Source organism: Hordeum vulgare, chromosome 6H (genome assembly GCF_904849725.1).
Source record: "Hordeum vulgare subsp. vulgare chromosome 6H, MorexV3_pseudomolecules_assembly, whole genome shotgun sequence".
In the NCBI taxonomy this organism is placed as follows: domain Eukaryota; kingdom Viridiplantae; phylum Streptophyta; class Magnoliopsida; order Poales; family Poaceae; genus Hordeum; species Hordeum vulgare.
The window spans coordinates 10302529-10374617 of NC_058523.1; the positions used below are offsets into that span (position 1 = coordinate 10302529).

Consider the following 72089-nt stretch of genomic DNA (forward strand, 5'->3'; position numbering starts at 1 on the left):
CATCCCATGCTCGTGTCGGGTTGCCAACAATTACGCCGGGATGCCAGTCAATTGAGCTTGATATTCCTGGAGGTGAAGGCGAGAAGACACTGGGAGAAATGGAGCTAGGTATCATCTTGTGGAAGAAGAAACACATCGTGTTTCCTAACGCGGCGCCAAGGCCACCGACTCCTCCAGGTACAATTATGCACCACCTCCAACAATTACTGAATGTTGCACCACATGTAAGCCTATTTTTAATAGTTTTTTCACTTTCGTACAGAGAATGCACGACCTCCAAGTCCACCCCCAACGCACTTCCAAGTCCACCCCCCAACGCACCTCCAAGTCCACCCCCCAACGCACCTCCAAGTCCACCCCACAACGAACATAGGGAGCCCGAGGCCGAGTGTCCATCGCCCGTGCACTCCAGTGAGCCGACTGATGCACGCACTACGGGTACGGCAAAGCGGAAGCTGTAGTTCAAAAGAAACGGGAGTCCTCCCAAGAAGAGAGAAAGGAAACCCAATAAAGTCAAGACTCCCCCGAAGTTACCAGGCCTGATGACTCCGGAGGAACTAGACGAGGCCGTGAAAGCCAAAAACAAAGCATGGTTCGCACGGTTTCCCCTGAAGCCCCCTCCAGACATCTGGAAGGAAACTCTGAAGAACGTACCAAAGTGGAAAATTGAGCGCACCATCGACAACTTATATTATCCTGAACCGCCGCCACCGCCGCCCCTTTCAGACTATGAACGGTTCATTGAAAAGATGCACACCGCACAGATGAAGCAGGCGGAGCAGACGAAATGCGGGAAACAAGTTCCCCAGTTCGGACAACAAGAAGCACAGTCAATTGCCCCGCTCAAGGTGTTATCTGACCAGGCTTCAGTGTCCGGTCCACGCATGGGCGACGTAGGTTACGCTATTGCTGATGTGGTATATAAATATAAGCCCGAGCAGCCTCTGGTCGAAAATCCTAGTGCTCTAACAACCCAACTATGGAATTTACATGGTTGGTACTTGGAGGCCGCAAGGCAAAAGAGAGACTGTATCATGGCGGCGGTTCAGGATCAACACTACTTCGGAGAGTACGGTGTGGAGGTTGGGTTCAATGATTTTTTCCAGATGTACAATCAACGTGCCCCCGACAAAGCTATCGTCAGCTGCTACTGTTTGTAAGTGATTTACTTGTGTAATTTAATTATTTAGTTAAGCTCGCGTTCATTGCCCGTATAATTATCACTCACGAGACATTCTTTTTGTACGCTACTATGCAGAATGAAGATTCGTGAATGCAGGCTGGCAGGAATCTGGGACTTTGGGTTCATTGACCCGTATTCGTTTCATCAAGAGACAATAGAAAAGTTAAACAAGGATACACCGGATGATTTGCTAAGGTTTTTGAAGCGACAAAGTACCAAAAAAGAAATACTTTGGCCCTACGCATTCAAGTGAGTGTTACTGTCTTGTACACATTCCATTTTGCTTACCTGATGTTAAGTGTAATTGATGAGTATGCATGACTGCGTGTGTACACGTGCGCAGGTCCCACTTCATATTGTTCATCATTAGAATCGATCAAGGAGTGGTTGAAGTCTGGGACCCGTTAACCTGGGACGCTGACAAATGGAAGAGCGCGCGTCAGATGCTTCAAAGGTATATATATATCGGCCTCTTTCGTTCATCGGCCTCTTTTTCGTTCATTTCCTGATATCAAGTAAGTAATAATTAACTCTTGTATTCATTTTTCTTTGTCGGCCAGGGTTTGGCAAATGTTCATCAAGGAAGAACCCGGTACATGGGCAGACAAGCTCCACTTTCAGATTAACAAAGTAAGTAGTACTACGTACCCTGGTTTCAATACCATTACCATTCTCTTGATTATTATTAATTTGACTGAATTATGTTCTCGTATATAGGGCGTCCCGCAACAACCACAGGGCACTGATTATTGTGGATACTACGTTTGCGAGTACATTCACAGGATTATCAATGAGAAATCCTGTACTTCCAGAAATCTAGAGGTACGTAACCGGATCTTCATAACTTTATTTATGTTGCCATCAATTATGTTAGTTTTGTTCATAACTTAATTGTTTTCATCTACTTCTTTTAAAGCTGCAACGAAAGCGGGCGATGCTAAGACCAATCCAACGTTGCAAGGCAGTTGTAGAGGAATTGGCAGGATTTCTCCTCACGCAAGTCATAGATGAAGGCGGAGAATTTTTCCATCCTATGAACCAATAGCCAGCTCCCTTCTCTATGCAAGTATAGAGCTATATATAGGAAACGAACTTCAAATTATGTAATGATAATCGGTCCAGTACTTCGTGTTACATGTATATATGTACTTTTATTTGGTGCATCAACATTTAACCGCAAACACGGAGTCGGAGAAACACTTAACCGCAAACACGGAATCGGTGTTTCCGGATACGTGTTTCCGATTACGTGTTCGTAAAAAACGGAACACGGACACACGGAATCGGAAACACGGAATCGGAAAGACGTAAACGGAAATACGGAACCGGAAACACGTAAACGAAAACCCTGAAAATACGGAACACGAAAACACCGAAATACGGAATCGGAAACCCTGAAAAGAAAAGGAAAAAAAAAGAAAAAAAAAGCATTAGGACCGGTTGGTGTTACCAACCGGTCCTAAAGGTCCTCCGCCTGTGCGCACTTTTCGGCGCCCACGTGGAGGCCTTTAGCACCGGTTTGTAAGAGACCGGTGCTAAAGTGGGGGGCCTTTAGTCCCGGATACGTAGCACCGGATGTGTATCCGGGTCCAAAGGCCCTTACCAACCGGTTCTAATACCCCTTTCTCCACTAGTGAATGGCGTCCCCACTACGATGGTTCCGTTCAACAGCCGCGCTTCGCGCCGCGCGCAAAAAACCTGTTTGTCGCGCGCGCTTCGGTTGGTTTAGCGCGGCCGCCAGCGCTGGCTCCAACGGCCACGCTATAATGCAGCACGCGCGCCGCTCCAACAGCGCGCAAAAATACAGCGCGCGCAACACGCACAAACTAAATATACATTTTAGAAAAGAGGAGCAAAAATGATCAAACAAACAAAATAAATCAACAATAAATAGTCATTACAACTCAAACAAATAGTTTATCGTTCAGTATAACAAATAATGCAATAAACACAACCAATACTTCATGAACAATACAATGTCGAATGCAGAAATCATGTTCTTTGTCGTCCGTGCCATGCCCACCACTCTTCAATCAGATCCTTTTGATGTTCATTGTGCGTTGCGGGACGCTGAATGACATGATAGGAGGCAACAAAACGGGCTACCCTTTCAGCCCTCCGTCGCACTAGCACGGGATGTTCCAAGAGCTCATACTGTGAGTAGTCTAAATCTTGGCCACGCTCATTCTCGATGATCATGTTGTGCATGATCACACAAGCGTGCATGATGTATCAAAGCATTTTTTGATCCCAAAATCTAGCCGGTCCTCTCACAATAGCAAATTGGGCTTGCAAAATCCCAAATGCTCTCTTCACATCTTTTCTAGCCGCCGCCTGAGCATTGTGGAAATCAAGATTTTTCTTACCTTCCGGCTTTTTCAACGGCTTCACGAAGGTTTGCCACTTTGGATAGATGCCATTCGATAGATAAGAGCCATAGTTATACGTACGACCATTTGCTACAAACTGCACCGGTGGTAACTCACCATTTGCAATCTTATTCATCAGTAGTGACCGGTTGACAACATTGATGTCATTCAAAGATCCAGGCATTCCAAAGAATGCAGGCCAAATCCAAGTCTCCTGATCGGCCACCGCTTCAAGGATTATAGTAGAACCCTTTTTTTGGCCGTGGAATTGCCCATGCCATGCCTTTGGACAATTCTTCCAACTCCAATGCATGCAATCTACTGAGCCAAGCATGCCAGGAAAGCCGCGAGATTTGTTCATCGCCAATAGCCTTGGGACGTCTTCAGCAGTGGGAGATCTCAAATACTCCTCGCCAAACACTTGCACAATTCCCACTGCAAAGCGCTTGACACACATGATGGTTTAGTTCTCACCCATAGCCAAGTGATCATCAACTAGATCAGCCGGGATATCGTATGCCAACATACGTAAATCGGCTGTCACCTTCAGAAAGGTGCTATGTCCGAGCTCTCCGGAAACATTCCTCCTTTGCTGGAAAAACCGGTCATGGCTCGCTAGTTTCTCTGCAATGCGCCTGAACAAGTCGGTGCTCATCCTAAACCGGCGATGAAAATACGACTCCGGGTATGTGGGATTCTCCACGAAATAGTTCTTCATCAATCTGTTATGGGCATCAATCCTATCTCTCCAAATTTTCTCCCGACCCATAACCGATCCACCATGCTTCGGTTTTTTATTGATATGCATAGCTATGATCATTGCAAGATCCTCCTTCTCTTCCATATCAAATTCTTCTTCGGAAGAATCATACGACGAACTCATCTACAATGTTCAATACTATATTATAAAAACTACAATTCAAAACATGCACCAAATTCATGAAGTTTGAGCAATACATACCTTGTAGGCGTTTTGTCGAACACCTTGCGGGCGCGGCGCGGTAGCGAGCGCTCGGGCGCTGTTCCTCGGACGATGGAGGCGCGCGAGGGCCGGCGGGACTAGGAGGGGGTGGGGCGGAAGCGCGGTGGCGCGGGGATAGGCCGAGGAAGCGCCTGAACGGTCGCCGGGGGGCGCGGGTGGCGGCGGCGGCGCGGCCGGATGGGGGGGGGTGGAAGTGGGAGAGCGAGCGCGCGAGAGTCCAGCGCGCGGGAGGGGGCGCAACAAATAAGCGGTGCGCGATTGCGTTTCGGCCAGCGCGCTGAACTGCATATGCCGCGCGCGCCATTTTTGCGCGCCCGCTGGAGCCACGCGCCGCGTTGCGCGCACGCTAAAACGGCCTAATTTGCGGCGCGGCACTAGTTTAGCGCGGCTGTTGGAGATGCTCTGACGTCGAGGCGGGGCGCGACCGTGGGGCGGTGGGGGCCCAACCATCAAACCAAGAAGGCAGTGTCCGGGCTGACGTCACTGCTGTCCTAACATTTTACCCAATCCGGATGCGATTTTGGTCACTCATTTATTTGCCACTAAGACAAACTCCAGCGCGTGACCCTATCCTGTTCGCCTGCGTCCTTTTGGGGCAAAACGGACACACCAGGCAGCCCAGCGGGCCGCAAACGGACGTTTGTTCGTTTTCTGTCCGCTTTCGACCCATTCTCGGCTCAAACTTCACCCGGGTTTGAGGTGAAACGGACAACGCGCGGATGCCGCACAGACGGGCGGAACGTGCACGCTTGTCCTACCCCTGGTCCGCCCGTCGGTGGCACAAGGCAGCACGACCTTCCTGCCCCCACGCCCCATTTCATTTCATTTCCCCCGAAAACCCTCTCGCGACGTGCCCTCCCTTCCGTCTGCCACCCTCCCGCCATGGTCGATGCCCCGTCGAATTCCCGCGACCCGGCCGCTGGCTATGTTGCCGGACACCGGTGTTGGGGAACGTATTAATAATTAAAAAAAAAAATCTACGTGTCATCAAGTTAAATCTAGGAGATGCTAGCAACGAGAGAGAGGGAGTGCATCTTCCTACCCTTGAAGATCGCTAAGTGGAAGCATTGCAAAGAACGCGGTTGATGGAGTCGTATTTGCGACGATTCAAATCGCGGAAGATCTTATCCAAGCACCGAACAAACGACGCTTTCGCGTTCGTCTCCTCCTTCTTGATCCAACAAGGCGGGGGGGGGGGGGGGGGAGGGAGGAGAAGTTGAGGGAGAGCTTCAGCAACACGACTGCATGGTGGCGGTGGAGCTCGTGGTTCTCCGACAGAGCTTCGCTAAGCACTACGGAGGAGGAGGTGTAGCAGGGGTAGGGCTGCGCCAGGGGCAAGGGGATCAGGGGTTCCCCAACCCTCCCACCCCATCTATTTATAGGGGGGAAGTAGAGAGGGGGCCGGCCACCCTAGCTGCCTCTAGGGGGGCGGCTGCGGCCAAAGGAGGGAGGCTTGCCTCCCAAGTTGGTGGGAGGAGCCCCAACTCCCTAGGGTTCCCAACCCTAGGCGCCATGGGCCCTTGGGGGAGGGGGGGGGAGCACCCGTCCACTAGGGATCTGGTTCCCACCCATATTCAGCTCACGTGGTCCTCCGGGGCAGGCGGCCCCTCCCGGTGGACCCCCGGAATCATTTCGGTGGTCTCGGTACAATATCGATAAACCCCGAAACCTTTCCGGTGACTGAAACTGGACTTCCATAAATCTTCACCTCCGGACTATTCCGGAACTCCTCGTGACGTCCGGGATTTCGAACAACTTTCAGTAACCACATACAATTCCGATTACAAATCTAGTGTTACCGAACCTTATGTTCGTAGACCCTACGGGTTCGGGAACCATGCAGACATGACTGAGACACCTCTCCATCCAATAACCAATAGCGGGATGTGGATAGCCATATTGGCTCCCACATATTCCACGATGATCTCATCGGATGAACCACAACGTCGGGGATTCAATTAATCCCGTATACAATTCTCTTTATCCATGGGTATGTTACTTGCCCGAGATTAGATCGTCGGTATCCCTATACCTTGTTCAATCTTGTTACCGGCAAGTCTCTTTACTCATTCCGTAACACATGATCCCGTGACTAACTCCTTAGTCACATTGAGCTCATTATGATGATGTACTATCGAGTGGGCCCAAAAATACCTCTCCGCTACACGAAGTGACAAATCCTAGTCTTGATTCGTACCAACCCAACAGACACTTTCAGAGATACCTGTAGTGCACCTTTATAATCATCCAGTTATGTTGTGACGTTTGATACACCCAAAGTATTCCTACGGTATCAGGGAGTTGCACAATCTCGTGGTCTAAGGAAATGATACTTGACATTAGAAAAGTTGTAGCAGATGAACTACACGATCTTGTACTATGCTTAGGATTGGGTCTTGTCCGTCACATCATTATCCTAATGATGTGATCCCGTTCTCAACGGCATCCAATGTCTATGGCCAGAAACCATGACCACCTATTGATCAACGAGCTAGTCAACTAGAGGCTCACTAGGAACATGTTGTGGTCTATGTATTCACAGATGTATTATGGTTTTCGGTTAATACAATTATAGCATGAACAATAGACAATTATCATGAACAAGGAAATATTATAATAACCATTTTATTGTTGCCTCTAGGGCATAACAGTGGCGCCTGGCTCACTGGTGCGTTGGACAGGTGAATCAGGGGCTAGAGCGGACCCCGCAGGAGATCGCCCTAGCGCGCATGCAACGCCCTACGAGCGTGATCCCGAGGAGGGGGCACTAGGATCTACACCGGGGTGGGGAGCCCGGATCATCTTTGGCTGTTGTGGCATCTGTAGACATAAAATCATGGACATTTTCACCTGTTTCTTCGCCATTTTCCTGCAAACTTGCATCAAAACTGTCATCAAAGGTATTACCATGAGAAAAGGACATGTGATCATCAGTAGTATCAACACCCCACGATAGAAAAGTGGGAGATGGCAGAAGATGAGATGGCAAGAGAATGAGTTCCTTGCGAAGTTGTGCGCCGACATTTGGGTGGAGTTTGGAGAAGGGAAAGACATGCTCATCAAATACCACATCCCGTGAGACATAGCCCCATCCATATGCAATATCTAGACACTTGTAACCTTTATGGATGGAACTGTACTCCAATAAAACACACTGTTTTGAGCGAAATTCGAGCTTATGCTTATTGTCTGGATGTAAGTTGGGCCACACAACACATCCAAAAATACAAAGAAAAGAGTAATACGCTCTAGAGGGGTTTGGTTGTGGATGACCCTACTAGGAACACGATTTATAAGATAAACAACAGTGACGAATGCCTCGTCTCAAAATTTTAGTGGCATAAAAGCATGATCAAGGAGGGATAGACCAACTTCGACAATATGTCTATGTTTATGTTCGGCAGAACCATTTTGATGATGTGTATGTGGACATGAAACATGATGAATGATGCCAATTCGCTCAAAAAAGGAATTGAGTTTTTCGTACTCACCACCCGAGTCAGTTTGCAAAGTAAGAATTTTGCGATCAAAGAGGCGTTCAACATGTTGCTGAAAATTATGAAACTTCTCAGAGACATCAGACTTATTTTTGGGCAAGTAGATCCAACTGAATTTGCTAAAACCATCAATGAAACTCACATAATACTTCTGTCTGCCAACAAAGACGGGTCCAGGACCCCACACATCCGAAAAAAGAAGCTCTAAACGAGCTTTTGACTCACTACTAGATCGAGAGAAAGGAAGCTGATGGATCTTGGCCATTTGACAAGAATCACATACTAGCAAATGATCCATTTTATTGGAAACTAGAAGGGAAAAATCTCACAACATTTCCTGGACCACCGGTAAGGCAGGATGCCCTAGACATTTATGCCACCGTGAGGTGGATGGCTTTATCACGCCAAGGACTTGACGATGCGGCACCTCTTGGCGTCCATGGACGGGAAAGAGCCCACCCCTACTCTTGCTTTGTAGAAAGGTTCTCCAAGTGTCCTGATCCTTAAGAAAAGCAATTTCAGGGTGAATTCAAGAAAGGCATGATTATCAATCAAAAGTTGGTAAGCAGACAGAAGACTCTTATTAGCTTGGGGAGCATGAAGGATGTTACTAAGATCTAAGGAGCCATGGGGAGTAGATAAAACCGAATGACCAACATGTGCAATGTTCATACTATGACCACTCGCAGTGTGGATTGGTCCCGTGCCCATGTACCGATCACGGATGACAAGCTTCTCCAGTTCTTTGGTCACATGATCTGTTGGACCGGTGTCGAGATACCAATTGGTATCAACTCCATAGGAGCGATGGCCGCCACCACTGCTCGCGGGATTGCGCACATTGTTGTTGTAGCCACGATCATAACACATCTTATAGCGCCACGCACCGTGTCCAAGCTCCTTGCAGATCTGGCACTTCTCACAGTTTTGGTCACCACGACCACCATGGTCACCACCACGCGCGGTCACCACCAAAGCCACCGGAGGAGTTGTCGGAGAAGCGGGCTCCCGTGTTTGTGTTGTTGTTGTAGCAACGGGAACCTCCGTTGCCATCGGAGTTGTCATTTCCATGGTCAAAGCCGCCGCGGCCACCGCCCTTAGCAGAGAGATTGGCAGAGTAGGCGGTCGTCTGGGTGGTGATGCGTGCCTCGGCAGCAAGTAGAAGCGAGAAGAGCTCACCGAAGCTGATGGGTTGGTCCGTGATGGTCCGCGTGGAGATTGCGGTCATGAGCCCGTTGTACTCCGGTTCGTGCATGAGTTCCTCGAGGATATGAGAGACTACGTCTTCTTCCTCCAGAGGCTTTCCGGCAGCAGCTAGCTCATCTGCAAGGGCCTTCATCTTGGTGAATCATCTTGGTGAAGTAAACAGCGGCAGATAGGTCCCCCTTTTGGATACTACCAATCTGGCATAGATTGTGAGGAAAAACTTTCCAGCAGAGCAGTCCAACCGGTGGCGACGGTGGTGCAGTTGCTCACGTGAAGCAAAACTTCACGGGAGAGCGACACTTGTAGAAAGGTCAATACCTCCTGATCTTGCGTGACCGAGATAACATGTTCGGGGTTGGGAACGAGGCTAGTTTCCTTCTTTCCAGAGATTTCCTTCTCCAGATGGAGCTCGACGGCTGGTTCCTTGATCGAGCCATCAAGAAACCCCATGATGCCAGCGGCCCTTGGATGGTGGTCGATCGGTGGTGTTTAGGCATATGTTGAGCTGCCAACTTTTTAGAACAAGTAGAGCTGTAAATTAGCAATTTGATGCACTGAATGATAGCTGAGAGAGACTAGTGCTCAATTTTGCAGGTTCAGAGTTCAGGTTCAGAGTCTAGGATCAGGTTCAGAGTCAGTAAGGGATGGAGGCAACTGCTCGATCTCCTCCTCCCGGTGTCGCACGAGGCGCGCGTGATGGGCGCAGCGCTACGGGCCACGGCGGCGGTCAAGGACATCGAGCATCGGGGAGGAGGACGGCGGGCAGGCGGCGGGGGAGATGAACTAAGCAGGTTACCTCAGGCTGCCCTTCGTGGCGCTCGACGATGAACCAGAGAACCAGCTTGGATGAGATGTTGCCGTCGCCGTCGCGCGTCGGTGAGGGGAGTGGCCGCTGGCACCGTCGCGAGGGAGAGGACTAATCGAGCGAGGAGCAGAGGTGGAGGAATCGAGCGAGGGAATACTGCGTGGAGTTAGCAAGCAGATCGACCTTGTTGGGCTTCGGTCCGCTCGTTCGGCCAGGTTAAAGACCGGACCAGACCAAACTATTTTCGGTCTAGATTCCTAAACCCGGACCGGCCTGTTTTGTTGTCGGGCCTGGACCGTACGGTCCGGTCCTGAACGGGCCACGAGCGGGCCGAAAAGCTTGCTCGTGCCGTCCAGGGTGACTCACCACGAACCAGGCACGGCCCGATCTGGAGCCATAATAGCAGATCCGAGCAGCAGCACCCTGCCAGTGCTCAATGCAGCCATTACCGGGGACCAATGGAGATCACCTTCCTTGGCGTGCAGACGCCGAGAGGCAGAGGAACGCGCACCCCGCAGACCAACCCGGATCTAGGTGTGGGTGTCATATCCGCTGCCGAGGGAAGGCACCCATGCATGGGGAGTAGTCATTGCGAACGGGACATGCGAGACCGCATCTCATCCCATGGGAATGTATCTGCTGCACCTGTACTTGTGCTACCGGTGCATCGAATGTTTAAAAATTCTGAAACAAATCTAGCATGTTAGCGCAACATCGTTGTATGATGTCACAAAAACTCGTATAAAAATTTAAAATATATTTTGAGATATGAAAATAAAAAATTTGGCATCAGTGTGAAAATGGGCCAAATCTGAAGTCCAAGTTATGTTGTGTACTATTCAATATTAAATTTATCATTTTTGTTTGTCAAGTTATGTTTCGAATTTTGACTTGAGATTTTGTGACAACCTACATTAATGTTTTGTGAGTGTGCTATTTTTTTTCAAATTGTTTGGAACATTTTAAAAGCACAATGTAAGTTCGGTGCACCGGTAGCACCTCAAGCTCCGGTGCACCAGATATCCCCCCCCCCCCATCCCAGTAGTTGGAGCACGAGCATCCACCATGACCATTTGCTCTCCCCAAGCCTCCTTTGGAAACTGGGGGTTGTCGCCACCTCAGCTAGGCCGACGACGATGGCGGATGAGATGGGGCGCTGGAGGGGGTGACCTGCTAGCGACGGCTATGGTTTTCCCCCTGAACCGCTTGGGAGGAGTCGGATGGGGGCGTGGGCGGAGGGATAGAGAGGTATCCTTTTCCGTATCCACAATAGTGAACTGGCATTACATTCATACATTGATATATTTTTTTGGATTTATTTTTGTTACTCCAAATAAAATACATTACTTCATTTAAACAACCGTGGTGTCATTTTCTTTTAATTGTTTTAACCCACGAAAATCAGGATGTTACAATTCACAATGCCCAGCCGTTAGGTCCAGACATAATAATATGGTAGATCCGTAGCATAACTACACTTTTTTAGGGCAATAACAAGAATGAAACTTTTTCAATCTGAATACTATAAACCGGACATTATTTACTGCATTATACAGACTATACTTTACCCTCTCTATCAAACGACAAAAAATAATATAGCTCTTCAATGAAAAAAAGCAGACAACCACACATTAATGTTGAGAACATGATCAGCTAGCGCGGGAGAGTCGCCGATGCCATGAACTCTTGCTCTAAGCTGTAGCAATTTTGGTTCCTTTGAGAAGCTGAATTAACCTTGTCTGCTCTACCACTGGCAGTAGTCAACATTGGAAGAGTGTCCTGGCCTTGTCCACTTAACAAGAGTTGCATGTCTTCGTTTTTTACAACAAACTGAGAAGATCTCAATCTCTTAGATCGCACAGACTGCAATTTCATCTCCACTTGTTTCATTGTAGGTCTCTCTTCACCTCGTAGTTGCAAGCAAGTCTCCGCAAGATTGGCGACATCATTTATCTCTTCATTTGTTGCTTCCTCGAGAACTTGAGTAGCTACTATTTCTGCAAGTGGTTTCTCCCTCATCTCCCAAAGAAAGTAGTTGGACAAGTTTTGCGTTAGCCCAGAGTCACTTGTAAAAATAGGCTTCTTTCTGAGCAGCAACTCTACAAGTACTACACCAAAACTGTAGACATCACTCTTCTCATTCAACATACACGTGTGGTAATATTCTGGATCCAAGTATCCAAATGTGCCTTGTATATTTGTAACAACGTGAGTTTGGTCAATAGGAACTAACCTTGAAGCACCAAAATCTGATACTTTTGCAGTGTAATTTCCATCTAATAGTATGTTAGTGGACTTCACATCACGATGAAATATCGATACCGAAGCAGCTGAGTGGAGGTAATACAGTGCTCCAGCAGCTTCCGCAGCAATTTTCAAACAATCATCCCAGGAGAAGATAGAGCTGCTAGTGGTACTGGCATGAAGGATTCCAAATAACGAACCATTAGGGATGAAGTCATACACTAGCAGTGGGACTTCGGTCTCAAGACAACAACCCAAGAGCTTCACAATATTCCGGTGATTTACTTGGGAAAGGACTGCAACCTCATTGATAAACTGGCTTATCTCAACTTGCTCAATGACTTTAGACTTCTTTATGGCCACTACCCGTTGATCGGATAAGATGCCTTTATAAACCATGCCATGCCCTCCACGACCAACGATACGCGTGGGATCAAAATCATTTGTTGCCTTTTCTAACTCTGATAGTGAAAAAATCTTAGTGTTGTCACTTGCATTTTCATCTGACAATATCAATTGTTCGAGGAGTAGACCTTGGTTCTGCTGAAAATGCTTTCTTCGCAGTTTCTTCTTGATGTTTGTTTTCCATCTACGGATGAGTAACACTACAATTGACATGAGAAGTATAATTCCAAAACCAACGCTAATCCCAATGGCGATACCTGTAATGATTATGCCCGTCATCACTGTTCAGGATTTTATGTAACTCATTAAGTGGAATTGGTTGTACCATGGACTCACCTAGTACCAGATTTTGTTTTTTGGTCGATGTGCACATCCTTGTTGCAGTGTGAAACACTGTATCACTAGGACATTCAGTGCAACGGTAACTTCCTTCCGTGTTATCACAAGTCCCATTACATGTGCCTGGGTTCGTGCACTCGTTAACATCTGCAACAATAAGTATGTATAACGCAAGATTAAAATACATAAGTATTGTAATTAAGTTTCCCATTAGTGTCTGCACGTAATACTACCGTAGGTTATTTGAGCTTAATGTAATTTGAATATTAGGGGCACAACAGAAATTATAGAATGAACCCATACAGATCTTTGTTCATAGACAACTTATTTACATGTTACCATGTGCACAGAGTATATATAGAGGTCGAGCTTGAGCACGTTTTTGCATATCTATATTTTGTTTACTTTGAGATTGTTTGGAGATATAAAGGTATCACTTCTCGAGAAGGTGTGTGATTACCCATTCATTATGGCATTTCCCTAATAGAGGAGGAGGCGGAGAGATGCAGTGTGTACCTTTGCACCCATCGGAGATATATGGATTCCCGGCAGAACCGGCCATACATGTGCAACGGTAACCATAATATTCTCCTTCGGAGTTGACAGCCAAGCATTCGCTATTCGTGCTGACACATGCATATCCGGTCTTATTCGCCTGTGCCTCGGGGCATGTTAAATTGGCTACAGCCCACTGTTGTGGTACTACACCTGGGGAGGCAACATAGTGGCCTGGATCTTGATCTACATTCACTAGCCCCTCCAAGATATTTATATACTTTACATAAGTGATGTCTTCTGTATTGCCGTTCATAACAAGAAACTGGAGGGTAGACAAAGATGAATTTGTACAATTGAGCTGAAATGACATCCTTGCAGAACAACCGTCCTCTAGGCCAAATGGGAAAGGGACACTGATTTCCCCACACCATCTAGAGCAGTTGGTCTTCCGCTGTATCGGATCATACCCTGATTGAATAAAAAAATTCAGTGCATATATTTTAAGATTACCTTACCGCTCAAACAAGAAGAAAATCCTACCTAATGCAAGAGGTCACGTGATCAACTCCTAAAGATCCTAAAAAATTAATGACATGACCAAAACACACAGTTTCATATTTGGAATATTTTCATATTTTCATACCATGACCAGAATTTATGAAGTCCATCATTGAGATATTTGGAGAAGAATATTTTCAAGCTCCAAATGAAGCGGACACCATAAGAATTCTTGAGACGGGTTCATTAAAAGGTTTTCCATGAATGCTTGAAAGTATGGATTGCACGCATTGGAAGTGAAAATTTTGCCCTACTACATAGCATGGACAGTTCAAGGAAAAGATAAGGATGTAACTATAATTCTAGAATTTGTGTCATCAAATGGCATTCATATTCTGGATTGCTAGGATCTAACAATGATTTGAATGCTCTATAAATATCTCATCTGTTTTTGAAGGCTTTCTGTTGGCGAGGAACCTCCTGTGAATTTTGAAATCAGTTGCCGGCAATAGAACATGGGATATTATCTTGTTGATGGAATATATCCGGCGTGGGCAAATTTTGCAAAGATAATTTCAAAGCCTCAAGGTAACAAGAATACTCACTGTGCTAGGAGACAAGAAGCATGTAGAAAGGATGTGCATGCATTCGGGGTTCTCCAAGCTCGTTTTGCAATCATTCGTGGTATTGAACCGCGCGCTATTGGTGCACCAAAAGTCTGAGCTAGTTCAAATGGACGATGCAACAAGAAGGACAAAATTCATGCAAAGCGGATCACATTTGTTAGTTTTCGATATTTTGACATCCAAAAAGACAAAATTTAACAAAGTTCAACTAGACCGAAAGGATTCCACCCCAGGCCACCTGCCCCAGCCCTTGCCCTTGCGTGTGAGGGCAAGGGCGGCGCACTCGAACTTGGCTAGCAAGATTTTGATGAGATAGTTGCTGATCCGGCATCGATAGCGAGCGGATGTCTGGCGTGGTGGTCCTGGGCTGATCCTTAGCCTAGGCCAATGGGAGGTTAGAGTCGCCGAGGATCCAGTCGGCCTCACGTCCAAATTGGCTAATGCATTCGATTGCTCCGGTCTTGGAGTGCCTTCTTGGTTGCCTCCTTGTTAGATGCTGTCAGGGAGCGTGAGGACGTGGTGCTACCACCACGTCGAAGGTTGTGTAGGAGGCGGCCACGCGCCTTCGTGATCTCTAGGCTGGGTGGTGATGCGATGCCATTTCCTTGCCGTGTTGAAAATTGCACGGCTAAGACACGTCCGTACTAACCACCCATCCAAGCTAAGCGACAACGATGGCACCTCTTCCTTCACGGGGCGGCGACTATGGCGCTAGACCACAAACGAAGGGCGGATGCATGAGAACGAGGTCGTGATTTGGTGCATACTCCTCTTCCATCAACACAACCTCCGTGACGAGGGGCGCCTGATGCTACTCATCGTCGCCGTTGGAGATCAACGCTCCTCCTTAACCATGTGCACTGATAAAGTGGTAGCCACTGACGAGCATGCATGGAGACAGTGGCCGGAGGCGCTGCAATCCGGATGACCCCATGATCCACCTGCAAGCGCACAAAACCAACCAAAGCCGTTGCCGTTGTTGCCCATCTCCGCAGTATGTGGACGATAGGAGAGGAGAGACGGTGGTGCATAGAGTGGATATGGGGTTTGTCGGTGAGGTCGGCCCGCTTAGGACCGGTGTCGCTTCAATGCGGGTGCATCAGCGGGAGTAGGTTTCTCCATCGCCATGTGCACACTGAGGCGGCGCATGTCAGTCGTATGACACACCTGTTTGATCAGCATCAATGCGGTAGGAGGCGAGCAACCTTAATGTGTGGCGAGGCATCTAGAACGTAACGCGTGGCGAAGGTTCTGGGTGGAACTGCTCAGTCTGACAACTACGTGGTGGGCCCCTCGATGCCCACAAATAGCCCCCAGGTTTGAGACCAGTTTGCGGGAATTTGAAAAAGCGGACCAGTTTGCGAACGTTTGATGCATGGCATTGGATGTCAAGAAGTATACAGACCACGGTCTTGGAGTTCCCTAGGAGACACCTTAGAAAAGGCCGAATAATCCTACAACTCATCATGAAATAAAAGAGCCTAAAGATGCCGGAAATTCAAAACGAAGCTTGTAAATGGTTTGAAGAAGTTTTTTTTTTTTTTTTTTGCAATGGCCATTTTTGTTTCCTCTATACATGTCAAAATTTTCGTGACAACAGACACTAGAGATGAAAGTGCCCTTCTACACCCGAGCTCAAATGAACCTGACCCAACAGTAAATTCAAAAAATATTGAAAAGATAATAAAAAACCAAATCTGATTTTTTTGCAGCAAACTTTCACAATTGTTCTGAGATCTTGCGAAAATTCAGTACAAAATCACATTTGTGGAAGTCGTTGTAAAAAAACAAAAAGTTTTTCTTTGCCACGACTTCCACAAATGTGATTTCACGATGAAACTTTGCGAGCTCTTAGAACATTTTTGATAGTTTTTTACAAAGAATCAGATTTTTTCATAGCATGTATATGCGAGCATGTGGGGACAAAATTGGTTACTGTTGCAGATTATTTTTTGTTGGTGAATGCTGTTGAAGAAATTTGCTGTATAAGAGATGCTAGCCTTTTTATCTGAGAGCAATTACCTTTGTCACGCGAGCAGCCATCCGTTATGTATGGATTGCCTCCGTAACCACCGTGGCAGTAACAAGAATACCGAGTAGCACCAGCATAACTGCTGCTATGGTTGCTGAGACATGCATAATCTGTGGGGCCACCAGCTTCATCAACGGCGATACCCCAGAAGATAGAGGCGTGATCAGTGCTTACATCAATTGTATCCCATATGGAGCTTCGGTTACTGTGCGCTTTGAACATCAGCTTTCCAATCTTGTGGCGGACGAACTTGATGTCGAAGCCGGTAGTAGACTCGGATCTAAGATGGGTGGAGCAACATCCTGTACCGTTGCAGTCCTGCCTGAGGCTGACCACCTTATCCGTGATGTCTTCGTCAGGGCATGTACTATTGCACTGACTCACCGTCTTGTTCGTATCGTGATCGAGCACATACATGTCGAAGTCGCAACCAGTGAAGTTTAATTGTAAAGAATAGCCACCGGGAGATCTCCCAGGATTCCATGAGATGCTGTATGCATCCTCGTCAGGTCTCACGTGGACGGATTCGGAAAACGATACCTCAATAATTTGTCCGGCATAGTCATCGCCGGGTTTGATGTCATCGACGACCTCGGTGATGCCGTCGTGCAGGAAGAGTCTGGGGGGCTGCGACACATCGTGGGTTCTGTTGCAGAAGAGCTCAAAGTCTCGCCGCGGCGGCCGGAAGCAACCCGGCCCTATGCCGAACGGGTAGTCGAAGCTGAGGTTGCCACACCTCTTCTGACAGCCGGCCAGGGAGGGAAGATCACTCCTGTTCCCGGCCTGGCTTCCTTGCACGCCAGCGGATGCTCGCACCGTTGCCATCCATAGCAACAGCGGCGCGACCAAGCAGAGGCTCCTCATCGTCTTCATCACAGTATTTGTGGGAAAATGGTGTATTAAGCTTTAGGTGTCTCGCTGCTTTAGCTTCCAGCATTGGTACTCTTGCATATTTATGTACCTGTCCAGTATCACCATTTTCAAACGGAATTACACGTTCCGTCGCTGTTGTGGTGGAAAAAGGACAGACATTTTCCGAACTTGATTTTGTAAGGTAGGGAACGTCTTTGAAGAGTTCAGCATGCATGCAAACTAGTATATCAGCAAAGGTTATTTTAATGTTGAATTTTTAAAAAGTTTTATCTTTTAAACTATAAATCCAATTGACGATCCGTTTTCACCGTTAGCTTTCTCGCAAGAGATCTTTAAAACTAGATCCCATGTCGACATGTTTCGACAATATTTTTTTTCGTCGATAGTTGTCAGATTACTATTATTTAGTTGTTACATTATGAGACACTTAGTAGCCACATTTAATTAACTTAGTTGTCAACTTGGCAACCGTGTGTATAGATTTTTGGCAACTACGCTTGCTTAAACCCGACGACCATGTTTGACAAATGATTGTTGCCTTGTAGCAATTTGCATTATACATGATATAAACGCATGTCATAGTTTTGATTTGTCAATTTAAATATGTCAACTTGTCATATTTACATACAACTTTGCTAGAATTTTTTGTGCATGTTTTCTAGTTTAACTGTGCCGACTTGTCATATTTACTAACAATTATCAAAAACAAAAAAGATTTCTTGTGGTCGTCGGTTTTAAATATGGTGAGTTGTCATATTTTTGCACGTTATCGTTTCAAAAAAGTTGTTTGTGCTTGTCCATTCGATTATGTCGAGATGTCATATTTATACGCAATTTTTAAAAAATATGGCGATTAAGTTACTTTATCAGACAAATAAGTACTTACTAATATGACAAGTAAGTGCAACAAATGTGGTAAGTACGAGAAAAAAAATGTTGTCAAAACATATCGACATGGGATCTAGTTTTGAAGATTTCGTCGAAACAAAGTTAACGACGAAAACGGATCATCGACCGAATTAACGGTTTAAGAGATAAATTTTTTTAAATTCTGACCATAGAAACGAAATCTAAGGTGAGCCCGCTGCATGGGAGCACCCGCGTACGCACGCTTCTCTTTAGATTTTTCCAACAATAAAATACAAAGCATATAAAAAGTGAGTAAAAATTATAGCTAAAATGTATTTTCTAACCAAATATGGAGGATGAACTCTAATGCAAAAAACTACTTATGACTAATATACATGAATTGATGATGTGAAACCATTGCATGCATAGAAAAATGCAAAAAATTTATATCTTGCATCGCATACTTACTTACGTGTCATGATTGCATGGCTAGAAAACTTAGGTACTGGGTTGTAGTTATTTAGGAATAGAGAATTCGCAGACGATTGTCTTATTTTTCAATGGAACACATACATTATTTCAATTATCCTGGCAGCACGGCAAACATCTCTGGCAACCACAATTCTTACATCAACGGGTAACATCTTCCAGCTGCCAAATGGCTCTCTCTAGAACAAACAAAAACCTCCGACAAGGAGGAGCTGATCGTCCATAGCCAACCCAACGCCATGGATACAACCAGCACTGCCATAGCATGCAGCATGCATGCCGCCAGGATCTTTTCATATCCTCTTGGGGCGATCGAGCAACAGGTCTGTTTTTGCTGGTATATATTGATCCGGATTCGGATGCTCAAGTGGTATTTAGAATATTTCAAAAAATGGGACATCCAACTACAAGGAAACAGGGGTCTTTGGCATTAGTGTCAAGACAGATAGATTGATGCGGCATGGTTCCAGCGGTGTTGCGAAATTAGACTAGACAGGCAGAGCTGCTTGCATCGTAGAAATAAATCGGTGTCTTATGTTATTATTGTTGCAGGAGAGAAAATTAGGAGCTAGCATAGAGATAACACTAGAAGAAAATAATGCTTTGGTTCTGGCCAGATAAAAGCAACAGTCTCAGTTGTACTATCAACGGAGATTAATGGAAGCATCAGTCCTGATTCGAGCGGTTACGCCGGCCGGGCCTCTGTTTACCTCTTGTGAAGTCCTAGCTAAGCTAGCAGACGAGATTAGACTAGTCGTCGTCGATCGATGACCGATTAGCTAGCCAGTCCATGCATTGCTATAGATATAGAAAGCAGTACACATCTTGGGCGCCGGCCGGCTTGACTTCTCGGTGATTATGTTGATAGATACAGCTGATTCCACAACTAGTTAACATCACCACTAACTCTGATAGATCCGTGACAAGTTAGCTCGAACTGGGGAGTAGCTTATAGTCTAGAAAAGGAGACGAGAAAACAACTCAACCAAGGGAAAGGTGCACGCAATGCGACACGCATGCAATCAAAAGGAGAGAAGACATGCCAGCCACTGCCATATCAGGGTCCAACACGGTGCGGGTTTTTTTCCACTGTTTTGACCCACCACTAGTGGGGACAGGGTCTATAGCCCCGGCCCGTAAGGGCTTTAGTCCCGGTTCACCAACCGAGACTAAAGGGGCAGGACTAAATGCCTAACCTTTAGTCCCGGCCCTGTTCCAAGCCGGGACCAAAGGTGTTCCACATGGACGTCTCAGAGCACCCTCAGGGGCAGGCCCTTTAGTCCCGGGTCTTTACACGGACCGGGACTAAAGAGTTTCAGATTTTGTTTATTTTTGGGTTTAGGGTTTTAGGATTTAGGTGTTCGGGAGAATAACGTGATGCCTCGTTTGGTGTTCGGGAATTAGTTTTCATATAATTATAAATAGAAATAGTTATGCATATATATATATATATATATATATATATATATATATATATATATATATATATATATATATATATATAAGATTAACTTATATTACAAGCGAGCATATATATACAATTATATGGAGATCTGAATTATCGGGACTAGAGCCCGTCTATTCGATTACATGGACCAACATCAGTAATGGCCCCTAGCTACACTAAATCGTCCTTTGTCATCTATAGCTTCCGTCCTCAGAAAGGTCGCAAGCTCTTCTGCAACAGCAATCGCGCGTTGCTCTGGTAGGGACTTCTCCCTCATGGCCGTGTACTATATAAGAAGAGGAGATGAATATGAATATCAATCATGATAACAAAGAATGACGGGTAAAAATAGAGGTGTGAATGTTCATTGCTTACGTCGTATGTGTGATCCTTGTGCTCAGAGGTAAACGTGCGAATGGTCTCGCAAACATAGTATCCGCATAGATGCGTCCCCCGTGGCTGCTGGTCGCACTTTACGAGAATAGAATATATATATATAATCAAAAAAATAATCTAGCATCATAAATGTATTGAAAATAAATGTATATCATACTACTACTTACATGAGCCGCTCTAAAGGTCAGCTTCTCAGGCTCGATACCGGGAGTCACGCACTTGAACCGCTTCCAAACCCTGCCTGACAAGGATAATGATTTGCTAAGTTTTTCATTAATTGATATATCAGAAAATCATCGAAAGAGACCGATAGAGCGCAAGAATGATTGAAATTACCCCTGGAGCATGTCATGCAGGCTTTGAAACTGTTCCAAGGGTCTCGATAATGGGTCGAAGGCATCAACTCTTCCCTTATCAATTTGAATGTCCAACAGAATCCAATGGAAGCTGCACATGTATATATATATATATGTGTGTGTGTGTGTGTGTTAGTAACTTATCAATTACACTTATAAGTGAATGGACACAATAGAGTAAAGACCCTCACCTGAAGTTGTATAGAAACAGTATGTGGTCACAGAAATTTTGATCTGTTAGAAACCTTAGAAGGTTTTCCTCCGTCTCCTTGGGTTTATCAGTTAGCGTCGCTATATGTATTTTATCTGGGTCAATAAACTCAATATTTAGGATGTTCCTATTTTTACAATCCAGAATCTTCATTCTGCATAATAGAGTACAAGTTATAGATAGACAATGAATTGAAATAACTAAACAAGTTATATGTAGACAACGAATTGAAAAACTTAGAGACAATAACAACTCATAAGCGATTTGTCGAGGGCGTCGGCATTGTACATCTGGAAGAGTTCATCAAAGTCGATATGGATTTCTTCGGGGCGGCCGTAGTACTCCCGTGGGACACTCACCACGATCATCGTTCTCCCATTCTTTGATTCACTTAAGTACCATGTATGCAAGTAACGCATATTTGTTGGGAGATCATCTTTGCTGACCAAAGGCGCTCCCATGACAAACTGTGGCTTAGGGGCTACCACAGCCTTGGGTAACCCCTCGTCTTGGGAAGCCAGAATGTCTTCAACCGGGATACCCCATTCATTCGCCCACTTCTTTGCTAATTCCAAATCTTGCCCCTGCACCAGAGGGGGGACATTCTCGGGTAACACCCTGAGGGGTGGGATCGACTGTTTGGCCTGTTGTCCAAGCTGAGGAACGTTTGATCTTTTTTTGCTTGTAATTGAACTTGATTTGCTCCCACTTGCTCTTGCACGTGATCTGCTCTTTTTCACTTCCTTCTGCAATGTGCGTGTATAGTCATCAGGCTTATGGTGTAAGTCATACTATGATGGAAGGTTCGTGAAGTATTTTGCAAATGCTATTTGCTTCTCGGTGTATTCCGGGCGGGGCTCGGGTTCCTTCTTTTTCATCTGCGCATCATGATGTTCCTTTGCTATACTAACGTTTTCCTCAGGGGTACGATGATAAGGTCTGATAGGAAGATTAGCATGAGGTACCTTTGTGAGGGGCGACAGTTTGCGCTTTGGGGGGCTCCGTCGCTTAGAAATCATCGGCGGAGCGTTCTTGCTGGCACGCTTCCGCTTAGTATCCGGAGCGGGCGGCGGCGGAGACGGACGACCCAAGTCCGGCGGCAGTGATCGAGATGGACTCGTGTTGTGCTGGCCGACGTCATGTGGAGGGCTTGGAGGTGATGGAGGTGTAGGTGACCTGCGACGACTCGTAGGCGGTGTTGTCCTTGGGCCGAGCCTGGAAGCTTGATGTAGTTCTTGTCCCATAGGATGACTCCACCCAGTACTTCTCCGAGTGTCCTCTCATCTTCGGGTCCATCTATGTCGAGCTCCATTTCATGAAACCCCGCCATGATTTCATCCACCCCGACTTTAGCAAAGCCAGCTGGAATCTCACGGCCATGGCAGCGTGCATCAGGGCCAGAAGGTAAAGCTTGTCCGACGGCCACCTTCATGGATATGTTCTTGAATTTCTGATGGAGTTCACATGATGTTGACTACTTGATTCCATCCATGGGGTAGCCGGGACCGCCCTCTATCATTCTTCGTGCATCGTCGGGCGGGGCCTCAGATTCAGCCACGCTGCTTTTCCGCTTAGATGGGGCGCCGGAAATATCGAGTGCAGGATCTTCCTGGCGCGCTACTCCTCTAAGCTCGTCAATCTGCTTCCGTTGCTCGTTAATCCTGGCAAGCAACTGGTTGAACTTGTCATTCTCCTCATCCTGCTGCCGCTTCTTTGCTCTCGCTCGACTTCTGTAAGTGTCTTGGTCTCTGGCAAACCCAAGCCACCACGGGTAAGAAGGACCGAAGCCTCGCGTTCGTCCTCCATGTTTGTCATTGCCGAGGACCAGTGTGAGCAAATCTTTCTCTCTATCTGCAGTGAGCTGTCTTTTCCCTCCTTAATTTCTTTCACTATCTTTTTCCAATTCTCCCTGGGTATCCTAAGACCGTCACTGCAGATGAGGTCCCCTGTTTCTTCGTCGTACGAACCACCATGCGCAAGGAACCAATTTCTTGCTCTCAATTCCCACTCATCACGGAGTGGTTCAGGTATGATGCCTTTAGCTAGCAGATCTTGCTCTTTCTTATCCCACTTTGGGATTGCAGTCTCATAGCCCCCTGGCCCCAGCTTGTGGTGATATTTCTTCTTGTCGGCATTTTTCTTGTTCTTTTCTGATAGTATCGGCAGTTTCAGAAGCATCACGAGCATTGGCAGTAACTCTAGCAATATGAGCATCAAGGAACACTCCTAGTGGCACATCAGACAAAGTAGCATCTCTAGCAGTATCAAGCATAGCATCATCAGGCAAAATAGCATCTCTAGCATCATCAGGCAAAGTAGTATCAAGCATAGCATCTCTAGCAGTATCAGGCATAGCACTAGGAATAGTATCAAGCATAGTATCTCTAGCAGTAGCATCATAAGCATCATCAAGCACAGGCGACATATCAAGATTTCTAGCAGGAGGTGATGTCGCAAACTTACTCATAACTGAAGGTGAATCAAGTGCGGAGCTAGATGGCAGTTCCTTACCTCCCCTCGTAGTTGAGGGCAAGACTTTGGTTTTTGGATCCTTCAGATTCTTCATAGTGATCAGCAGATATAAATCCCAAGTGACTCAGAGAATATAGCAATACCTCCCCGGCAACGGCGCCAGAAAAATGCTGACTCTGTGACAACAGACCTTCCCCTGCAACGGTACTAGAAGAATGCTGCTAGCACTCTCCGGCAATCGAAACTAGAAGAATGTTGTTGATGGCCCACCAGCGCATGGGATCGCAGCAGTTTTCGAGGGTAGAGTATTCAACCCAAGTTTGTTGATACGCCAAAAGGAGGTGAGAGGATACTCTCGAGTATTAGCAGCTTAATTTATCAGATTCAACCACACCTGAAAGTTTACTATCTGCAAGCAAAGAGTCAGTAATAAAGTAGTATGATAACAACGGTGTCAGAAACGATCTGTTGACGTCAGACTATTCCTAACGATTGTATCAATGGCAGCTATTCAAGAACAATACTAAAAAAAATGATTTGGTCCCAGCTATGCTGGAGCAAGCAAGAGTGACCCTGCAGAAATGTGATGGACTTCCCCTCGCAATATTGACTATCGGTGGATTCCTAGCGAGCAAGCCAAAAACTGCTATTGAATGGAGAAAGATGAATGATCGAATTGGCACTGAACTGGAGATAAATCCTGAACTTATAGGACATTAAAGACAATTCTTATGAGGAGCTACGATGGTTTGACATACCATCTCAAGTCTGCTTTCTTATACCTATCCATATTTCAAGAAGGCCAGAGAATTAGATGGGGTCGTTTGGTGAGGCGGTGGACTGCAGAGGGTTACTCAAGAGATATGCATGGCATGACTGCAATTGAACTTTTCAGAGGTACTTTGATGAGCTCTTGGATAGGAGTATGATCCTGCCAGGGGAAGGGACGGACCAATACAGCCAGAAAATCAATTCTTCCCAACTTCATGATTTTTTTTTTGAAAAAGAGGAAACGAGGCCCGGCCTCTGCATCAATCGATGCATACAGTCATATTATTGACAATCGAAATTAAGAACATAGTTCGAGATAAGTCTGTAAGTCGTAAATAAAAAGAATCTGAAAATAAATCAACTTTTAAGAACTTGCCACATCCGACGTAACTAATATCAGACTACGATGCCTATACACCTAGTCTATTACTAGCACGCCATCCAAACCGGTTGAAGATAACCCGTGCGGCCATCTCTCATTGGTTGCACCCAGTAGCCATAAGATCCCTGCTGTCCACATGACTGAGTAATAACCACGTACGGATCCAGGACGTTGCTCAGAATATGACCTGCAAAAAATTGTTGAATTTCTTCCCATTAAAAATTATGTCGTTCCTGGTATTCCATATAGCCCACAAAAGAGCACATATGCCAATTCTGATAAGTTTAGATTCTCTAAGTCCACTCCATTGAGCCACGTTGTAAAAATTGAATTGATGCATGTAGGTGGTATTACATTAAAAGCAATATGAACAGTACGCCAAAGTAGTTTTGCAAAAGGGCACTCCAAGAACAAGTGTCTAATTGTTTCTTGTTGATCACAATAACAACAATTAGATCTACCTCTCCACCTACCATTTCCCCTGATACCATTACTATCATTGCCATGCTAACTGTTTTTCGTTTCTACCGCTATGTCTCGTTGCCTGCCACCTGTTAAATACCAGCCTTCCAACATTGCCATGTAAATCTTCAACATGTTCACAACCTAGCAAACCACTGATTGTCTATGTTACCGCTTGCTTAACCATGTGTTAGCGTTGTGCTGGCCGACGTCATGTGGAGGGCTTGGAGGTGATGGAGGTGTAGGTGACCTGCGACGACTCGGAGGCGGTGTTGTCCTTGGGGGCCGAGCCTGGAAGCTTGATGTAGTTCTTGTCCCATAGGATGACTCCACCCAGTACTTCTCCGAGTGTCCTCTCATCTTCGGGTCCAGCTATGTCGAGCTCCATATCATGAAACCCCGCCATGATTTCATCCACCCCGACTTTAGCAAAGCCAGCTGGAATCTCACGGCCATGCCAGCGTGCATCAGGGCCAGAAGGTAAAGCTTGTCCGACGGCCACCTTCATGGATATGTTCTTGAATTTCTGATGGAGTTCACATGATGTTGACTCCTTGATTCCATCCACGGGGTAGCCGGGACCGCCCTCTATCATTCTTCGTGCATCGTCGGGCGGGGCCTCAGATTCAGCCACGCTGCTTTTCCGCTTAGATGGGGCGCCGGTAATATCAAGTGTAGGATCTTCCTGGCGCGCTACTCCTCTAAGCTCGTCAATCTGCTTCCGTTGCTCGTTAATCCTGGCAAGCAACTGGTTGAACTTGTCATTCTCCTCATCCTGCTGCCGCTTCTTTGCTCTCGCTCGACTTCTGTAAGTGTCTTGGTCTCTGGCAAACCCAAGCCACCACGGGTAAGAAGGACCGAAGCCTCGCGTTCGTCCTCCATGTTTGTCATTGCCGAGGACCAGTGTGAGCAAATCTTTCTCTCTATCTGCAGTGAGCTGTCTTTTCCCTCCTTAATTTCTTTCACTATCTTTTTCCAATTCTCCCTGGGTATCCTAAGACCGTCACTGCAGATGAGGTCCCCTGTTTCTTCGTCGTACGAACCACCATGCGCAAGGAACCAATTTCTTGCTCTCAATTCCCACTCATCACGGAGTGGTTCAGGTATGATGCCTTTAGCTAGCAGATCTTGCTCTTTCTTATCCCACTTTGGGATTGCAGTCTCATAGCCCCCTGGCCCCAGCTTGTGGTGATATTTCTTCTTGTCGGCATTTTTCTTGTTCTTTTCTGATAGTATCGGCAGTTTCAGAAGCATCACGAGCATTGGCAGTAACTCTAGCAATATGAGCATCAAGGAACACTCCTAGTGGCACATCAGACAAAGTAGCATCTCTAGCAGTATCAAGCATAGCATCATCAGGCAAAATAGCATCTCTAGCATCATCAGGCAAAGTAGTATCAAGCATAGCATCTCTAGCAGTATCAGGCATAGCACTAGGAATAGTATCAAGCATAGTATCTCTAGCAGTAGCATCATAAGCATCATCAAGCACAGGCGACATATCAAGATTTCTAGCAGGAGGTGATGTCGCAAACTTACTCATAACTGAAGGTGAATCAAGTGCGGAGCTAGATGGCAGTTCCTTACCTCCCCTCGTAGTTGAGGGCAAGACTTTGGTTTTTGGATCCTTCAGATTCTTCATAGTGATCAGCAGATATAAATCCCAAGTGACTCAGAGAATATAGCAATACCTCCCCGGCAACGGCGCCAGAAAAATGCTGACTCTGTGACAACAGACCTTCCCCTGCAACGGTACTAGAAGAATGCTGCTAGCACTCTCCGGCAATCGAAACTAGAAGAATGTTGTTGATGGCCCACCAGCGCATGGGATCGCAGCAGTTTTCGAGGGTAGAGTATTCAACCCAAGTTTGTTGATACGCCAAAAGGAGGTGAGAGGATACTCTCGAGTATTAGCAGCTTAATTTATCAGATTCAACCACACCTGAAAGTTTAGTATCTGCAAGCAAAGAGTCAGTAATAAAGTAGTATGATAACAACGGTGTCAGAAACGATCTGTTGACGTCAGACTATTCCTAACGATTGTATCAATGGCAGCTATTCAAGAACAATACTAAAAAAAATGATTTGGTCCCAGCTATGCTGGAGCAAGCAAGAGTGACCCTGCAGAAATGTGATGGACTTCCCCTCGCAATATTGACTATCGGTGGATTCCTAGCGAGCAAGCCAAAAACTGCTATTGAATGGAGAAAGATGAATGATCGAATTGGCACTGAACTGGAGATAAATCCTGAACTTATAGGACATTAAAGACAATTCTTATGAGGAGCTACGATGGTTTGACATACCATCTCAAGTCTGCTTTCTTATACCTATCCATATTTCAAGAAGGCCAGAGAATTAGATGGGGTCGTTTGGTGAGGCGGTGGACTGCAGAGGGTTACTCAAGAGATATGCATGGCATGACTGCAATTGAACTTTTCAGAGGTACTTTGATGAGCTCTTGGATAGGAGTATGATCCTGCCAGGGGAAGGGACGGACCAATACAGCCAGAAAATCAATTCTTCCCAACTTCATGATTTTTTTTTTGAAAAAGAGGAAACGAGGCCCGGCCTCTGCATCAATCGATGCATACAGTCATATTATTGACAATCGAAATTAAGAACATAGTTCGAGATAAGTCTGTAAGTCGTAAATAAAAAGAATCTGAAAATAAATCAACTTTTAAGAACTTGCCACATCCGACGTAACTAATATCAGACTACGATGCCTATACACCTAGTCTATTACTAGCACGCCATCCAAACCGGTTGAAGATAACCCGTGCGGCCATCTCTCATTGGTTGCACCCAGTAGCCATAAGATCCCTGCTGTCCACATGACTGAGTAATAACCACGTACGGATCCAGGACGTTGCTCAGAATATGACCTGCAAAAAATTGTTGAATTTCTTCCCATTAAAAATTATGTCGTTCCTGGTATTCCATATAGCCCACAAAAGAGCACATATGCCAATTCTGATAAGTTTAGATTCTCTAAGTCCACTCCATTGAGCCACGTTGTAAAAATTGAATTGATGCATGTAGGTGGTATTACATTAAAAGCAATATGAACAGTACGCCAAAGTAGTTTTGCAAAAGGGCACTCCAAGAACAAGTGTCTAATTGTTTCTTGTTGATCACAATAACAACAATTAGATCTACCTCTCCACCTACCATTTCCCCTGATACCATTACTATCATTGCCATGCTAACTGTTTTTCGTTTCTACCGCTATGTCTCGTTGCCTGCCACCTGTTAAATACCAGCCTTCCAACATTGCCATGTAAATCTTCAACATGTTCACAACCTAGCAAACCACTGATTGTCTATGTTACCGCTTGCTTAACCATGTGTTAGCGTTGTGCTGGCCGACGTCATGTGGAGGGCTTGGAGGTGATGGAGGTGTAGGTGACCTGCGACGACTCGGAGGCGGTGTTGTCCTTGGGGGCCGAGCCTGGAAGCTTGATGTAGTTCTTGTCCCATAGGATGACTCCACCCAGTACTTCTCCGAGTGTCCTCTCATCTTCGGGTCCAGCTATGTCGAGCTCCATATCATGAAACCCCGCCATGATTTCATCCACCCCGACTTTAGCAAAGCCAGCTGGAATCTCACGGCCATGCCAGCGTGCATCAGGGCCAGAAGGTAAAGCTTGTCCGACGGCCACCTTCATGGATATGTTCTTGAATTTCTGATGGAGTTCACATGATGTTGACTCCTTGATTCCATCCACGGGGTAGCCGGGACCGCCCTCTATCATTCTTCGTGCATCGTCGGGCGGGGCCTCAGATTCAGCCACGCTGCTTTTCCGCTTAGATGGGGCGCCGGTAATATCAAGTGTAGGATCTTCCTGGCGCGCTACTCCTCTAAGCTCGTCAATCTGCTTCCGTTGCTCGTTAATCCTGGCAAGCAACTGGTTGAACTTGTCATTCTCCTCATCCTGCTGCCGCTTCTTTGCTCTCGCTCGACTTCTGTAAGTGTCTTGGTCTCTGGCAAACCCAAGCCACCACGGGTAAGAAGGACCGAAGCCTCGCGTTCGTCCTCCATGTTTGTCATTGCCGAGGACCAGTGTGAGCAAATCTTTCTCTCTATCTGCAGTGAGCTGTCTTTTCCCTCCTTAATTTCTTTCACTATCTTTTTCCAATTCTCCCTGGGTATCCTAAGACCGTCACTGCAGATGAGGTCCCCTGTTTCTTCGTCGTACGAACCACCATGCGCAAGGAACCAATTTCTTGCTCTCAATTCCCACTCATCACGGAGTGGTTCAGGTATGATGCCTTTAGCTAGCAGATCTTGCTCTTTCTTATCCCACTTTGGGATTGCAGTCTCATAGCCCCCTGGCCCCAGCTTGTGGTGATATTTCTTCTTGTCGGCATTTTTCTTGTTCTTTTCTGATAGTATCGGCAGTTTCAGAAGCATCACGAGCATTGGCAGTAACTCTAGCAATATGAGCATCAAGGAACACTCCTAGTGGCACATCAGACAAAGTAGCATCTCTAGCAGTATCAAGCATAGCATCATCAGGCAAAATAGCATCTCTAGCATCATCAGGCAAAGTAGTATCAAGCATAGCATCTCTAGCAGTATCAGGCATAGCACTAGGAATAGTATCAAGCATAGTATCTCTAGCAGTAGCATCATAAGCATCATCAAGCACAGGCGACATATCAAGATTTCTAGCAGGAGGTGATGTCGCAAACTTACTCATAACTGAAGGTGAATCAAGTGCGGAGCTAGATGGCAGTTCCTTACCTCCCCTCGTAGTTGAGGGCAAGACTTTGGTTTTTGGATCCTTCAGATTCTTCATAGTGATCAGCAGATATAAATCCCAAGTGACTCAGAGAATATAGCAATACCTCCCCGGCAACGGCGCCAGAAAAATGCTGACTCTGTGACAACAGACCTTCCCCTGCAACGGTACTAGAAGAATGCTGCTAGCACTCTCCGGCAATCGAAACTAGAAGAATGTTGTTGATGGCCCACCAGCGCATGGGATCGCAGCAGTTTTCGAGGGTAGAGTATTCAACCCAAGTTTGTTGATACGCCAAAAGGAGGTGAGAGGATACTCTCGAGTATTAGCAGCTTAATTTATCAGATTCAACCACACCTGAAAGTTTAGTATCTGCAAGCAAAGAGTCAGTAATAAAGTAGTATGATAACAACGGTGTCAGAAACGATCTGTTGACGTCAGACTATTCCTAACGATTGTATCAATGGCAGCTATTCAAGAACAATACTAAAAAAAATGATTTGGTCCCAGCTATGCTGGAGCAAGCAAGAGTGACCCTGCAGAAATGTGATGGACTTCCCCTCGCAATATTGACTATCGGTGGATTCCTAGCGAGCAAGCCAAAAACTGCTATTGAATGGAGAAAGATGAATGATCGAATTGGCACTGAACTGGAGATAAATCCTGAACTTATAGGACATTAAAGACAATTCTTATGAGGAGCTACGATGGTTTGACATACCATCTCAAGTCTGCTTTCTTATACCTATCCATATTTCAAGAAGGCCAGAGAATTAGATGGGGTCGTTTGGTGAGGCGGTGGACTGCAGAGGGTTACTCAAGAGATATGCATGGCATGACTGCAATTGAACTTTTCAGAGGTACTTTGATGAGCTCTTGGATAGGAGTATGATCCTGCCAGGGGAAGGGACGGACCAATACAGCCAGAAAATCAATTCTTCCCAACTTCATGATTTTTTTTTTGAAAAAGAGGAAACGAGGCCCGGCCTCTGCATCAATCGATGCATACAGTCATATTATTGACAATCGAAATTAAGAACATAGTTCGAGATAAGTCTGTAAGTCGTAAATAAAAAGAATCTGAAAATAAATCAACTTTTAAGAACTTGCCACATCCGACGTAACTAATATCAGACTACGATGCCTATACACCTAGTCTATTACTAGCACGCCATCCAAACCGGTTGAAGATAACCCGTGCGGCCATTTCTCATTGGTTGCACCCAGTAGCCATAAGATCCCTGCTGTCCACATGACTGAGTAATAACCACGTACGGATCCAGGACGTTGCTCAGAATATGACCTGCAAAAAATTGTTGAATTTCTTCCCATTAAAAATTATGTCGTTCCTGGTATTCCATATAGCCCACAAAAGAGCACATATGCCAATTCTGATAAGTTTAGATTCTCTAAGTCCACTCCATTGAGCCACGTTGTAAAAATTGAATTGATGCATGTAGGTGGTATTACATTAAAAGCAATATGAACAGTACGCCAAAGTAGTTTTGCAAAAGGGCACTCCAAGAACAAGTGTCTAATTGTTTCTTGTTGATCACAATAACAACAATTAGATCTACCTCTCCACCTACCATTTCCCCTGATACCATTACTATCATTGCCATGCTAACTGTTTTTCGTTTCTACCGCTATGTCTCGTTGCCTGCCACCTGTTAAATACCAGCCTTCCAACATTGCCATGTAAATCTTCAACATGTTCACAACCTAGCAAACCACTGATTGTCTATGTTACCGCTTGCTTAACCATGTGTTAGCGTTGTGCTGGCCGACGTCATGTGGAGGGCTTGGAGGTGATGGAGGTGTAGGTGACCTGCGACGACTCGGAGGCGGTGTTGTCCTTGGGGGCCGAGCCTGGAAGCTTGATGTAGTTCTTGTCCCATAGGATGACTCCACCCAGTACTTCTCCGAGTGTCCTCTCATCTTCGGGTCCAGCTATGTCGAGCTCCATATCATGAAACCCCGCCATGATTTCATCCACCCCGACTTTAGCAAAGCCAGCTGGAATCTCACGGCCATGCCAGCGTGCATCAGGGCCAGAAGGTAAAGCTTGTCCGACGGCCACCTTCATGGATATGTTCTTGAATTTCTGATGGAGTTCACATGATGTTGACTCCTTGATTCCATCCACGGGGTAGCCGGGACCGCCCTCTATCATTCTTCGTGCATCGTCGGGCGGGGCCTCAGATTCAGCCACGCTGCTTTTCCGCTTAGATGGGGCGCCGGTAATATCAAGTGTAGGATCTTCCTGGCGCGCTACTCCTCTAAGCTCGTCAATCTGCTTCCGTTGCTCGTTAATCCTGGCAAGCAACTGGTTGAACTTGTCATTCTCCTCATCCTGCTGCCGCTTCTTTGCTCTCGCTCGACTTCTGTAAGTGTCTTGGTCTCTGGCAAACCCAAGCCACCACGGGTAAGAAGGACCGAAGCCTCGCGTTCGTCCTCCATGTTTGTCATTGCCGAGGACCAGTGTGAGCAAATCTTTCTCTCTATCTGCAGTGAGCTGTCTTTTCCCTCCTTAATTTCTTTCACTATCTTTTTCCAATTCTCCCTGGGTATCCTAAGACCGTCACTGCAGATGAGGTCCCCTGTTTCTTCGTCGTACGAACCACCATGCGCAAGGAACCAATTTCTTGCTCTCAATTCCCACTCATCACGGAGTGGTTCAGGTATGATGCCTTTAGCTAGCAGATCTTGCTCTTTCTTATCCCACTTTGGGATTGCAGTCTCATAGCCCCCTGGCCCCAGCTTGTGGTGATATTTCTTCTTGTCGGCATTTTTCTTGTTCTTTTCTGATAGTATCGGCAGTTTCAGAAGCATCACGAGCATTGGCAGTAACTCTAGCAATATGAGCATCAAGGAACACTCCTAGTGGCACATCAGACAAAGTAGCATCTCTAGCAGTATCAAGCATAGCATCATCAGGCAAAATAGCATCTCTAGCATCATCAGGCAAAGTAGTATCAAGCATAGCATCTCTAGCAGTATCAGGCATAGCACTAGGAATAGTATCAAGCATAGTATCTCTAGCAGTAGCATCATAAGCATCATCAAGCACAGGCGACATATCAAGATTTCTAGCAGGAGGTGATGTCGCAAACTTACTCATAACTGAAGGTGAATCAAGTGCGGAGCTAGATGGCAGTTCCTTACCTCCCCTCGTAGTTGAGGGCAAGACTTTGGTTTTTGGATCCTTCAGATTCTTCATAGTGATCAGCAGATATAAATCCCAAGTGACTCAGAGAATATAGCAATACCTCCCCGGCAACGGCGCCAGAAAAATGCTGACTCTGTGACAACAGACCTTCCCCTGCAACGGTACTAGAAGAATGCTGCTAGCACTCTCCGGCAATCGAAACTAGAAGAATGTTGTTGATGGCCCACCAGCGCATGGGATCGCAGCAGTTTTCGAGGGTAGAGTATTCAACCCAAGTTTGTTGATACGCCAAAAGGAGGTGAGAGGATACTCTCGAGTATTAGCAGCTTAATTTATCAGATTCAACCACACCTGAAAGTTTAGTATCTGCAAGCAAAGAGTCAGTAATAAAGTAGTATGATAACAACGGTGTCAGAAACGATCTGTTGACGTCAGACTATTCCTAACGATTGTATCAATGGCAGCTATTCAAGAACAATACTAAAAAAAATGATTTGGTCCCAGCTATGCTGGAGCAAGCAAGAGTGACCCTGCAGAAATGTGATGGACTTCCCCTCGCAATATTGACTATCGGTGGATTCCTAGCGAGCAAGCCAAAAACTGCTATTGAATGGAGAAAGATGAATGATCGAATTGGCACTGAACTGGAGATAAATCCTGAACTTATAGGACATTAAAGACAATTCTTATGAGGAGCTACGATGGTTTGACATACCATCTCAAGTCTGCTTTCTTATACCTATCCATATTTCAAGAAGGCCAGAGAATTAGATGGGGTCGTTTGGTGAGGCGGTGGACTGCAGAGGGTTACTCAAGAGATATGCATGGCATGACTGCAATTGAACTTTTCAGAGGTACTTTGATGAGCTCTTGGATAGGAGTATGATCCTGCCAGGGGAAGGGACGGACCAATACAGCCAGAAAATCAATTCTTCCCAACTTCATGATTTTTTTTTTGAAAAAGAGGAAACGAGGCCCGGCCTCTGCATCAATCGATGCATACAGTCATATTATTGACAATCGAAATTAAGAACATAGTTCGAGATAAGTCTGTAAGTCGTAAATAAAAAGAATCTGAAAATAAATCAACTTTTAAGAACTTGCCACATCCGACGTAACTAATATCAGACTACGATGCCTATACACCTAGTCTATTACTAGCACGCCATCCAAACCGGTTGAAGATAACCCGTGCGGCCATCTCTCATTGGTTGCACCCAGTAGCCATAAGATCCCTGCTGTCCACATGACTGAGTAATAACCACGTACGGATCCAGGACGTTGCTCAGAATATGACCTGCAAAAAATTGTTGAATTTCTTCCCATTAAAAATTATGTCGTTCCTGGTATTCCATATAGCCCACAAAAGAGCACATATGCCAATTCTGATAAGTTTAGATTCTCTAAGTCCACTCCATTGAGCCACGTTGTAAAAATTGAATTGATGCATGTAGGTGGTATTACATTAAAAGCAATATGAACAGTACGCCAAAGTAGTTTTGCAAAAGGGCACTCCAAGAACAAGTGTCTAATTGTTTCTTGTTGATCACAATAACAACAATTAGATCTACCTCTCCACCTACCATTTCCCCTGATACCATTACTATCATTGCCATGCTAACTGTTTTTCGTTTCTACCGCTATGTCTCGTTGCCTGCCACCTGTTAAATACCAGCCTTCCAACATTGCCATGTAAATCTTCAACATGTTCACAACCTAGCAAACCACTGATTGTCTATGTTACCGCTTGCTTAACCATGTGTTAGCGTTGTGCTGGCCGACGTCATGTGGAGGGCTTGGAGGTGATGGAGGTGTAGGTGACCTGCGACGACTCGGAGGCGGTGTTGTCCTTGGGGGCCGAGCCTGGAAGCTTGATGTAGTTCTTGTCCCATAGGATGACTCCACCCAGTACTTCTCCGAGTGTCCTCTCATCTTCGGGTCCAGCTATGTCGAGCTCCATATCATGAAACCCCGCCATGATTTCATCCACCCCGACTTTAGCAAAGCCAGCTGGAATCTCACGGCCATGCCAGCGTGCATCAGGGCCAGAAGGTAAAGCTTGTCCGACGGCCACCTTCATGGATATGTTCTTGAATTTCTGATGGAGTTCACATGATGTTGACTCCTTGATTCCATCCACGGGGTAGCCGGGACCGCCCTCTATCATTCTTCGTGCATCGTCGGGCGGGGCCTCAGATTCAGCCACGCTGCTTTTCCGCTTAGATGGGGCGCCGGTAATATCAAGTGTAGGATCTTCCTGGCGCGCTACTCCTCTAAGCTCGTCAATCTGCTTCCGTTGCTCGTTAATCCTGGCAAGCAACTGGTTGAACTTGTCATTCTCCTCATCCTGCTGCCGCTTCTTTGCTCTCGCTCGACTTCTGTAAGTGTCTTGGTCTCTGGCAAACCCAAGCCACCACGGGTAAGAAGGACCGAAGCCTCGCGTTCGTCCTCCATGTTTGTCATTGCCGAGGACCAGTGTGAGCAAATCTTTCTCTCTATCTGCAGTGAGCTGTCTTTTCCCTCCTTAATTTCTTTCACTATCTTTTTCCAATTCTCCCTGGGTATCCTAAGACCGTCACTGCAGATGAGGTCCCCTGTTTCTTCGTTGTACGAACCACCATGCGCAAGGAACCAATTTCTTGCTCTCAATTCCCACTCATCACGGAGTGGTTCAGGTATGATGCCTTTAGCTAGCAGATCTTGCTCTTTCTTATCCCACTTTGGGATTGCAGTCTCATAGCCCCCTGGCCCCAGCTTGTGGTGATATTTCTTCTTGTCGGCATTTTTCTTGTTCTTTTCTGATAGTATCGGCAGTTTCAGAAGCATCACGAGCATTGGCAGTAACTCTAGCAATATGAGCATCAAGGAACACTCCTAGTGGCACATCAGACAAAGTAGCATCTCTAGCAGTATCAAGCATAGCATCATCAGGCAAAATAGCATCTCTAGCATCATCAGGCAAAGTAGTATCAAGCATAGCATCTCTAGCAGTATCAGGCATAGCACTAGGAATAGTATCAAGCATAGTATCTCTAGCAGTAGCATCATAAGCATCATCAAGCACAGGCGACATATCAAGATTTCTAGCAGGAGGTGATGTCGCAAACTTACTCATAACTGAAGGTGAATCAAGTGCGGAGCTAGATGGCAGTTCCTTACCTCCCCTCGTAGTTGAGGGCAAGACTTTGGTTTTTGGATCCTTCAGATTCTTCATAGTGATCAGCAGATATAAATCCCAAGTGACTCAGAGAATATAGCAATACCTCCCCGGCAACGGCGCCAGAAAAATGCTGACTCTGTGACAACAGACCTTCCCCTGCAACGGTACTAGAAGAATGCTGCTAGCACTCTCCGGCAATCGAAACTAGAAGAATGTTGTTGATGGCCCACCAGCGCATGGGATCGCAGCAGTTTTCGAGGGTAGAGTATTCAACCCAAGTTTGTTGATACGCCAAAAGGAGGTGAGAGGATACTCTCGAGTATTAGCAGCTTAATTTATCAGATTCAACCACACCTGAAAGTTTAGTATCTGCAAGCAAAGAGTCAGTAATAAAGTAGTATGATAACAACGGTGTCAGAAACGATCTGTTGACGTCAGACTATTCCTAACGATTGTATCAATGGCAGCTATTCAAGAACAATACTAAAAAAAATGATTTGGTCCCAGCTATGCTGGAGCAAGCAAGAGTGACCCTGCAGAAATGTGATGGACTTCCCCTCGCAATATTGACTATCGGTGGATTCCTAGCGAGCAAGCCAAAAACTGCTATTGAATGGAGAAAGATGAATGATCGAATTGGCACTGAACTGGAGATAAATCCTGAACTTATAGGACATTAAAGACAATTCTTATGAGGAGCTACGATGGTTTGACATACCATCTCAAGTCTGCTTTCTTATACCTATCCATATTTCAAGAAGGCCAGAGAATTAGATGGGGTCGTTTGGTGAGGCGGTGGACTGCAGAGGGTTACTCAAGAGATATGCATGGCATGACTGCAATTGAACTTTTCAGAGGTACTTTGATGAGCTCTTGGATAGGAGTATGATCCTGCCAGGGGAAGGGACGGACCAATACAGCCAGAAAATCAATTCTTCCCAACTTCATGATTTTTTTTTTTGAAAAAGAGGAAACGAGGCCCGGCCTCTGCATCAATCGATGCATACAGTCATATTATTGACAATCGAAATTAAGAACATAGTTCGAGATAAGTCTGTAAGTCGTAAATAAAAAGAATCTGAAAATAAATCAACTTTTAAGAACTTGCCACATCCGACGTAACTAATATCAGACTACGATGCCTATACACCTAGTCTATTACTAGCACGCCATCCAAACCGGTTGAAGATAACCCGTGCGGCCATCTCTCATTGGTTGCACCCAATAGCCATAAGATCCCTGCTGTCCACATGACTGAGTAATAACCACGTACGGATCCAGGACGTTGCTCAGAATATGACCTGCAAAAAATTGTTGAATTTCTTCCCATTAAAAATTATGTCGTTCCTGGTATTCCATATAGCCCACAAAAGAGCACATATGCCAATTCTGATAAGTTTAGATTCTCTAAGTCCACTCCATTGAGCCACGTTGTAAAAATTGAATTGATGCATGTAGGTGGTATTACATTAAAAGCAATATGAACAGTACGCCAAAGTAGTTTTGCAAAAGGGCACTCCAAGAACAAGTGTCTAATTGTTTCTTGTTGATCACAATAACAACAATTAGATCTACCTCTCCACCTACCATTTCCCCTGATACCATTACTATCATTGCCATGCTAACTGTTTTTCGTTTCTACCGCTATGTCTCGTTGCCTGCCACCTGTTAAATACCAGCCTTCCAACATTGCCATGTAAATCTTCAACATGTTCACAACCTAGCAAACCACTGATTGTCTATGTTACCGCTTGCTTAACCATGTGTTAGCGTTGTGCTGGCCGACGTCATGTGGAGGGCTTGGAGGTGATGGAGGTGTAGGTGACCTGCGACGACTCGGAGGCGGTGTTGTCCTTGGGGGCCGAGCCTGGAAGCTTGATGTAGTTCTTGTCCCATAGGATGACTCCACCCAGTACTTCTCCGAGTGTCCTCTCATCTTCGGGTCCAGCTATGTCGAGCTCCATATCATGAAACCCCGCCATGATTTCATCCACCCCGACTTTAGCAAAGCCAGCTGGAATCTCACGGCCATGCCAGCGTGCATCAGGGCCAGAAGGTAAAGCTTGTCCGACGGCCACCTTCATGGATATGTTCTTGAATTTCTGATGGAGTTCACATGATGTTGACTCCTTGATTCCATCCACGGGGTAGCCGGGACCGCCCTCTATCATTCTTCGTGCATCGTCGGGCGGGGCCTCAGATTCAGCCACGCTGCTTTTCCGCTTAGATGGGGCGCCGGTAATATCAAGTGTAGGATCTTCCTGGCGCGCTACTCCTCTAAGCTCGTCAATCTGCTTCCGTTGCTCGTTAATCCTGGCAAGCAACTGGTTGAACTTGTCATTCTCCTCATCCTGCTGCCGCTTCTTTGCTCTCGCTCGACTTCTGTAAGTGTCTTGGTCTCTGGCAAACCCAAGCCACCACGGGTAAGAAGGACCGAAGCCTCGCGTTCGTCCTCCATGTTTGTCATTGCCGAGGACCAGTGTGAGCAAATCTTTCTCTCTATCTGCAGTGAGCTGTCTTTTCCCTCCTTAATTTCTTTCACTATCTTTTTCCAATTCTCCCTGGGTATCCTAAGACCGTCACTGCAGATGAGGTCCCCTGTTTCTTCGTCGTACGAACCACCATGCGCAAGGAACCAATTTCTTGCTCTCAATTCCCACTCATCACGGAGTGGTTCAGGTATGATGCCTTTAGCTAGCAGATCTTGCTCTTTCTTATCCCACTTTGGGATTGCAGTCTCATAGCCCCCTGGCCCCAGCTTGTGGTGATATTTCTTCTTGTCGGCATTTTTCTTGTTCTTTTCTGATAGTATCGGCAGTTTCAGAAGCATCACGAGCATTGGCAGTAACTCTAGCAATATGAGCATCAAGGAACACTCCTAGTGGCACATCAGACAAAGTAGCATCTCTAGCAGTATCAAGCATAGCATCATCAGGCAAAATAGCATCTCTAGCATCATCAGGCAAAGTAGTATCAAGCATAGCATCTCTAGCAGTATCAGGCATAGCACTAGGAATAGTATCAAGCATAGTATCTCTAGCAGTAGCATCATAAGCATCATCAAGCACAGGCGACATATCAAGATTTCTAGCAGGAGGTGATGTCGCAAACTTACTCATAACTGAAGGTGAATCAAGTGCGGAGCTAGATGGCAGTTCCTTACCTCCCCTCGTAGTTGAGGGCAAGACTTTGGTTTTTGGATCCTTCAGATTCTTCATAGTGATCAGCAGATATAAATCCCAAGTGACTCAGAGAATATAGCAATACCTCCCCGGCAACGGCGCCAGAAAAATGCTGACTCTGTGACAACAGACCTTCCCCTGCAACGGTACTAGAAGAATGCTGCTAGCACTCTCCGGCAATCGAAACTAGAAGAATGTTGTTGATGGCCCACCAGCGCATGGGATCGCAGCAGTTTTCGAGGGTAGAGTATTCAACCCAAGTTTGTTGATACGCCAAAAGGAGGTGAGAGGATACTCTCGAGTATTAGCAGCTTAATTTATCAGATTCAACCACACCTGAAAGTTTAGTATCTGCAAGCAAAGAGTCAGTAATAAAGTAGTATGATAACAACGGTGTCAGAAACGATCTGTTGACGTCAGACTATTCCTAACGATTGTATCAATGGCAGCTATTCAAGAACAATACTAAAAAAAATGATTTGGTCCCAGCTATGCTGGAGCAAGCAAGAGTGACCCTGCAGAAATGTGATGGACTTCCCCTCGCAATATTGACTATCGGTGGATTCCTAGCGAGCAAGCCAAAAACTGCTATTGAATGGAGAAAGATGAATGATCGAATTGGCACTGAACTGGAGATAAATCCTGAACTTATAGGACATTAAAGACAATTCTTATGAGGAGCTACGATGGTTTGACATACCATCTCAAGTCTGCTTTCTTATACCTATCCATATTTCAAGAAGGCCAGAGAATTAGATGGGGTCGTTTGGTGAGGCGGTGGACTGCAGAGGGTTACTCAAGAGATATGCATGGCATGACTGCAATTGAACTTTTCAGAGGTACTTTGATGAGCTCTTGGATAGGAGTATGATCCTGCCAGGGGAAGGGACGGACCAATACAGCCAGAAAATCAATTCTTCCCAACTTCATGATTTTTTTTTTGAAAAAGAGGAAACGAGGCCCGGCCTCTGCATCAATCGATGCATACAGTCATATTATTGACAATCGAAATTAAGAACATAGTTCGAGATAAGTCTGTAAGTCGTAAATAAAAAGAATCTGAAAATAAATCAACTTTTAAGAACTTGCCACATCCGACGTAACTAATATCAGACTACGATGCCTATACACCTAGTCTATTACTAGCACGCCATCCAAACCGGTTGAAGATAACCCGTGCGGCCATCTCTCATTGGTTGCACCCAGTAGCCATAAGATCCCTGCTGTCCACATGACTGAGTAATAACCACGTACGGATCCAGGACGTTGCTCAGAATATGACCTGCAAAAAATTGTTGAATTTCTTCCCATTAAAAATTATGTCGTTCCTGGTATTCCATATAGCCCACAAAAGAGCACATATGCCAATTCTGATAAGTTTAGATTCTCTAAGTCCACTCCATTGAGCCACGTTGTAAAAATTGAATTGATGCATGTAGGTGGTATTACATTAAAAGCAATATGAACAGTACGCCAAAGTAGTTTTGCAAAAGGGCACTCCAAGAACAAGTGTCTAATTGTTTCTTGTTGATCACAATAACAACAATTAGATCTACCTCTCCACCTACCATTTCCCCTGATACCATTACTATCATTGCCATGCTAACTGTTTTTCGTTTCTACCGCTATGTCTCGTTGCCTGCCACCTGTTAAATACCAGCCTTCCAACATTGCCATGTAAATCTTCAACATGTTCACAACCTAGCAAACCACTGATTGTCTATGTTACCGCTTGCTTAACCATGTGTTAGCGTTGTGCTGGCCGACGTCATGTGGAGGGCTTGGAGGTGATGGAGGTGTAGGTGACCTGCGACGACTCGGAGGCGGTGTTGTCCTTGGGGCCGAGCCTGGAAGCTTGATGTAGTTCTTGTCCCATAGGATGACTCCACCCAGTACTTCTCCGAGTGTCCTCTCATCTTCGGGTCCAGCTATGTCGAGCTCCATATCATGAAACCCCGCCATGATTTCATCCACCCCGACTTTAGCAAAGCCAGCTGGAATCTCACGGCCATGCCAGCGTGCATCAGGGCCAGAAGGTAAAGCTTGTCCGACGGCCACCTTCATGGATATGTTCTTGAATTTCTGATGGAGTTCACATGATGTTGACTCCTTGATTCCATCCACGGGGTAGCCGGGACCGCCCTCTATCATTCTTCGTGCATCGTCGGGCGGGGCCTCAGATTCAGCCATGCTGCTTTTCCGCTTAGATGGGGCGCCGGTAATATCAAGTGTAGGATCTTCCTGGCGCGCTACTCCTCTAAGCTCGTCAATCTGCTTCCGTTGCTCGTTAATCCTGGCAAGCAACTGGTTGAACTTGTCATTCTCCTCATCCTGCTGCCGCTTCTTTGCTCTCGCTCGACTTCTGTAAGTGTCTTGGTCTCTGGCAAACCCAAGCCACCACGGGTAAGAAGGACCGAAGCCTCGCGTTCGTCCTCCATGTTTGTCATTGCCGAGGACCAGTGTGAGCAAATCTTTCTCTCTATCTGCAGTGAGCTGTCTTTTCCCTCCTTAATTTCTTTCACTATCTTTTTCCAATTCTCCCTGGGTATCCTAAGACCGTCACTGCAGATGAGGTCCCCTGTTTCTTCGTCGTACGAACCACCATGCGCAAGGAACCAATTTCTTGCTCTCAATTCCCACTCATCACGGAGTGGTTCAGGTATGATGCCTTTAGCTAGCAGATCTTGCTCTTTCTTATCCCACTTTGGGATTGCAGTCTCATAGCCCCCTGGCCCCAGCTTGTGGTGATATTTCTTCTTGTCGGCATTTTTCTTGTTCTTTTCTGATAGTATCGGCAGTTTCAGAAGCATCACGAGCATTGGCAGTAACTCTAGCAATATGAGCATCAAGGAACACTCCTAGTGGCACATCAGACAAAGTAGCATCTCTAGCAGTATCAAGCATAGCATCATCAGGCAAAATAGCATCTCTAGCATCATCAGGCAAAGTAGTATCAAGCATAGCATCTCTAGCAGTATCAGGCATAGCACTAGGAATAGTATCAAGCATAGTATCTCTAGCAGTAGCATCATAAGCATCATCAAGCACAGGCGACATATCAAGATTTCTAGCAGGAGGTGATGTCGCAAACTTACTCATAACTGAAGGTGAATCAAGTGCGGAGCTAGATGGCAGTTCCTTACCTCCCCTCGTAGTTGAGGGCAAGACTTTGGTTTTTGGATCCTTCAGATTCTTCATAGTGATCAGCAGATATAAATCCCAAGTGACTCAGAGAATATAGCAATACCTCCCCGGCAACGGCGCCAGAAAAATGCTGACTCTGTGACAACAGACCTTCCCCTGCAACGGTACTAGAAGAATGCTGCTAGCACTCTCCGGCAATCGAAACTAAAAGAATGTTGTTGATGGCCCACCAGCGCATGGGATCGCAGCAGTTTTCGAGGGTAGAGTATTCAACCCAAGTTTGTTGATACGCCAAAAGGAGGTGAGAGGATACTCTCGAGTATTAGCAGCTTAATTTATCAGATTCAACCACACCTGAAAGTTTAGTATCTGCAAGCAAAGAGTCAGTAATAAAGTAGTATGATAACAACGGTGTCAGAAACGATTTGTTGACGTCAGACTATTCCTAACGATTGTATCAATGGCAGCTATTCAAGAACAATACTAAAAAAAATGATTTGGTCCCAGCTATGCTGGAGCAAGCAAGAGTGACCCTGCAGAAATGTGATGGACTTCCCCTCGCAATATTGACTATCGGTGGATTCCTAGCGAGCAAGCCAAAAACTGCTATTGAATGGAGAAAGATGAATGATCGAATTGGCACTGAACTGGAGATAAATCCTGAACTTATAGGACATTAAAGACAATTCTTATGAGGAGCTACGACGGTTTGACATACCATCTCAAGTCTGCTTTCTTATACCTATCCATATTTCAAGAAGGCCAGAGAATTAGATGGGGTCGTTTGGTGAGGCGGTGGACTGCAGAGGGTTACTCAAGAGATATGCATGGCATGACTGCAATTGAACTTTTCAGAGGTACTTTGATGAGCTCTTGGATAGGAGTATGATCCTGCCAGGGGAAGGGACGGACCAATACAGCCAGAAAATCAATTCTTCCCAACTTCATGATTTTTTTTTGAAAAAGAGGAAACGAGGCCCGGCCTCTGCATCAATCGATGCATACAGTCATATTATTGACAATCGAAATTAAGAACATAGTTCGAGATAAGTCTGTAAGTCGTAAATAAAAAGAATCTGAAAATAAATCAACTTTTAAGAACTTGCCACATCCGACGTAACTAATATCAGACTACGATGCCTATACACCTAGTCTATTACTAGCACGCCATCCAAACCGGTTGAAGATAACCCGTGCGGCCATCTCTCATTGGTTGCACCCAGTAGCCATAAGATCCCTGCTGTCCACATGACTGAGTAATAACCACGTACGGATCCAGGACGTTGCTCAGAATATGACCTGCAAAAAATTGTTGAATTTCTTCCCATTAAAAATTATGTCGTTCCTGGTATTCCATATAGCCCACAAAAGAGCACATATGCCAATTCTGATAAGTTTAGATTCTCTAAGTCCACTCCATTGAGCCACGTTGTAAAAATTGAATTGATGCATGTAGGTGGTATTACATTAAAAGCAATATGAACAGTACGCTAAAGTAGTTTTGCAAAAGGGCACTCCAAGAACAAGTGTCTAATTGTTTCTTGTTGATCACAATAACAACAATTAGATCTACCTCTCCACCTACCATTTCCCCTGATACCATTACTATCATTGCCATGCTAACTGTTTTTCGTTTCTACCGCTATGTCTCGTTGCCTGCCACCTGTTAAATACCAGCCTTCCAACATTGCCATGTAAATCTTCAACATGTTCACAACCTAGCAAACCACTGATTGTCTATGTTACCGCTTGCTTAACCATGTGTTAGCGTTGTGCTGGCCGACGTCATGTGGAGGGCTTGGAGGTGATGGAGGTGTAGGTGACCTGCGACGACTCGGAGGCGGTGTTGTCCTTGGGGCCGAGCCTGGAAGCTTGATGTAGTTCTTGTCCCATAGGATGACTCCACCCAGTACTTCTCCGAGTGTCCTCTCATCTTCGGGTCCAGCTATGTCGAGCTCCATATCATGAAACCCCGCCATGATTTCATCCACCCCGACTTTAGCAAAGCCAGCTGGAATCTCACGGCCATGCCAGCGTGCATCAGGGCCAGAAGGTAAAGCTTGTCCGACGGCCACCTTCATGGATATGTTCTTGAATTTCTGATGGAGTTCACATGATGTTGACTCCTTGATTCCATCCACGGGGTAGCCGGGACCGCCCTCTATCATTCTTCGTGCATCGTCGGGCGGGGCCTCAGATTCAGCCACGCTGCTTTTCCGCTTAGATGGGGCGCCGGTAATATCAAGTGTAGGATCTTCCTGGCGCGCTACTCCTCTAAGCTCGTCAATCTGCTTCCGTTGCTCGTTAATCCTGGCAAGCAACTGGTTGAACTTGTCATTCTCCTCATCCTGCTGCCGCTTCTTTGCTCTCGCTCGACTTCTGTAAGTGTCTTGGTCTCTAGCAAACCCAAGCCACCACGGGTAAGAAGGACCGAAGCCTCGCGTTCGTCCTCCATGTTTGTCATTGCCGAGGACCAGTGTGAGCAAATCTTTCTCTCTATCTGCAGTGAGCTGTCTTTTCCCTCCTTAATTTCTTTCACTATCTTTTTCCAATTCTCCCTGGGTATCCTAAGACCGTCACTGCAGATCAGGTCCCCTGTTTCTTCGTCGTACGAACCACCATGCGCAAGGAACCAATTTCTTGCTCTCAATTCCCACTCATCACGGAGTGGTTCAGGTATGATGCCTTTAGCTAGCAGATCTTGCTCTTTCTTATCCCACTTTGGGATTGCAGTCTCATAGCCCCCTGGCCCCAGCTTGTGGTGATATTTCTTCTTGTCGGCATTTTTCTTGTTCTTTTCTGATAGTATCGGCAGTTTCAGAAGCATCACGAGCATTGGCAGTAACTCTAGCAATATGAGCATCAAGGAACACTCCTAGTGGCACATCAGACAAAGTAGCATCTCTAGCAGTATCAAGCATAGCATCATCAGGCAAAATAGCATCTCTAGCATCATCAGGCAAAGTAGTATCAAGCATAGCATCTCTAGCAGTATCAGGCATAGCACTAGGAATAGTATCAAGCATAGTATCTCTAGCAGTAGCATCATAAGCATCATCAAGCACAGGCGACATATCAAGATTTATAGCAGGAGGTGATGTCGCAAACTTACTCATAACTGAAGGTGAATCAAGTGCGGAGCTAGATGGCAGTTCCTTACCTCCCCTCGTAGTTGAGGGCAAGACTTTGGTTTTTGGATCCTTCAGATTCTTCATAGTGATCAGCAGATATAAATCCCAAGTGACTCAGAGAATATAGCAATACCTCCCCGGCAACGGCGCCAGAAAAATGCTGACTCTGTGACAACAGACCTTCCCCTGCAACGGTACTAGAAGAATGCTGCTAGCACTCTCCGGCAATCGAAACTAGAAGAATGTTGTTGATGGCCCACCAGCGCATGGGATCGCAGCAGTTTTCGAGGGTAGAGTATTCAACCCAAGTTTGTTGATACGCCAAAAGGAGGTGAGAGGATACTCTCGAGTATTAGCAGCTTAATTTATCAGATTCAACCACACCTGAAAGTTTAGTATCTGCAAGCAAAGAGTCAGTAATAAAGTAGTATGATAACAACGGTGTCAGAAACGATCTGTTGACGTCAGACTATTCCTAACGATTGTATCAATGGCAGCTATTCAAGAACAATACTAAAAAAAATGATTTGGTCCCAGCTATGCTGGAGCAAGCAAGAGTGACCCTGCAGAAATGTGATGGACTTCCCCTCGCAATATTGACTATCGGTGGATTCCTAGCGAGCAAGCCAAAAACTGCTATTGAATGGAGAAAGATGAATGATCGAATTGGCACTGAACTGGAGATAAATCCTGAACTTATAGGACATTAAAGACAATTCTTATGAGGAGCTACGATGGTTTGACATACCATCTCAAGTCTGCTTTCTTATACCTATCCATATTTCAAGAAGGCCAGAGAATTAGATGGGGTCGTTTGGTGAGGCGGTGGACTGCAGAGGGTTACTCAAGAGATATGCATGGCATGACTGCAATTGAACTTTTCAGAGGTACTTTGATGAGCTCTTGGATAGGAGTATGATCCTGCCAGGGGAAGGGACGGACCAATACAGCCAGAAAATCAATTCTTCCCAACTTCATGATTTTTTTTTTTGAAAAAGAGGAAACGAGGCCCGGCCTCTGCATCAATCGATGCATACAGTCATATTATTGACAATCGAAATTAAGAACATAGTTCGAGATAAGTCTGTAAGTCGTAAATAAAAAGAATCTGAAAATAAATCAACTTTTAAGAACTTGCCACATCCGACGTAACTAATATCAGACTACGATGCCTATACACCTAGTCTATTACTAGCACGCCATCCAAACCGGTTGAAGATAACCCGTGCGGCCATCTCTCATTGGTTGCACCCAGTAGCCATAAGATCCCTGTTGTCCACATGACTGAGTAATAACCACGTACGGATCCAGGACGTTGCTCAGAATATGACCTGCAAAAAATTGTTGAATTTCTTCCCATTAAAAATTATGTCGTTCCTGGTATTCCATATAGCCCACAAAAGAGCACATATGCCAATTCTGATAAGTTTAGATTCTCTAAGTCCACTCCATTGAGCCACGTTGTAAAAATTGAATTGATGCATGTAGGTGGTATTACATTAAAAGCAATATGAACAGTACGCCAAAGTAGTTTTGCAAAAGGGCACTCCAAGAACAAGTGTCTAATTGTTTCTTGTTGATCACAATAACAACAATTAGATCTACCTCTCCACCTACGTTTAATTAGATTATCCTGGGTTAATACCACGCCTTTGTGTACAAACCACATAAATTTTTTAATCCGTAGTGGCACTTTAATATTCCAAATATGCAACGATCTAGATAAAGTTCCTGTATTAGTCAGATCTGTGTACATGGACTTTACTGAGAATACCCCATTCGCAGTTAAAATCCATCAAATGCTGTGTCTGGATGATCTGACAATTGTACCTGCACAAATCTTCTTACTAAATGCATCCATGTCTCCCAACGTTCCCAACTTCATGATATGTTCTGTGAAATTTGCATCTCAAAGGCTAGGGAGGAAAACCTTGTTTTCACGCTGGAGGAAGGATGTTGTTTGAGTGACACATAAGGTGCAATACGTGATCTTGTCATTGGCAGCAACTGGAAAAGGGATAGAGATGTGCTGGACGCCAGGCTAGACTTGTCACACGTACGGCCATTGACCGTTTTCGGAGAGTGGAGATCGTTTTTCATCTCTTACAATATGAGGTTCCTCCGAGTACTTGACTTAGAAGACACACTGGAGTTAAAAGATCACCATCTTGATGATATTGGGCAGCTCCTTCACCTCAAGTATCTTTCTCTTCGAGGATGCCGGAACATTTTATGCCTGCCTAATTCTTTGAAAAATTTGAGGCACCTTGAAATGTTGGATGTTAGAGGTACGCATATATATGAGTTGCCAACAACAATCACCAATCTTCTGAAGCTACAACACCTCCATGGAGATAGTTATTACTACAATAATCTTAATGTCAAGGGAGAGGATGAAATAGTTGAGAAGTATAAAACTTACACTAAACATAATTCCACAGGTCGAATATGTGGCATTTGTCTCTGCAAGGGCCATCTTTTCTTGAGACCCCAAGTTCTAGATTCTAGTTTGAACAGGCATGATATATCCAGAAGATGAAGCTAGATGGCGTTATACTTCCTATAGGGATCGGTAAATTGAAGGCCCTTCATGCACTAGGTGTTGTGGATGTTTCCGGGAGAAACGGAAATGCCACTATAAAAGAGTTTGGAGAGCTTACTCAGCTACGTAAGCTTAAAGTGAGTGGCGTGAGGTACAGAAACATCAATGAGTTATGGTCAGCCATTGCTGGTCATAATCAACTTCAATCTTTATCTGTTGATGAAACGCGTAGCCTGAAGAAAGGGAGGATTGAGTTAGATGGCTGTTTGGGTGAGGATTTGTCGCCACCAAGCAGCCTGGAGAGCCTCGCTCTTATTGGTAAGCTAGTCAATGTGACACAATGGATCCATAAGCTTCAGAATCTCACCAATTTGGTGCTCAAGTGGAGCGGAATGGAGAAAGATGATGCCACACAAGCCCTCGGGGTGCTACTGAATATAGCGGTTCTGCGCCTGAGCAGTAAGTCGTTTGAGGGGAGACATCTCCATTTCCCGAGCCTCTTGGTGCTGGATTTTTATTTTTTTTTTGAAAAGGAGGAAGAGCCCCCGGCCTCTGCATCAATCGAAGCATGCAGCCATATTATTAACAATCCAAAGTAACAACATAGTTCGAGATAAGTCTGTAAAACGGAAATGAAATTAATCTGAAAATAAACCAACTCTTAATAACCTGTCAATCCGGCGTAACTAATATCAGACTACTATGCCTATACACTTAGTCTATTACTAGCACACCATCCAAACCGGTTGAAGATAACCCGTGCGGCCATCTCCCATTTGTTGCACCGAGTAACCATAAGATCCCTGCTGTCCGCATGACTGAGTAATGACCACGTACGGATCCAGGACGTTGCTCGGAATATGACCTGCAAAAAATTATGAAATTTCATCCCATTAAAGATTATGTCGTTCCTGGTATTCCATATAGCCCAGAAAAGAGCACATATCCCAATTCTAATAAGTTTAGATACTCTAACGTCCACTCCATTGAGCCACGTTGTAAAAATTGAATTGATGCATGCAGGTGGAATCACATTAAAAGCTATATGAACAATACGCCAAAGTAGTTTTGCGAGAGGGCAATCCAAAAACAAGTGTCTAATTGTTTCATGTTGATCACAGTAACAACAATTAGATCTACCCCTCCAACTACGTTTAATTAAATTATCTTTGGTAAATATCACACCTTTGTGTGCAAACCACATAATTTTTTTAATCCGTAGTGGCACTTTAATATTCCATATATGCAATGATGTAGATAAAGGACCTGAATTAATCAGGTCTGTGTACATGGACTTTACTGAGAATACCTCAATCACAGTTAAAATCCATCGAACGTTGTCTGGATGATCTGATAATTGGACCTGCATAAGTCTTCTTACCAAATGCATCCATGCCTCCCAACGTGCACCTACTAGAGCTCGCCTGAAGTGCATATTAATAGGTACAGATTGTAAGACTGTGGACACATAGTCCTGCTTACGCTGTGCAATATTGTAGAGCATGGGATATTGTAAAGCAAGTGATATGTCACCAAGCCAAGTATCTTCTCAAAATCTTGTCGAGGTACCATCCCCTACAATGAATTTCACCCTTTGAAAAAAAATAATCTTTATCCTCATTAACCCTTTCCAGAAAGGAGAGTCATCAGGCCTAATTGTTGCTTGAGCTAAAGTTCTTGTGTTAAGATACTTATTTTTTAATATTTGAATCCACATGCCTTCTGTCTCAGTGGATAATCTATACAACCATTTGCTAAGTAAGCATTTGTTCTTAACTTCTAAATTTTCAATTCCAAAACCCCCCTCGTCTTTGGGTCTACAAATCATATCCCAACGCGCTAATCTGTATCTTTTCTTATTCACATCAGATTGTCAAAAGAAACGAGATCTATAAAAATCCAGTCTTTTCCGTACCCCTTTAGGTATCTCGAAAAAAAGACAAAAGAAACATGGATAGGCTTGTTAACACAAAGTAAATTAAAACCAGCCTGCCTCCATATGACATAAGTTTGCCCTTTCAGCAACTTAGTTTCTTTTCAAATCGTTCTTCAATACATTTCCATTCTTTAATTGTTAAACGTCTGTGATGTATAGGAATCCCAAGATAGCTAAAAGGTAGAGAACCCATTTCACAACCAAATAGCTGTCGATACGCGACTTCTCTTCTCTTGCCTTCCCAAAGCATAAGAGTTCACTTTTGTTAAAACTGATTTTCAACCCCGATAGTTGTTCAAATAAACACAATATTAATTTCATATTCCTCGCTTTCTCCATATCCTGTTCCATGAAAATAATTGTATCATCCGCATATTGTAAAATGGACACCCCTCCATCTACCAGATGTGGAATAAGGCCACCTATTTGACCTTTCTCTTTGGTTCTTTCAATGAGTATTGTTAACATATCTGCTACTATACTAAACAATACAGGAGACATTGAATCACCCTGTCTTAACCCCTTATGGGTTTGGAAGAAATGAGCAATGTCGTCATTAACTTTAACTCCAACACTCCCTTTATGAATGAAAGTGTCAACCTGCTGTCTCCACTTTTCATTGAACCCTTTCATACTTAAGGCTTGTTGAAGAAAATACCACTTAACTTTATCATAAGCTTTTTTCGAAATCCACTTTAAAGATAACCCCATCTAGTTTCTTTGTGTGAATTTCATGAAGCGTTTCATGCAAGACGACCACACCCTCCAAGATGTGTCGCCCTGGCATAAACGCAGACTGTGTTGGTTGGACAATGGAATCAACTATCTTCGTTAATCTATTGGTTGCCACCTTAGTAAAAATCTTGAAGCTCACATTGAGTAGACAGATTGGTCTGAACTGTTGAATGCGCATGGCGTCCACCTTTTTTGGCAACAACGTTATTGTTCCAAAGTTTAGGTGAAATAATTGTAGTCGACCATTAAATAAATCATCAAACATAGCCATTAGATCCCCCTTAATGACATGCCAACACTTTTTATAAAATTCTGCAGGGAACCCATCTCGTCCGGTGCTTTATTGTGTTTCATTTGTGCTATCGAATCATACACCTCCTTCTCTGTGAATTTGGCTGATAAAACCTCATTCTCCTGTTCATTAAGTTGAGGTATATCCTGAACATTGTTTTCATCCAAAGAGATCATCATCTCCTCTGGTGCACCAAAAAGACTTATAATAATCAGAGATATATAACTTTAAGTTTTCATGACCTATTATAGTTCCCTCTGTTGGAAATATGCCCTAGAGGCAATAATAAAATGGTTGTTATCATATTTCCTTGTTCATGATAATCGTCTATTGTTCATGCTATAATTGTATTAACAGGAAACAGTAATACATGTGTGAATAAATAGATCACAATGTGTCCCTAGCAAGCCTCTAGTTGGCTAGCTCGTTAGTCAATAGATGATCATGGTTTCCTGATCATGGGCATTAGATGTCATTGATAACGGGATCACATCATTGGGAGAATGATGTGATGGACAAGACCCAATCCTAAGCATAGCACTAGATCGTATTGTTCGTATGCTAAAGCTTTTCTAATGTCAAGTATCTTTTCCTTGGACCGTGAGATTGTGCAACTCCCGGATACCGTAGGAGTGCTTTGGGTGTATCAAACGTCACAACGTAACTGGGTGACTATAAAGGTGCACTACGGGTACCTCCGAAAGTGTCTGTTGGGTTGGTACGAATCGAGATCGGGATTTGTCACTCCGTGTGACGAAGAGGTATCTCTGGGCCCACTCGGTAGAACATCATCATGAGCTCAATGTGACTAAGGAGTTAGTCACACGATGACGTGTTGCGGAACGAGTAAAGAGACTTACCAGTAACGAGATTGAACAAGGTATAGGTATACCGACGATCGAATCTCGGGCAAGTTCTATACGGACAGACAAAGGGAATTGTATACGGGATTGATTGAATCCTTGACATCGTGGTTCATATGATGAGATCATCGTGGAGAAAGTGGGAGCCACCATGGGTATCCAGACCCCGCTGATGGTTATTGACCAGAGAGGTGTCTCGGTCATGTCTGCCTGTCTTCCGAACCCGTAGGGTCTACACACTTAAGGTTCGGTGACGCTAGGGTTATGAGGTTACCGAAAGTTGTTCGGAGTCCCGGATGAGATCCCGGATGTCACGAGGAGCTCCGGAATGGTCCGGAGGTAAAGATTGATATATATGATGGATGGTTTCAGATACTGGAAGTGTTTCGGGCATCACCGGTAACGTACCGGGAGCACCGAAGGTGGCCCCGGGGGTCCACCGAAGGGGGGCAACGACCCCGGGAGGTAAGGTGGGCCAAGTGGGGGAGGGAACCAGCCCCTAGGTGGGCTGGTGTGCCTCCTCACTCAGCCCAATGCGCAGGGGAGAGGGAAGGGGGCAAACCCTAGGCACAGGTGGGCCTTAGGCCCACCAGGTGGTGTGCCACCCCCTCCCACCCTAGCCGCCGCCTCCTTTCCCATATGGTGGCTGCCGCACCACCTAGGGAGGGAACCCTAGGGGTGGCGCAGCCCCTCCCCCTCCTCCTATAAATAGAGAGGGGTTTTGGCCCTTGGGAGACAGACTTCTCCCTCTCCCTCGGCGCAGCCCTGCCCTTCTTTCTCCTCCTCTCTGCGGTGCTTGGCGAAGCCCTGCCGGGAGACCTCGTCTCTCCATCGACACCGGGAGACCTGCTGGATCAAGTTGCAGGAGACGTCACCGGGCTGCACGTGTGTTGAACGCGGAGGTGCCGTAGTTCGGCACTAGATCGGAATCGCTGCGAGTACGACTCCATCAACCGCGTTCTAGCAGCGCTTCCGCTTAGCGATCTTCAAAGGTATGAAGATGCTTTTACCCCTCTCTCGTTGCTGGTCTCTCCATAGGAAGATCGGAATATGCGTAGGAAAATTTTGAATTTATGCTACGTTACCCAACAGTGGCATCCGAGCTAGGTTTTCTATGCGTAGATTCTATGCACGAGTAGAACACAAAAGTTGTGGGCGATGATTTGTCAATTTGCTTGCCGCTACTAGTCTTATTCTTTTCCAGCGGTATTGTGGGATGAAGCGGCCCGGACCGACTTGACACGTACGCTTACGTGAGACTGGTTCCACCGATAGACATGCACACCGTGCATAAAGGTGGCTAGCGGGTGTCTGTCTCTCCTACTCTAGTCGGATTGGATTTGATGAAAAGGGTCCTTATGAAGGGTAAATAGCTTTGGCGTGTCATCGTTGTGGCTGTCACGTAGGTAAGAAGGCGTTCTTGCTAGAAACCCAAATCAGCCACGTAAAACTTGCAACAACAATTAGAGGACGTCTAACTTGTTTTTGCAGGGTTTGACATGTGATGTGATATGGCCAAAGTTGTGATGTTGCATGTATGATGTATGAGATGATCATGTTATTGTAATAGGTTTCACGACTTGCATGTCGATGAGTATGACAACCGGCAGGAGCCATAGGAGTTGTCTTAATTTATTGTATGAGATGCAACGCCATGTGCTTACTACTTTTACTTCATTGCTAACGGTTAGATATAGTAGTAGTGATAGTAGTAGTTGGCGTGACGACTTCACGGAGACACGATGATGGAGATCATGATGATGGAGATCATGGTGTAACGCCGGTGACGATGATGATCATGCGATGCCTGAAGATGGAGATCGAAAGGGCGAAGATGATAATGGCCATATCATGTCACTATATGATTGCAGTGTGATGTTTATCATGTTTTACATCTTATTGCTTAGAACGACGGTAGCATAATAAGATGATCCCTCTTAAAATTTTGAGAATGTATTCCCCTAAGTGTGCACCCTTGCGATGGTTCGTTGTCTCGAAGCACCACGTGATGATCGGGTGTGATAGATTCTAACGTTCGCATACAATGGGTGTAAGCCAGATTTACACACGCGAAACACCTAGGTTGACTCGACGAGCTTAGCATGTACAGACATGACCTCGAATACAAGAGACCGAAAGGTTGAACATGAGTCGTATGGTTGAATACGATCAACATGAAGTTGCTCACCATGGTGACTAGTCCGTCTCACGTGATGATCGGACACGGGTTAGTCAACATGGATCATGTATCACTTAGATGACTAGAGGGATGTCGATTTAGGTGGAAGTTCATACTTAATTTGATTAAATGAACTTAATTGTCATGAACTTAGTCTAAAAGTTGTCTTTATAAATATTGTAGATGGCCAACGTCAACCTCAATTTCAACGCATTCCTAGAGAAAAACAAGCTGAAAGATGATGGTAGCAACTATGCGGACTGGGTTCGCAACTTGAAGCTCATCCTTGAAGCAGCTAAAAAGGCATATGTCCTTGATGCGCCGCTAGGTGATCCTCCCGCTCCCACAGCAGCCCAGGACATTCAGAACATCTGGCAAACGCGGAGTGATGACTACTCTCTGGTTAGGTGTGGCATGTTATACAGTTTAGAAACGGGGCTCCAAAGGCGTTTTGAGCAACACGGAGCATATGAGATGTTCCAGGAGCTGAAGCTAGTTTTTCAAGCTCATGCCCGTGTCGAGAGATATGAAGTCTCCGACAAGTTCTTTAGCTGTAAGATGGAGGAGAACAGTTCTGTCAGTGAGCACATACTCAAAATGTCTGGGTTACACGGTCGTCTGACTTCACTTGGAGTCGAACTTCCGGATGATGCTATAATTGACAGAATCCTCCAGTCTCTCCCACCAAGCTACAAAGGCTTTATGCTTAACTACAACATGCAAGGGATGGAGAAGACCATTCCCGAGTTGTACTCGATGCTCAAGTCTGCATAAATAGAAATCAAGAAAGAGCATCAAGTGTTGATGGTCAACAAGACCACTAGTTTCAAGAAGGGCAAGGGTAAGAAGAACTTCAAGAAAGACGGCAAAGCTGTTGCCGCGCGCGGTAAGCCAGATGCCGGGAAGAAGAAAAAGAATGGACCCAAGCCTGAGACTGAGTGCTTCTATTGCAAGGGAAAAGGTCACTGAAAGCGGAACTGCCCCAAATACTTAGCGGATAAGAAGGCCGGCAATGTTAAAGGTATATGTGATATAGATGTTATTGATGTGTGCCTTACCAGCGCTCGTAGTAGCTCCTGGGTATTTGATACCGGTGCTGTTGCTCACATTTGCAACTCAAAGCAGGAACTATGGAATAAGCGGAGACTGGCCAAGGACGAGGTGACGATGCGCGTCAGGAATGGTTCAAAGGTCGATGTGATCGCCGTCGGCACGCTACCTCTACATCTACCGTCGGGATTAGTTTTAAACCTTAATAATTGTTATTTAGTACCAGCTTTAAGCATGAACATTGTATGAGGGTCTTGCTTAATGCGAGACGGCTACTCATTTAAGTCAGAGAATAATGGTTGTTCTATTTATATGAGTGATATGTTTTATGGTCATGCTCCGCTGGTGAATGGTTTATTCTTGATGAATCTCGATCGAGATGTTACACATATTCATAGTGTGAGTACCAAAAGATGTAAAGTTGATAATGATAGTCCCACATACTTGTGGCACTGCCGCCTTGGTCATATAGGCGTTAAGCGCATGAAGAAGCTCCATACTGATGTACTATTAGAGTCTCTTGATTTTGAATCATTTGACACATGCGAACCGTGCCTCATGGGCAAGATGACTAAGACTCCATTCTCAGGTATAATGGAGAGAGCAACCGACTTATTGGAAATAATACATACTGATGTGTGTGGTCCAATCAACGTTGAAGCTCGCGGTGGCTATCGTTATGTTCTTACTTTCACCGATGATTTGAGTAGGTATGGGTATATCTACTTGATGAAGCACAATACTGAGACATTTGAAAAGTTCAAGGAATTTCAGAGTGAGGTTGAGAATCAACGTGACAGAAAAATCAAGTGTCTACGATCTGATCGTGGAGGAGAATATTTGAGTCATGAGTTTGGCACACACCTAAGGAAGTGTGGAATCGTTTCAGAACTGACGCCGCCTGGCACACCGCAACGCAACGGAGTGTCTGAACGTCGTAATCGCACTTTATTAGATATGGTACGATCTATGATGTCTCTTACCGACTTACCACTATCATTTTGGGGATACGCATTAGAAACTGCAACATTCACTTTAAATAGGGCACCGTCTAAATCCGTTGAGACGACACCGTATGAACTATGGTTTGGCAAGAAACCTAAGTTGTCGTTTCTTAAAGTTTGGGGCTGCGATGCTTTTGTGAAGAAACTTCAACCAGAAAAGCTCGAATCCAAAGCGGAGAAATGCGTGTTCATAGGATACCCTAAGGAAACTATTGGGTATAACTTCTATCTTAGATCCGAAGGTAAAACCTTTGTTGCCAAGAAAGGATCCTTTCTAGAGAAAGAGTTTCTCTCGAAAGAAGTAAGTGGGAGGAAGGTAGAACTTGATGAGGTAATTACACCCCCTCTCGAACAGGATAGTAGCGCAGCGCGGGAAGTTGTTCCTGTGGCGCCTACACCGACTGAAGAGGAAGTTAATGATGATGATCATGAAGCTTCGGATCAAGTTACTACTGAACCGCGAAGGTCCACAAGGGCACTCTCCACACCAGAGTGGTACGGCAATGCTGTGATGCATGTTGTTAGACAACGGTGAACCTTCAAACTATGAAGAAGCGATGGCGGGCCCGTATTCCAACAAATGGATTGAGGCTATGAAATCCAAGATAGGATCCATTATATGAGAACAAAGTATGGACTTTGGTGGACTTGCCCGATGACCGGCGAGCCATAGAAAATAAATTGATCTTCAAGAAGAAGACTGATGCAAACGGTAATGTAACCGTTTACAAAGTTCGACTTGTCGCAAAGGGTTTTCGACAAATTCAAGGAGTTGACTACGAAGAGACTTTCTCTCCCGTAGCGAAGCTGAAATCAGTCCGAATCATGTTAGCAATTGCCGCCGTTTATGATTATGAAATTTGGAAATGGACGTCAAAACAACGTTCCTTAACGGGAACCTTAAGGAAGAGTTGTATATGATGCAACCATAAGGTTTTGTCGACCCTAAGGGTTCTAACAAAGTGTGCAAGCTCCAGCGCTCCATCTATGGGCTGGTGCAAGCATCTCGGAGTTGGAACATTCGCTTTAATGAGGTGATTAAAGCGTTTGGGTTCATACAAGTTTACGGAGAAGCCTGTCTGTACAAGAAAGTGAGTGGGAGCTCTGTAGCTTTCCTCATACTGTATGTGGATGACATATTATTGATGGGGAATAATATAGAGATGTTGGAGAGCATAAAGGCCTATTTGAACAAAAGTTTTTCAATGAAGGACCTTGGAGAAGCTGCATACATATTAGGCATCAAGATCTATAGAGATAGATCAAGACGCCTCATAGGTCTTTCGCAAAGTACATACCTTGACAAGATATTGAAGAAGTTCAATATGGAAAACTCAAAGAAAGGGTTCTTGCCAGTTTTGCAAGGTATGAGATTGAGTAATACTTAGTCGCCGACCACGACAGCAGATAGAGAGAAGATGAGTTATGCCCCCTATGCTTCAGCCGTGGGCTCTCTAATGTATGCCATGCTGTGTACCAGACCTGATATAAACCTTGCCATAAGTTTGGTAGGGAGGTACCAAAGTGATCCTGGTATGGAACACTGGACAGCGGTCAAGAATATCCTTAAGTACCTGAAAAGGACTAAGGAAGTGTTTCTCGTTTATGGAGGTGACGAAGAGCTCGTCGTAAAGGGTTACGTCGACGCTAGCTTCGACATAAATCCGGATGACTCTAAGTCACAGACCGGATACGTATATGTGTTGAATAGTGGGGCAGTGAGCTGGTGCAGCACCAAGCAAGAAGTCGTGGCAGCATCTACATGTGAAGTGGAGTACATAGCTGCTTCAGAAGCGGCTCATGAAGGAATTTGGATGAAGGAGCTCATCACCGACCTTGGAGTGGTTCCAAGTGCGTCGGGTCCAATGACACTCTTCTGTGATAACACTGGGGCCATTGCCATAGCCAAGGAGCCCAGGTTTCACCGGAAGACGAAGCACATCAAACGCCGCTACAACTCCATCCAGGACCATGTCCAGAATGGAGTGATAGATATTTGTAAAGTACACACGGATATGAATATTGCAGACCCGTTGACTAAACCTCTTCCACGAGCAAAACATGATCAACACCACAATGCTATCGGTGTTCGATACATCACAATGTAACTAGATTATTGACTCTAGTGCAAGTGGGAGACTGTTGGAAATATGCCCTAGAGGCAATAATAAAATGGTTGTTATTATATTTCCTTGTTCATGATAATCGTCTATTGTTCATGCTATAATTGTATTAACAGGAAACAGTAATACATGTGTGAATAAATAGATCACAATGTGTCCCTAGCAAGCCTCTAGTTGGCTAGCTCGTTAGTCAATAGATGATCATGGTTTACTGATCATGGGCATTAGATGTCATTGATAACGGGATCACATCATTGGGAGAATGATGTGATGGACAAGACCCAGTCCTAAGCATAGCACTAGATCGTATTGTTCGTATGCTAAAGCTTTTCTAATGTCAAGTATCTTTTCCTTCGACCGTGAAATTGTGCAACTCCCGGATACCGTAGGAGTGCTTTGGGTGTATCAAACGTCACAACGTAACTGGGTGACTATAAAGGTGCACTACGGGTACCTCCGAAAGTGTCTGTTGGGTTGGCACGAATTGAGATCGGGATTTGTCACTTCGTGTGACGGAGAGGTATCTCTGGGCCCACTCGGTGGAACATCACCATGAGCTCAATGTTACTAAGGAGTTAGTCACACAATGACGTGTTGCGGAACGAGTAAAGAGACTTACCGGTAACGAGATTGAACAAGGTATAGGTATACCGACGATCGAATCTCGGGCAAGTTCTATACCGACAGACAAAGGGAATTGTATACGGGATTTATTGAATCCTTGACATCGTGGTTCATATGATGAGATCATCGTGGAGAAAGTGGGAGCCACCATGGGTATCCAGACCCCGCTGATGGTTATTGACCAGAGAGGTGTCTCGGTCATGTCTGCCTGTCTTCCGAACCCGTAGGGTCTACACACTTAAGGTTCGGTGACGCTAGGGACACCGGAAGTGTTTCGGGCATCACCAGTAACGTACCGGGACCACCGGGACCACCGGAGGTGGCCCCGGGGGTCCACCGAAGGGGGGCAACGACCCCGGGAGGTAAGGTGGGCCAAGTGGGGGAGGGAACCATCCCCTAGGTTGGCTGGTGCGCCTCCTCACTCTGCCCAATGCGCAGGGGATAGGGAAGGGGGGCAAACCCTAGGCATAGGTGGGCTTTAGGCCCACGGGGTGGTGCGCCACCCCCTCCCACCCTAGCCGCCTCCTCCTTTCCCATCTGGTGGCTGCCGCACCACCTAGGGAGGGAACCCTAGGGGTGGCGCCGCCCCTCCCCCTCCTCCTATAAATAGAGAGGGGTTTTGGCCCTTGGGAGACAGTCTTCTCCCTCTCCCTCGACGCAGCCCTGCCCTTCTTTCTCCTCCTCTCTGCCAGTGCTTGGCGAAGCCCTGCCGGGAGACCTCGTCTCTCCATCGACACCACGCCGTCGTGCTGCTGGAGTTCTTCCCCAACCTCTCCCTCCTCCTTGTTGGATCAAGGTGCGGGAGACGTCACCGGGCTGCACGTGTGTTGAACGCGGAGGTGCCGTAGTTCGGCACTAGATCGGAATCGCTGCGAGTACGACTCCATCAACTGCGTTCTAGCAACGCTTCCGCTTAGAGATATTCAAAGGTATGAAGATGCTCTTACCCCTCTCTCGTTGCTGGTCTCTCCATAGAAAGATCTGAATATGCGTAGGAAAATTTTGAATTTATGTTACGTTACCCAACACCCTCCTCTTGCTCTAGTTGAGTAATAATCTTCTTTCGATGTTTGCCATTTGCAATCATGTGAAAGAACTTAGTATTATCATCCCCATGAATCACTTTCATCACCTTAGCTCTTAGTGCCCATTTCATCTCCTCCTCTCTCAGTAATTTTTGCAATCTAGTCTCAGCATCAATTTTAATATTCCTTTCAATAAGATTTAGCTGCACAGACTCAGCTTTGACGTCTAGTTCATCAATCAGATTCGTGAGTCTTTCTTTTTCTTTCTTATAAATACCACTCAGATTTTTCACCCATCCTCGAAGGAATTGGCGCAAATGTCTGATCTTGTTTTGCCAAATTTCCACACTGTTGGATCCACCTAAATCTCTAGCCCACTCATTGGTAATTAGATACATGAAACCTTCTCTTTCAAACCAACTTAGTTCGAATGAGAAGACATTCTTGTTACCCCTATGATTGGCCTCCCCTGAGTCCACCGGAAGAGGTGTGTGATCTGATATAGCCGTGTGTAAAGCTTTTACTATGACTAATGGGAATTTCTGCTCCCACTCAGCACTTGTAAGTACCCGATCCAACTTCTCATATGTTGGAACCGGTAGTGAATTTGCCCATGTGTATTGTCTACCAGAAAGCTCAATCTCCCTTAAATTAAGGCTCTCAATAACCATATTGAACATCATTGACCATCTTGTGTCAAAATTGTCATTATTTTTTTCATTCTGTCTTCAAATAATATTAAAATCTCCCCTCACCATAATTGGTAGTGTTTCATCTCCGCAGATTCTCACTAGATCTACAAGGAAATCAGATTTGAGCTCTAATTGTGCCGCCCCATATACAGCCACTAAAGCCCACTTAAAACCGTCAACTTTCGACCTTACACGAAGTTTGACTGTGAATTCACCATAGACCACACTCATCACCTCTAAAGTCTCTCACTTAACCCCAAGTAAGATCCCACCGGATCTTCCCCTTGGTGGTAGACAATGCCAATCAAAATCAACCCCACCTGATAAATTATTTAAGAACTGAGGTGTGAAATTATCTCTTCCAGTTTCTTGTATTGCCATGAAGTCCAGATTATATTGTATCGATGCTTCTCTAAGGACCCTAATTTTAGCCAAGTCCGCAAGACCTCTGTTATTCCAAAAAATTCCTTTCATAATTCATCATGAATTTTTTTTCTTTTGGTTAACTCTCGCACTCCTCCTAACCGCTGATTCAGGATAAACCTTCCTTTTTCAAGGACTCCTAGTTTTTTCCCGAATATGATTTAATTCATTATGTGTAACCAAAGGTTGTGAATGACAATCCGCATTTGAAGGGGCGATATACCCCTCCAAACCCATCTCATCCACATCGTCTACTTCCCCGTCCGTATGTAAAATGTTATCACATAATGTTTGAACGTCTGCACCTCCTAAATCATTAATATCTGAGTCATTCATAGGTTTAACTGCTGCTAGGTTTTTCATGAACTCTATGGTTCTATCAACTTCTAAATCAAGAATATCATTAATGGACTTAGCTATAGTTTTACTAGATGCACCCATAGAAATACCTATGTCGCCAGCATTATTCATGATCTCAGAATCAGATAAGTTTAAAATAGTAGCAGTCTGATCAATAGACAAACCTGTAGTTTTTCCAGCATCTCGTAATTTAGGAGCCCGCATAGCACAACCCATCAACATGTCATCAGCATCAGGCTTCTCCTGAATACGCTGACTGAACCGTCTATTACCAGAAGTTGGATCCGGGATCCCACCAAAAGAGATTACATCATCAGCAGTAATCTCATTGTGGGTCTACCTGTTCGAAGTACGAAGATCATTCTGAGCCGCTACCTGCAACTTCGCAGCCTCAGGAGAAAAAGCTGGAGTAGGAGAACACCTCGCCTCCTGCATGCTTTCTCGCATAAGCAATGATGCATCCCTCAAAACCAGTGATTGATACGTCCATTTTGCATCATGCTTTCATGTTGATATTTATTGCTTTTTGGGCTGTTATATTACTTGTGGTACCATATTTATGCCTTTTCTCTCTTATTTTGCAAGGTTTATTTGAAGAGGGAGAATTCAGGCAGCTGGAATTCTGGACTAGAAAAGGAGCAAATCCTAGTCCACTATTCTGCACATCTCCAATTGCCCTGAAAAGTTACATGGATTTTTTCTGGATTATATAAAAGATACTGGGCAAAAGAACTACCGGAGGGGGGATGCCAGGGCGCCACAAGCCCTGACACCGCCACCCCCCCTAGTGGCGGAGTGGGGGTTTGTGGGCTCCCTCACGGCCCACTAGCCCCCCTCTTTTGCTATATGAAGCGTCCTGGTCCAGAAAAAATCAAGAGGGAGCTTTTTCGTGGTTTCGCCACCGCCACGAGGAGGAACCTGAGCAGATCCAATCTAGAGCTCCGGCAGGACGATCCTGTCGGGGAAACTTCCCTCCCGGAGGGGGAAATCGTCGCTATCGTCATCACCAACACTCCTCTCGTCGGAGGGCAGGCATCTTCATCAACATCTTCATCAACACCATCTCCTCTCCAATCCCTAGTTCATCTCTTGTAACCAATCTTCGTCTCGCAACTCCGATTGGTACCTGTAAGGTTGCTAGTAGTGTTGATTACTCTTTGTAGTTGATGCTAGTTGGATTATTTGGTGGAAGATTTTATGTTCAGATCCTTGATGCTATTCATTACACCTCTGATCATGATTATGATTATGTTTTATGAGTAGTTACTTTTGTTCCTAAGGACATGGGATAAGTCATGTTAATAATAGTCATGTGAATTTGATATTCGTTCTGTATTTTGATATGATGTATGTTGTTTTTCCTCTAGTGGTGTTATGTGAACGTCGACTACATAACACTTCACCTTATTTGGGCCTAGAGGAAGACATTGGTAAGTAGTAAGTAGATGATGGGTTGCTGGAGTGACAAAAGCTTAAACCCCAGTCCATGCGTTGCTTCGTGAGGGGCTGATTTGGATCCACTAGTTTAATGGTATGGTTAGACTTTGTCTTAATTCTTTTTTTGTAGTTGCGGATGCTTGCGAGAGAGGTTAATCATAAGTGGGATGCTTGTCCAAGTAAGGGCAGTACCCAAGTGCCGGTCCACCCACATATCAAAGTATCAAAGTAACGAACGCAAATCATATGAACATGATGAAACTAGCATGACAGAAATTCCCGTGTGTCTTCGGGAGCGTTTTTCCTCCTATAAGACTTTGTTCAGGCTTGTCCCTTTCTACAAAAGGGATTGGGCCACTTGCTGCACCGTTGCTACTACTTGTTACTTGTTACTTTTTGCTCGCTACGTTTCACCTCACTACACCATCACTTGTTACCGCTACTTTCAGTGCTTGCAGTTATTACCTTGCTGAAATCCGTTTATCAGAGCCTTCTTTTCTTCGTTGGGTTCGACACTCTTACTTATCGAAAGGAATACGATTGATCCCCTATACTTGTGGGTCATCAACACTCTTTTCTGACGCCGTTGCCGGGGAGTGAAACGCCTTTGATAAGTGGGAATTGGTAAAGAAACATTTTTATACTGTGCTGAAATTTATTGTCACTTGTCACTATGGAAACTGTTCCTTTGAGGAGTTTGTTCAGGGTATCTTCACCATGAATGGAAGCACGAGGAGGTGCTCCTCAACCTGAGGTACCTACTGAAAATATCTTTTATGAAATTCCTTCGGGTATGCTTGATAAACTGCTCGCTAATCCTTTCACAGGAGATAGATCTTCACATCCAGACTTGCATCTAATCTATGTAGATGAAGTTTGTGGTTTATTTAAGCTTGCAGGTTTTCCCGAGGATGAGGTAAAGAAGAAAGTCTTTCCTTTATCTTTGAAGGATAAGGCGTTGACATGGTATAGGCTATGTGATGATACTGGATCATGGGGCTACAATCGGTTGAAATTGGAATTTCATCAAAAGTTCTATTCTATGCATTTAGTAAATCGTGATCGGAACTTTATTTATAACTTTTGGCCTCGTGACCGGGAAAGCATAGCTCAAGCTTGGGGGAGGCTATAATCAATGCTATATTCATGCCCCAATCATGAGCTCTCGAGAGAAATCATCACTCAAAACTTTTATGCTCGGCTTTCTCATGAAGATCGTACCATGCTTGACACTTCTTGTGCCGGTTCTTTTATGAAGAAGGATATTGATCACAAGTGGAATTTATTGGAGAGAATCAAACACAACTCTAAAGATTGGGAGCTGGAGGAAGGTAAGGATTCAGGTATGAATTTCCAGTTTGATTGCGTTAAATCTTTTGTTGAGACAAACACTTCTAGAGATTTTAGCGCTAAGTATGGACTTGACTCTCAGATAGTAGCTTCTCTATGTGAATCTTTTGCTACTCATGTTGATCTTCCCAAAGAGAAGTGGTTTAAATATCATCCTCCTGTAGAAAGCAACATAGCCAAAACCAATCTAGTTGAGGAGAAAGTCATTGCTTTTAGTGATCCTGTTGTTCCTCGTGCTTACAATGAGAAACCACCATACCGTGCTAGGATAAAGGATTATTCTAAAGCTCCAACTGTGATACATAGGGGTTACATTAGATCACTTGCACCCCCTGAGGAGATTAGAGTTGAACCTAGTGTTGCTATTATCAAAGATCTCTTGGCCGAAGACATAGACAGGCATGTTATCAAATTCTGTGAGGACTCCGCTAGAATTGCTAAACCTCACGCAAAAGACAAACACGGACCTGTAGTTGGCCTGCCCGTTGTTTCTGTTAAGATAGGAGATCACTGTTACCATGGTATATGTGATATGGGAGCTAGTGTTAGTGCAATACCCCATTCTCTATATGATGAAATCAAAGATGAGATTGCACCTGTTGAGTTAGAACCCATTGATGTCACTATTACGCTAGCTAATAGAGACACTATCTGCCCTCTGGGAATTGTGAGAGACGTAGAAGTCCTGTGTGGTAAGACGAAGTATCCTACTGATTTCCTCGTCCTTGGTACTGCACAAGATAGCTTTTGTCCCATCATATTCGGTAGACCCTTTCTCAACACTGTCAATGCTCACATTGATTGCATTAAGCAGACTGTCACAGTAAGTTTCGAGGGTGTGTCTCATGAATTTAACTTCTCCAAGTTTGGAAGACAAACCCATGAAAGAGAGTCGTCTGGTAGAGATGAAATCATTGCTCTTGCCTCTATTGTCGTACCTCCTACGGATCCTTTAGAGCAATATCTGCTTGAGCATGAAAATGATATGCATATGGAGGAGAGAGATGAGATAGATAAAATTGTCTTAGAACAATATCCTATTCTCAAGAATAATCTCTCTGTTGAACTGCTTGGGTATCCTCCCCCACCAAAGGGTGATCCTGTGTTCGAGCTTAAACAATTGCCCGATACTCTTAAGTATGATTATCTTGATGAGAAGGAGATATATCCTGTCATTATTAGTGCTCTCCTCTCAGAGCGCGAAGAGAAGAAGTTACTAAAAACTCTGAGGAAGCACCGCGCTGCTATTGGATATACTCTTGAAGATCTTAAGGGTATTAGTCCTACTCTATGTCAGCACAAGATTAAAACCGATCCTGATTTTAAACCAGTTGCTGATCATCAAAGGAGATTAAATCCTAAGATGAAACAGGTCGTTTGAAAAGAAATATTAAAGCTTCTAGAAGCAGGAATCATTTATCCTGTTGCTCATAGTGATTGGGTAAGTCCAGTACATTGCGTACCTAAGAAGGGAGGTATCACCGTCGTTCCTAATGATAAGGATGAACTAATCCCACAAAGGATTATTACCGGCTATAGAATGGTGATAGACTTCCGGAAACTGAACAAGGCAATCAGGAAAGATCATTATCCTTTGCCGTTCATTGACCAAATGCTAGAAAGGCTATCAAAACACACACACTTCTGCTTTCTAGACGGTTATTCAGGTTTCTCGCAGATACCTGTTGCACAATATGATCAAGAGAAAACCACTTTCACCTTCCCTTTCGGTACCTTTGCCTATAGACGTATGACTTTTGGCTTATGTAATGCACCTGCCACCTTCCAAAGATGTATGATGGCTATATTCTCTGACTTTTGTGAAAAGATCATCGAGGTTTTCATGGATGACTTCTTCGTTTACGGGTCTTCCTTTGATGATTGCCTCAGCAACCTTGATCGAGTCTTACAGAGATGCGAAGAAATTGAGGCATTGAAGTTGATAAGGGTAAGGTTGAGGCAATTGAGAAAATGCCTTGCCCCACATATATCAGAGGTATACGAAGTTTCCTAGGTCATGCTGGTTTCTATAGAAGGTTCATTAAAGACTTCTCTAAGATTTCTAGGCCTCTTACCAACCTTTTGCAGAAGGATGTTCCTTTTGTTTTTGATGAGGATTGTGAGGAAGCTTTCAAAATACTTAAGAAGGCTTTGATAACCACACCTATTGTTTAACCACCTGACTGGAACTTGCCCTTTGAAATCATGTGTGACGCTAGTGATTATGCTGTTGGTGTTGTTCTAGGACAAAGAGTTGACAAGAAGTTGAATGTCATTCACTACGCTAGTAAACCTCTAGACAGTGCCCAAAGAAACTATGCCACTACAGAGAAGGAATTTTTAGCAGTCGTGTTTGCATGTGAAAAGTTCAGATCTTACATAGTCGACTCCAAATTCACTATTCACTCTGATCATGCTGCTATTAAGTACCTCATGGAGAAGAAGGACGCTAAGCCTAGGCTGATCAGACGGGTTCTCCTGCTACAGGAATTTGATTTGCACGTCGTTGATCGAAAGGGTGCCGATAACTCTGTAGCAGATAACTTGTCTAGGCTAGAGAATGTCCTTGATGACCCACTACCTATTGATGACAGCTTTCCTGATGAGCAATTAAATGTCATCCGCACTTCGCTTAGTGCACCGTGGTATGCCGATTATGCAAACTATATCGTACGAAATACATACCACCTAGTTTCACCTATCAACAAAAGAAGAAATTCTTCTTTGATTTGAGACACTACTTTTGGGATGATCCTCACCTTTATAAGGAAGGAGTAGATGGTGTTATTAGACGTTGGGTGCCTGAACATGAACAAAGACAGATCCTGCAGAAGTGTCATTCCGAAGCCTACGAAGGACACCATGCTGGAGATAGAACTGCCCATAAGGTATTGCAATCAGGTTTCTATTGGCACACTCTCTTCAAGGATGCCCGTAAGTTTGTCTTGTCTTGTGAAGAATGCCAAAGAATAGGGAACATCAGTAAGCGTCAGGAAATGCCTATGAACTATTCACTTGTCATTGAACCATTTGATGTCTGGGGCTTTGATTATATGGGGCCCTTCCCGAGTTCCAATGGGTACACTCACATCTTAGTTGTTGTGGACTACGTTACTAAGTGGGTAGAAGCTATCCCCACTAAAAATGCTGATCACCACACCTCTATTAAGATGCTTAAAGAAGTCATATTCCCAAGATTTGGAGTCCCTAGATACTTGATGACTGATGGCGGTTCACACTTCATTCATGGTGTTTTCCGCAAGATGCTAGCTAAGTATGATGTCAACCATAGAGTTGCATCTCCTTATCATCCTCAGTCTAGTGGTCAAGTGGAGTTGAGTAATAGGGAGATCAAGTTGATCCTACAAAAGACCGTCAATAGATCTCAAAAGAACTGGTCTCGCAAACTTGACGATGCACTATGGGCTTATAGGACTGCTTATAAGAATCCCATGGGCATGTCACCGTATAAAATGGTTTACGGTAAGGCCTGTCATTTACCTCTTGAGCTGGAACACAAAACTTATTGGGCAATCAAAGAGCTCAACTTTGATTTCAAACTTGCCGGTGAGAAGCGGTTGTTTGATATCAGCTCGTTAGATGAATGGAGAGCCCATGCATACGAGAATGCCAGGTTGTTCAAGGAAAAGGTTAAGAGATGGCACAACAAACGAATACACAAACGAGATTTCAATGTAGGTGATTATGTCTTGCTATAGAATTCCCGTTTGAGATTCTTTGCAGGCAAGCTTCTCTCTAAATGGGAAGGTCCCTATGTTGTCGAGGAAGTATATCGTTCCGGTGCCATCAAAATCAATAACACGGAAGGAAATTTTCATAGAGTGGTCAATGGGCAAAGAATCAAGCATTACATCTGTGGTACTCCCATAAATGTTGAGACCAATATCATCAATGTCATAACTCCAGAGGAGTACATAAGGGATGTTTATTAGCCTGTTTCAGACCTTGAAAACGAAGATGTATCTGTTTAGGTAAGAAATTGGACTCCGATACTTTTCCAATAGGAAATTTCTTCCGTTTTGGAATTTTTGGAAAATTAGAAAAATAAAAAGCAGTCCGGAGAGCGAACGAGGCGGCCACAAGCCCTGCCACCGCCCCTACCCCCTGGTGGCGGAGGGCAAGCTTGTGGGCACCTCGTGTGCCTCCCGGACTCCGTTTTCTTGCGGAGGACTCCTTCTGGCCCAGAAAAAATCAATGTATAGTTGCCCGAAGGTTTTGATCTCCGTATTGCGTAGTTTTCCTCTGTTTTCGTTTCGAGCTCGTTCTGCCGCAGATCTAGGTCAAGATGTCTTCTCAAGATTCAGAGGGAGAGAGCTATGTGGCTGACTACCTTGCTAACCCCAAGGTCTATGGGGACTTGGAACCATATGGCTGGACCACTGATGAGGAAGAGGACTATGAGCCCAAAGGGAAGGAGCAAACGAGTTCCGATGAAGAGGAGGCTCCTCTACCTCAACCTGCAAACACCCATGTGGAGTTCAAGAAGTCAAGCCTCCCTGACCATACGAAGAAGCCTAAGACCTTGTTTATCCCTTTTCGTTTCTTGCAGGAGAGTAAGCAGGAGCTTTGCCATAGAGTTTTGAAACTTGAGGAGGAAAATGACGATCTAAGGGAGCAAAACTTTTTGCTCAAGTGGAAATTAGACAAGCTCAAGACTGCTCCAACAACACCACCATCACCACCAAAGGAAGACAACTATAAGCATTGGTATGGGCAATCCCCTTGGCTTCTGCCAAGCTTGGGGGAGTTGCCCTGGTATCGTATCACCTTTATATCTTTTGCTTTTACCTTTGTTTTAGTTCTTTCCTTTTCAGTTTTTATTTCTTATTTTAGAGGAATAAGTCTTTAGTTTTTAGTTTGAGTCTTTTGCTTTTGTCTCTCCCCCGATGTATTCGAGCTTACGAGCTATATAATAAAGAGTATCTTAGTCAAGGGCTTTGCTTTGTGCCATGATCAATAGTATGAAAATAATAATAGCATGAAAGATCATGAGACGATCTTATGGAAAGTGATAACTTCACTTATGACACGTATGATGATTGAAACTTGTTGAGAATAAATCAACATAGACCTCAGTCATTGTTGCAATTAATAAGAAGTAATAAGGAAAGAGAGGTTCACATATAAATATATCATCTTAGACACTTTTTACAATTGTGAGCACTCACCAAACTATTACATGCCTAGGAGTAGATGTTGGACAAGGAAGACAACATAATGAATTGTGTTTGCTTGGTTCCAAACAATGTTATATGATTAGAGATCCCTTAGCATGTGACGATTGCTTCCACCTCATATTAGCCAAAACTCCCGCACCAAGTAGAGATACTACTTGTGCATCCATAAACCTCCAACCAGTTTTGCTATGAGAGTCCGCCATACCTACCTATGGATTGAATAAGACCCTTCAAGTAAGTTGTCATCGGTGCAAGCAATAAAAATTGCTCTCTAATATGTATGATCTATTAGTGTGTGGAAAATAAGCTCTGTACGAACCTGTGATGAGGAAGACATAAAAGCGACAGACTGCATAGTAAAGTTCTTTATCACAGGAGGCAATATAAAGTGACATTCCTCCGCACTAAGAGGACACGCATTCAAACCTCAAAAGCGCATGACAACCTCTGCTTCCCTCTGCGAAGGGCCTATCTTGTACCTTTACTTTTTGCCCTTGTAAGAGTCATGGTGATCTTCACCAGTTCCCTTTTTGCCTTTGCCTTGGCTACCGTCACTTGCTTGGGAAAGATCTATATTCGTATATCAACTTGGAGTTGAGTACTTATGCTTTATTGTTGTTGACTTTACCCTTGAGGTAAATGGTTGGGAGGCAAAACTATAAGCCCCTATCTTCCTCTGTGTCCAGCTGAAACTTTGACACCATGAGTACCACGTGAGTTGTAATAATTGTGGAAAATAAAAGAGATGATTGAGTATGTGGGTTTGCCTTACAAGCTCTTATTTGACTCTTTCTGATGTTGTGATAAATTGCAATTGCTTCAATGACTATCGACTATTGTTGGTTACTTCTCGGTAAGGTTTTTGCGTCATGCTTTGCTTTGTGAAGGAATTGTTACTTTCCCATAAGAATCTTTAAGATATATTGTTGTCCTATGTGTGATCATGATGCCCTCATGTCCGTATTATGTTTTATCGACACCTTCGTCCCTCAACATGTGGACATGTTTATGGAACTTGGTTTTCGCTTGAGGACAAGCGAGGTCTAAACTTGGGGGAGTTGATACTCCATTTTGCATCATGCTTTCATGTTGATATTTATTGCTTTTTGGGCTGTTATATTACTTATGGTACCATATTTATGCCTTTTCTCTTTTGTTATGCAAGGTTTATTTGAAGAGGGAGAATTCAGGCAGCTGGAATTCTGGACCGGAAAAGGAGCAAATCCTAGTCCACTATTATGCACATCTCCAAATGCCCTGAAAAGTTACGTGGATTTTTTATGGATTCTATAAAAAATACTGGGCGAAAGAACTACCGGAGGGGGGCTGCCAGGGCGCCACAAGCCCTAACACCGCCACCCCCCTGGTGGCGGAGTGGGGGCTTGTGGGCTCCCTCACGGCCCACTAGCCCCCCTCTTTTGCTATATGAAGCGTCCTGGTCCAGAAAAAATCAAGAGACAGCTTTTTCGTGGTTTCGCCGCCGCCACGAGGCGGAACTTGAGCATATCCAATCTAGAGCTCCGGCAGGACGATCCTGCCAGGGAAACTTCCCTCCCGGAGGGGGAAATCGCCGCCATCGTCATCACCAACACTCCTCTCGTCGGAGGGGAGGCATCTTCATCAACATCTTCATCAACACCATCTCCTCTCCAATTCCTAGTTCATCTCTTGTAACCAATCTTCGTCTCGCAACTCCGATTGGTACTTGTAAGGTTGCTAGTAGTGTTGATTACTCTTTGTAGTTGATGCTAGTTGGATTATTTGGTGGAAGAGTTTATGTTCAGATCCTTGATGCTATTCATTACACCTCTGATCATGATTATGATTATGTTTTGTGAGTAGTTACTTTTGTTCCTAAGGACATGGGATAAGTCATGTTAAGAATAGTCATGTGAATTTGATATTCGTTCTGTATTTTGATATGATGTATGTTGTTTTTCCTCTAGTGGTGTTATGTGAACGTCGACTACATAACACTTCACCTTATTTGGGCCTAGAGGAAGACATTGGTAAGTAGTAAGTAGATGATGGGTTGCTGGAGTGACAGAAGCTTAAACCCCAGTCCATGTGTTGCTTCGTGAGGGGCTGATTTGGATCCACTAGTTTAATGGTATGGTTAGACTTTGTCTTAATTCTTTTTTTGTAGTTGCGGATGCTTGCGAGAGAGGTTAATCATAAGTGGGATGCTTGTCCAAGTAAGGGCAGTACCCAAGTGCCGGTCCACCCACATATCAAAGTATCAAAGTAACGAACGCAAATCATATGAACATGATGAAACTAGCATGACAGAAATTCCCGTGTGTCTTCGGGAGCGTTTTTCCTCCTATAAG

At 44.8% G+C, this 72089-nt stretch overlaps 1 protein-coding gene across 1 annotated transcript; it reads right to left on the minus strand.

Moving 5' to 3' along the window:
* Nucleotides 1-11695: 11695 nt before the first annotated feature.
* On the minus strand, nt 11696-17522 carry LOC123404558 (wall-associated receptor kinase 3-like). The gene is made up of 4 exons (XM_045098494.1): nt 16675-17522; nt 13547-13996; nt 13028-13177; nt 11696-12948 (listed from the first exon to the last, which is right to left on the minus strand). Exons 1-4 carry the CDS (start codon nt 17507-17509, stop codon nt 11696-11698), a joined length of 2688 nt encoding a protein of 895 aa, XP_044954429.1. The 5' UTR covers nt 17510-17522.
* Nucleotides 17523-72089: the final 54567 nt, after the last annotated feature.

Bases quoted from the DNA above. Each gene is read 5' to 3' on its own strand.
- LOC123404558 (XM_045098494.1), bottom strand. From the start codon at position 17,509: ATGGCAACGGTGCGAGCATCCGCTGGCGTGCAAGGAAGCCAGGCCGGG. The intron at 13,997-16,674 runs GTAATTGCTCTC...TTATTCAATCAG, and splicing joins TGGCTGCTCGCGTGACAAAG to GGTATGATCCGATACAGCGG. The intron at 13,178-13,546 runs GTACACACTGCA...TTATTGTTGCAG, and splicing joins TATCTCCGATGGGTGCAAAG to ATGTTAACGAGTGCACGAAC.